This window comes from Ipomoea nil, unplaced genomic scaffold, assembly GCF_001879475.1.
Source record: "Ipomoea nil cultivar Tokyo-kokei standard unplaced genomic scaffold, Asagao_1.1 scaffold1619, whole genome shotgun sequence".
Lineage (NCBI taxonomy): Eukaryota > Viridiplantae > Streptophyta > Magnoliopsida > Solanales > Convolvulaceae > Ipomoea > Ipomoea nil.
Genome location: NW_017618047.1, coordinates 44406 through 116494, shown reverse-complemented (window position 1 = coordinate 116494; position 72089 = coordinate 44406). Strand labels below are relative to the sequence as shown.

Sequence of the window (72089 nt, the reverse complement as noted above, 5' to 3'; positions counted from 1 at the left end):
AGCCTACGACAACTCATCATTGTCCTTAGGGTTTATATTGCAAATCTTGTTGTTGTGAAGTTTATGGGGTTCTTGGGTGAGTTTATGCATGCTCGGGTGTTGATTCAAGGTTAGGGCTTTGCATATAGATTTCATGACGATATTGAGGTTCTTGATGCTCTTGGACCGTTATGTGTTAAATCACGAGTCATGACATGTTTAGGGATTGTGTTTAGGGTATAATTGTGGTGTTTCTTAGTTTGTTACCATCGTATCAGCGGGGGAGGGGGGGGGGGATCGGTGGGGGGACGAATCCCCACCTGACCACTCGCCGGGTACTGCCCACCGTACTAGTGGGTAGAGGGCCACCCGTCATGTACCCGCTGGTACAGTACCGCCCACCAGTGGGTGGACGGCGGGTGGTTGACATCCCGCTGGTACGGGCGGGGCGGGGTGCTATTTTACCCCGTTTGTTGTTTCCCCATTCCCCGTTGTGCCCCGTTTGGTGTTTATGAGTCTTGTGTGATGTTTCTGGGTACTGTTTTAAGAGTTGTGTGTCGTGGTTATTGTTGTTGTTGAACTTTGATTGTTGTATTTGTTGAGGATTGACTATTGTTGTTGATTGAGTGTTGTCGGTTGCTGTTATCACTGAGTATTGGTTGTTGTGATTGATTTGTCCATAATGAGAAAAGAGATGTGATTGGTGGAAAAGATTTGTTGGCGGTTTAACACAACGAGTGCTCGATCATTGTGCTATAGGCACAAACCACCCTTGATTAGTTTGCTAAAGGCATAGATCAAGTTATTAGCGCTGTGGTGCCATGTCATGTGCTATAGGCACTGACCCCTTGATTATAGTGCTATAGGCACGGGTCATGCGAATGGTACTACAGTGCTACCATGTCGGTGGGGAGCATGCATGCTCGGGAGGGATAAGGGAGGCGTTATAAGGGTGGCCTGGAGGTACATGTTGGAACTGATATAAGGATGGAGAGGAGTAATGGTTGGAACTTGGTATAAGGTTGGATCATGGATGTACTCTCTGTTGATTGCTTGTTGTTGAGCCCCGATTATTGCCGTTGTTTGTTATTATTGAGCTTTGTTATTATCTTATATTGCGAGCTTAGGATGCATGCTAGTAGCTTTATGGTGTTCATAGTGTCAACTTGTTGTTGTGTCTTGAGTCTTGATCTTGGTTTTAAAGCTAGCGTTGCTTAGGATTATATATGTATTCCAGTCTCAAAATGATTTTCTTATATCTACCGATATTATACTCAACTCATGGGAGTGTGTTACTAGCATTATTCGCTGATGGTTGTTATACCATATGTTTTTCAGGTATTGATCAGTAACTTCAGAGCGCGCTAGTTCGACTCGCGGATTTAGCTTAGATAGCTCTAGTATTAGTTAGATGGCCTGTGTGCCTTGAATTGTATTTGAATATTGATTTGTGGATTATACATGTTTAGTTAGTTTAGCCTGTGCATCTGGGTTCTCAAACCTAGATGTGGCATAGCACCCCGACTCTTATGCTTAGCTTCTGCTCTATTTAGGAATTAATGATAGATTCGTCTTTATTTCATAAGCTTTAAATATTTTAAAAATTTGGGGTGTTACACAAATCCTGGCTCGAGTTGGTGAGCAGCGTTGTGGTCGTGGCGGCTAAGGGAATAGCAGTTGGCACGGTTGGCTCGCATGGATCGGACACCGAAGAGCTTGCTTTCTTTTCGCCTAGGGCGGCCTTAGGGCAGGGCTTCTGAGGTGCTGAGAGAGCGGTGTCAAAACCTCTATCCTGCCCCATAAATGCAAAAGAAACTACGACATTAGTATTATTCATTTATACTCGGTCAAATCTGACCTAGGGGACTTAAGCCGAAATTTAGTGAAAAAATTTCTTCTTGCAAGCATTTAGTTAGGGGACTCCAATCCTTCGACATCGGGTTCAGATGTTGGGGGTGGGACTGTGATAAGTGCATTTTTGTCTATATTTTTACCCCTTCTTGAACCCATTTTATTTGTGAATTGCCTAAAAACTTGTGTGAATTGTGACTAAATTGTGTTGGTTTTATTTCAAGGTGCAATCATTCACAACAAGTGAGGAATTCAATGATTTTTCGGAAGATTCGAGCAATTCTTGGACCAAGAGATCAACCAAAGAGTTTGGAATGCCACATAGGAAGTTCCAGCAGCATCGTACTGCCTCCCGTACGCCCATCCATCAGCCCATCCAAGATCTCAAAAAAGAAGCAGGTGGCGTACACCCTTGCGTACGCCCGTACGTCCATTCCAGTGTTCACTGGAAATGCACCAAAAATGGTACTGCCTGGCGTACGCCCATCCCTGAGGCAGTACCTCTGTGCTCTGTTCACTATATAGTCGCGGATTCACTTATTTTTACACGGTTTTGACCCATGGTTGAGCCCTAGCTTCTCTCTTTCACTTCCTTTCATATTTTAGTGTTAGATTAGACATAGATTTAGATTTCTTAACACTTTTCAAGCTTGCAAACAAGGATTCAACACTTGGATTCCAAGATTTGCCATCCATTTCTTAGTGAAGTTTTCTTTCTCTTATCTCTTTCTTTTACAAGATTTATGTTTAATGCTTGTGTTTTTGTGTTCTTTATGCTATTTAATCATGTGTAGTTAGTTTTTGGACTTGAGTTAGGGTAGTATTTTCTATCTTGATGCCTGATTTGTGATTATTGCAAAAAAGGGGAAGAACTCCAACCTATGGTTCATGTGTTTGTGAAGGTTTTGTATTTATATCTGGTTAATGTTTGATGTACACATTCATTAGCTTGTTTTTGGAGGATTCCTTGCCTCAATGAGAGTTGGGTGATGAATCCAAGCCACCCCTTGCATAGACCCGATTTCTTCCTATGAAAATAGGGGAAATTGGCCGGGGGCTTTAGATGCTTTGTGTGCTTGATGGACTTGGAATTGATTCACCACGAAAGTGGGGAAATTCCTTGTTCTAATCCTTGTTTATTAATCACGAGAATGGTTCGTAGACTAGGATACCTACGTGCATTCCCGCTTGTTTCCTTGGTTATTTGTTCTCCCTAATCCCTTAGGTTGTTAAAACATCTAGAAGATAATGCTCCCTAGCTTAAGTACTATTTCTTTATTTCGTGTTTACATCTTGTTCATATGTGTTCGTGTTATTTTGTTTAGTTACCGTAGTCTTAACTTCGTTATGATTTGCTTAGCTTCTTGTTGGTTTCCTTATGCTAGTGCCTAGTTTATTGCGATTGCATATTGCGTGCCACAACCCCCAATCCCCTGAGGACGACATAACACACCCGTGCACTCACCATCACTCCTTTTTACCACAATCAGACTGCAACGGTGATAGCCAAGGGCTCGGGTATACACTTCTCCTCGAGATCATACCATGGACGTTGGAGTTGAGCCACAACGTACTCCTCAGGCGTCCGGATTGCAATGAGCGCGTGTATTGTTCGGGAATTTGTGCTCGATGATGTGGGTGGACCACGCCCAAGGAACCAGCAGCTGCCATGTGTATTGGATCGATAAGATTCAGTTCTTCCACTCCTTGTTGTTCTCGAGAAGATGGAGGATGTTGCAGTGGTGTCCCCGTGATTGCGCCATAAAAAACCCACCTCCGTGTTTGGGCGGCAAAACCCGGAAAGAGTAGAGATAATTAAAAATCTCCATAGTGCATGGGAGATCATGTCGAACGCAGATCTGTAGGAAACAAGCTATAATTTGATGGGTGTTAGGGTAATTCTCTGACCGGGGAGGACCTCGTAATATTCGAGAAAGGTGAGAAAGAAGGGAGAAAACACAATGGTCCCGGAGGGGGGGAGGGGGGGGGGGGGGACTGGGAGAGGGCTATAAGGGAGTCCAGATGGATCCCGAGCTAGTCTCCCCAGGTTCGTCTTTAATGTTCTCCAAAAATCAACGGGTGTTGAAAATAACTTCAGTCAAGCCTCGTTAACCGAACCAAACAAATAAAATGATACGGAGGAAGTATAAATTATTACTCTACTATCAACATAGAGCACGTATGAAGCAACTATTAGTATGAAACACATTGTTCACCAGTAGTCATTTTTACTTGCATACAAATATCACATTAAATTTCCATTCTTTTTCCTATATCAATAGCTATAACCATATATAAATATATTTCTCATACAAAAATAGAATTTACTCGCGCCAAAATAGAGTTTATATTATATAATAGGTATAACATTCCACCACAAAATAATTACAAGTTATAGCTCCATAAAATTTCATAATTTATCACCAAATGTCACCAAGTCAATGACGAGGAAAAATACCGAGCAATAGTCATTACTTCGGCCCCAATGACTCGACCTCTAAGTATTACTTCGGCACCAAGTTAATGTTTTAGCCCCACTACCGAATATTTCTTGATCCGCCTCTGAAAATGAGGGCTCTATTTATAGTCGAGAAAATGTAACTTCCACCCCACAACAAACTCCTTTAATATTATATTAATCCAATAAATAAATAATTATTTAGGATGAATAGTAAGAGTACAGTCTGTCCAAAATGAATATTTGTTAGATATATTAAATATAATATATTTGATATAATATATATTAAATATAATATAATATATCTATAATATATATATAATATATATTTGAGAAGAGAGAGAGAGAAGGAGAATTGAATTCACTTGATTGATAATTAGAAATGCTTGAATAACAAATCTATTTATACTAGATAAGATAATTCAAATGCTAAAATAAAGGAGTTAATGCTCCATGTAAAGCTAACATCATGGCCATGTACTGCACCTATAATTACTCCCATTATTTTTAACCAATTAACTAACTACTTGGTTTAATATTACTAATAATAATAATATTATTATTATTATTATTATTATTATTATTATTATTATATAACATTGCCTCCTTTAAACCAAGTTGAATATATTGGTCATCCCAATATCATTCTTCAATTTAAGAAATGTCTCTGTCTTCAACGGCTTCGTAAAAATATCTGCAACTTGACACTCACTCGAACAATACTCAATGTTGATTTGTTTTTCAGCAACCAGTTCTCTGAACAATGTGTTTACTGCGACCATGAAAGACAGGATTCTTGGACAACGAAATTGCTGACTTGTTGTCACAAAAAATAGTTGTTGGTGCTTCCTGCTTGTGTTGTAAGAACTCCAAAATTCTCCTCAACCAAACTGCTTGAGTAGCACAGTTTGCTGCTGCAATATATTCTGCTTCTGCGGTTGAAAGTGCTACAGTCTGCTGCTTTTTTGAAGACCAAGAAAATATGGCTGAACCAAGATAGAAGGCATATCCTGATGTGCTTTTTCTGGTCTCAATATCTCCAGCCCAATCACTGTCTGTATACCCAACAAGTTCCACTACTTCATTAGTAGAGTAAAAAATTCCGTCATTAATCGTACCTTTGACATATCTCAGAATTCGCGTTGCTGCAGCCCAATGTGATTCTTTTGGTTCCTCCATGAATCTGCTAAGTATCCCAACTCCAAAAGAAATATCTGGCCTTGTTGCCACCAGATACCTCAGACTTCCAATTAAGCTTTTATAAGACGTAACATTCACATTCTTACCACACTCATCTTTGGACACCTTTAACTTTTCAGCTACCGGAGTTGAAGCTGGTTTGGAGTTTTCCATTTTGAACTTTTTCAAAATACCAGCAGCATACTTCTTTTGTGAAATAAAGATTCCACCATCCATCTGAACAACCTCAAGGCCAAGAAAGTAAGACATAAGGCCCATATCGGTCATTTCAAACCTCTTAATGAGTGCCTCCCTGAATTCTGAGATTAACTTCAAGTTATTTCCAGTAAAAACCAGATCATCAACGTACAGACATATTAGAACAATATCACCAGAATCCGTGCATTTGACATACAAGGTGTGTTCATGAGGACATCTCATAAAACCACTTTCAACAAAATATGAATCAATGCAACCATACCACGCCCTAGGCGCTTGCTTTAAGCCATACAAAGCTTTTCTCAACCTGTACACTTTATTTTCCTCCCCTTTTTTCAGAAATCCTGCAGGTTGTTCAACATATATTTCTTCTTCAAGAAAACCATTCAAAAAAGCAGACTTGACATCCATTTGATGCAATTTCCAATCATTTTGAGCAGCAAGAGAAATAACCATTCGAACTGTATCAAGTCTACTTACAGGAGCAAAAACCTCAAAATAATCAATACCTGGTTTTTGCTTGTAACCCTTTGCTACTAACCGTGCCTTAAAACGGTCAATCTCTCCATTTGACTTGTACTTCGTTCTGTAAACCCACTTCACTCCAATTGGCTTCTTTCCAGGAGGTAAATCTGTTAACTCCCAGGTACCATTCTTCTCAATGGCACGTATCTCCTCATCCATCGCCTTAAGCCAATGAGTTTCTGTAGCAGCCTCCTCAAAAGTTAAAGGATCACAATCTGCAAAGAGAGCAAATTGAACAATCTCTTCATCAGACAGGTCATTATCATGACCCAAAACATAATCTTGCAAGAGAGCTGGTAAGTGGCGCTCGCGCTGAGATCGCCGAACTGACGACTCTGGCTGTGAAGGAGACTGGACATTATCTGGAATCGGTTGCTCATCAACAATATTTTCAACAACAGGAATAACAACTGAACTTTCATCTTTAGCTAACCAATCCCAAGCACCATATTCATCAAAAGTGACATCACGACTTATAACAACCTTTTTAGTTTCAGGATTGTATAGTTTATAAGCCTTTGAAGCGTCACTATAACCAATGAATATGCATTTCTCACCTTTATCATCCAACTTCTTTCTCAATGGATCTGGCACGTGGGCATATGCCAAACATCCAAAAACCTTGAGATATTTGATAGAGGGTTTTCTCCCACTCCAAGCTTCTTCGGGCGTCTTATCACGGACACTCTTAGTTGGACACCTATTCAACACATAGACAGCACAAGCAACAGCTTCTGCCCAAAAAGGTTTAGGCAGATCCTTGGATTTCAACATGCACCTCACCATATCCATGATTGACCTATTCTTCCTCTCAGCCACTCCGTTTTGTTGTGGAGTGTATCTAGCTGTCATTTGGTGCTGAATACCCTTTTCTTTCAGAAAATTATCACAAGCAATATATTCTGTACCTCTATCAGATCTCAAGATTTTAACTTCATAACCACTTTGCTTTTCAACAAAAGCCTTAAATTGTTTGAAAACATCACATGCTTCAGACTTTTGCTTCAGAAAGTAAACCCATGTTTTCCTACTGAAATCATAAATGAAAGTAATAAAGTACTTACAACCTCCATATGAGGGAACCTCCAACGAACACAGGTCTGAGTGAACAATCTCCAACTGTTTTGTGGCTCTCCTTGACTTGCCCACGGGAAAGGGATCTCTATGCTTCTTCCCAATCACACAAATCTCACAGATACGATTAGGGACATTCACAACAGGTAAATCAGAAAAAAGTTCCTTTCTCGCAAGATAGTTTAACCCAGAAAAATGAAAATGCCCAAACCGCATATGCCATAACCAATTATCATCACAAACTTCAGAATTAAAGCAAGCAAGGAGAGTATGCTTAATTTTCAAAGGAAATAGTCGATTTTGGGACATATTTACCTTTGCAATCAAAACTCCTTTAGCATCTGCAATGGTACAACACCCCTGAGCAATATGTATCTTATATCCTTTTTCTGACAACTGACCCATACTCAACAAATTTTGGTGTAGTTCAGGAACATAGAACACATCGGATATAAAATTGTGAGTACCATCCTTCAACTGAATAGAGATTTTACCTTTTCCCAAAATTGGCTCTTTTGACTTGTTGCCAAATGTCACTTCAGACCGGACTGATTCATCCAGTTCAGAAAACAATTCTTTCTTCCCACACATATGGTTACTACACCCAGTATCCAAGAACCATATGTTCTTATCTGCAGAAAAACTATCGCTGGCTAAAAGTAAAGTTTCAGAACTCTCACCAGACTTTTCAGCAGTGTTTTCAGCAATGTTTGCTTGATTTCCACGATTGTTGTCCTCATTATACCAACAATCTGCAATCTTGTGCCCATACTTGCCACAATTGTAGCAATGAAATGGAAATTTACCTTGTTTGGTATTACCTCCACCTCTTCCTTGGTTGGAGTTACCATGTCCTCCTCATTGGTTGAAGTTACCACGACCTCTTCCACCAGAACCTCCTCTTCCTCTTCCACGACCTCTACCAGATCCTCCACCTCTTTGATTAGTGCCAGTCACATTAAGGGTGACTTGACTCTTCAAAGCTTCTTCTGCTAGTGGTTCTGATTTTGACGCAATCCTGTCAATATGACTTTCTACCATACCTTTCAGCTCTGCAATTGATAAGAGCTCGGTTTTGTGTGACTCTGTTATTGAAGCCACCACATGGTCATACTTCATCGGCATAGTTCGAAGAACTTTTTCAACCACTGCACCATCTTCAATCGTATCTCCATATAGCCTCATCTTATTCACCATATCAATAAGACGAGTGAAATACGCATCTACTGTTTCTGTAGAGGTCATCTCACAATTATCGTACAACCTTCTCAACGACTGCAACTTAGACTTCTGTGCCCGATCGACTCCTTTGTGTGACACCTTTAAGATGTCCCAAGCTTGTTTTGCTGTTTGAGCACGAGCTAATTGCCCAAAAATGGAATAATGAACACCTTGGTGAATCTGACCCAAGGCCAATTTATCTCGCCGTATAGCGGCTGCTTCAGCTCCTTCGGGTAGACCGGGATCAACAAAGCTCCAAAGATTTTGAGCTTGCAAATGTGTGAACATCATAATTTGCCAATAATTGTAATCGAGTTTCCCGTCCAATTTGGGACCCGTCCATACAATATTGAAATTTGCAGCCATATTTCACTACGGAAAATATTTCGGGGTTGAAAGGTTGACTGGCTCTGATACCAAATGTTAGATATATTAAATATAATATATTTAATATAATATAATATATCTATAATATATATATAATATATATTTGAGAAGAGAGAGAGAGAAGGAGAATTGAATTCACTTGATTGATAATTAGAAATGCTTGAATAACAAATCTATTTATACTAGATAAGATAATTCAAATGCTAAAATAAAGGAGTTAATGCTCCATGTAAAGCTAACATCATGGCCATGTACTGCACCTATAATTACTCCCATTATTTTTAACCAATTAACTAACTACTTGGTTTAATATTACTAATATTATTATTATTATTATTATTATTATTATTATTATAACAATATTGTATGCACTTTCAAGATTCTATTATTATATTTGAATTTAATTATAATAATTATAATTATTTAAATTCAAATATAATAAAACTTAGTAAAATTTTAAAAAATAAATATAGTGAATTGATGAAGTTAAGGAGGTCTGATGAAGGAGCTGAGATTATTAAATTGAGTAGAAGAGGATGAAGCTAAGCAGTAAAGCAACGAATTAATTTAAGGAAGACCAGGCAAGATCCACATTTAATTAATTAATTTGTGATAAATCCCTATCCGATGAAAAGTAAATTAAAGCATCCATATCCTAAAACAACGCGACACCACAACTAACTAACCCTTAGCTTTAACTGTAAATACAACCTTTGCCCATCCATAATCATCAATCTTAAGGAATTGAAACACTACATCAATAATAAAACAACAAACAATAAACAACGTCGGCTGCCCAGAAGTTGGTTAACATTGCAGTGTGTTTGGTGTGCATGTTTGTCCTCACTGTCGACGCTTCGCTTTCTTCGGTTTACAAGTCATGCTTCGATCCATGCCATTCCGCTTGCAAAGACAAAGGAAAAACCTTCTTTGTATGCGGAAAAGAATGTGATATCGAATGTACCGACAAGGTATATATAGTTATAATTATATTTATATATTAAATTAGTTTTTTTTTTCATTAATAATTTTGAGGTGATTTTGTAAGTGCAGAGGGCAAGCTTCTTACGGGCGAGGAGAAGCTTCTTACGGACGAGGAGAAGGAACTTTGGTTCTTTAAGAAAAAACATGCTGAGGACTTTATGGGCATGCATTGTAAGGACTTTAAGAATAAGCAATGTAAGGACGACGACAAGCAATGTAAGGACGAGGAGCAGTTCTGTAAGGACATACATAAGGAACTTAAGGATGAGAACAAGCAACTTAAGGATGAAGACAAGCTTCTTAAGGACGATAATAAGCTAGTTAAGGACGAGGAAAAAACAACTTAATTAAGGATGGGGTAAAAATTAGAAGAATAATAATGTAATCTATTATATTTAATGTAAAATATCATAGGATTTCTATATTAATTTGAAGTCAAGATCGTATTTTGAGATAGTGGCGATTTTTCTTGTCACCCCTATCATGTAAAGACTATATGTCACTTTTGTAATAGTTGAGAGTAAACAAATATTTTATATTTTTTCATATTAAAAATAATATTTTATCATTTTCGTATAGCACTAATAATAATTTAAAAAGTAATGTTTAAAAACTTCAATTATATCTAAACTAATTAAAACATAATTGAAGATATCTTTTAATTAATTTCACAATAAGAAAATGATGAAAATATTATACATGTTTCAAGTGATCAAAATATTATTTATTTAATTAAAATATGATCATATGTTTAAATTAATAATTAATTATAAATGTCTGCAAATTATATTACACTAGTTTAATTTTATTTTCAATGCAAAATGTACTAATATTGTTGATCATGGATCTTAAAAAATGCAATGAAATCCCCCTTCACTCTCTTCTCTAGTCTTACAACAAATTTTGAGGTACTATAATAATAATATATTAATATATTAATATTAAAACACATATATGTTCCATGCACCTCAGATCAACTAAATGATCAAAAGCGTATTTGACACAACCCAAAAATAGTTTTTCTAAAATTTTATTTTATAAATTTCAAAATAGCTATTTTCACATTTTCAAAAATTTTTGTTTCGAAAACGGCGTTTGAATTAAATATTTTAAATCGAGTTTTTAAATACCGAGAACATTTTATTTCGAAAATCTTAAATTTTGGGTACATTTATGTACTAAGTTTTGATCCAAAAAGTCAATCTGAGTGATGGTTCATGATGCAAGGTGAACCATAAGCTTTCCACCAAATTTCTTAATTGCCCTCCACCAATCATTGGCAATCGTCCTAGGGTTTTAAACCCTATAAAATGCCTCACTATTCACATTGTTTCCCTGATCCCTTTTCTTTGCCTCTCCAACCTTGAGCTCTCTGCAAACAAGAAGAAAGCTCAGCAAGAAAACATTGCAGTAAGTTTCCTCCATTCATTTTTCATCCATCTTAAGGTTTCCTCTTCTCTAAGCTTTCGATCTCTTAGGTTTCTTAGTCTTGGCTTGTGTTTGAGATGTTTATGTGGTGAAGGAGGTGGTGTTTGAGTAAAGAGGAGGTAGAGATCCATACAAGAAGAGAAGCTTCAAGAGGTATAACCCCATGAACTCCTTCTTTGATTTTGGCTTTGTGAAGCCTTTGATATTGAGTAGAAATGAGTAAAAATTATGAGATTTTGTTGTGTTTATGATTGGAAGTGATCTAGTATTTGTTCTTGAGTTATTGAGAATGAAATGCCTATCTGGTACACACACAGTGTGCACCAGATCAGACAAGCGGCCCTAGCCGCGGCCCATCAAGAGGGCCGATGGCTAGAGCCGGGGTTACCCGGGCCTAGGGCACGACCCTAGGAGAGGGCCGTTGCCTAGGCCCTGGCAATGTAACGGGACTCATGGGGCGGCTCATGAGGAGTCCCGCCCCAGGTCCCTGAGTATTAATCTGAGAATTTTTGTGCAGTGGCCGGACCCTTGTAGCTCAGCTACGTGTCGTTTCGGGCCAGGTGTCACGGGCCCTTGTGGCTCGGTACCTCGGGATCGTCTCGATGCACGTTTTGGCTTTGACTTCGTTGAATTTGGATAAAAAAAAATGAATATGTTATGATGAATTTATTGAATGATTTGCTACACAGTATATATATATGTTAAGTTTACTGTGTATGAGAAATTCTTGGCTAAGTGATCTGATGTTACTTTTGTATTGAGTAGAGAAGCATGATCATTTGAGAATATGATTTATTATGAAAGCATGACTAAAATGTGATATTTGATCAAAGAGAATTGAAGCATGTTTTGTTGATAGAAATGTATAGAAATTTCCATCTCGCAAACTAAGTATAATATGATATCCTTGAGAATTTCTATGGATTTTTACAAGATTTAGAAGCATGTTATAGAATATTTTGCATCCTATCCTAAAACAACGCAACACCACAACTAACTCTTAGCTTTAACTATAAATACCATTGCCCATATATACACACAATAAACACACCAAATAATAAACAATAAACAATAAACAATAAGCAATAATGGCGGCTGCCCAGAAGTTGGTTGCAGTGTTTCTGGTGTGCATATTTGTCCTCGCCGCCGTGGCTGACGCTGGAGATTACCGGCAATGCTTCTATTCTTGCCTTCCCCGTTGCATAACCAAAGGAAAAAACATCTACGTATGCGAGAGTAGTTGTGACACCAAATGTGCCGCCAAGGCAGTTAAAGGTATATAACCATGCCAAAAAAAGAGAGCATAATTAATGATGTGTTCTCATTTATATATTAAATTAGTTTTTATTCTTTAATAATTTTGAGGTTATTTTGTCATGCAGAAAAGCAGTCCGGCATGGAGCTTCGAAGTGAAAGGGACCAGAACAAGGCATTTAAGGAGGAGAGCAAGTACTGGCGGCGGACCCAGAAAAATAATTGAGTGAGGGCGAAGTTCAAATAATAAAAATTGTCTATAAGTGTATAACAAAATGTCAAGCATCAAGATCTTCTAAATCAGGGACAGATCCATAATTTTTTTTCAATGGGGCGGCGAAACATTAAAACAAAAGAGATGGCTTTAAAAAAATGAAACACTTAAAAAGTTAGCCATAAATATTGTTAGATATGAGCGAAAAATAAAACACATCAAAACTTTAATATTATTAGATATGAGCGAAATATAAAATACATCAAAAATTTATAAAAATATTTATAACAAAATAGGAAACTTAATTAATTTGATAAAATAATTCTAATAGAAAACACATTATAAATTATAAATTACACATCTCATTATTAATATAAAAGTATATATCACTATTAATTTGTTTTTTGAAAGCCTCACCAAGGCATTTAAGGAGGAGAGCAAGCAGTGGCGGACCCAGAAAAGTAGTTGAGTGAGGGCGAGGTTCAAATAATAAAAATTGTCTATATAAGTCTATAACAAAATGTCAAGCATCAAGATCTTCTAAATTAGGGACAGATTCATAAATTTTTTTCAGTGGGGCGGCGAAACATTAAAACAAAAGAGATGGGTTAAAAAAAATGAAACACTTAAAAAGTTAGCCATAAATATTGTTAGATATGAGCGAAAAATAAAACACATCAAAACTTTAATATTATTAGATATGAGCGAAATATAAAATACATCAAAACTTTATAAAAATATTTATAACAAAATAGGAAACATAATAAATTTGATAAAATAATTTTAATAGAAAACACATTATAAATTATACATCTCATTATTAATATAAAAGTATATATCACTATTAATTTGCTTTTTTGAAAGCCTCACTAAGTCAATAGCTATAAAAATTGCATTCACACCAACACGCCATAATGTGGTATTATGACTTCGAACCCTTGACCTTCAATAAGCTAATACACACGCTCAGCCATCTAATCTAACCTATTTCTTATTTACATTTGCTGTTTTGTTTTTATTTATACTAAACCTTGTACTACATATACATATACATGGGGTGGGGGTGGGGTGAGTCGGGACAACTGCCTCCACTGTAGGTCTGCCCCTGAGAGCAAGGCTCTCAAGGACGAAGACAAGGCTCTCAAGGACGGGGGCAATGCGCTCAAGGACGAGGGCAATGCTCTCAAAGACGAGGGCAATGCTCTCAAGGCCAAGGGCAAGGACGAGGACAAGGCTCTCAAGGACGAGGACAAGGCAATACAACTATTGTTACTCTCTTATAGCATTATTATATTATTATTACCGGTAACGTTATTACCGTCACTTAGCATAAAGCTGTAAGACTTACTCCATTCGTAAAATTTTTTGCACATAACACACAGGAGCAGATAATTGACACATAATATAACCCTTCCAAATATTATTATTCTTCTCGTAATTATTTTTCTTATTTGTACATGCATGGTATGAAACCAGTCATGCTAAGTATGCAAACACACCATTATGTAAGGACATTACTCAACACTACATTAGTATGATATATATGCAACACATGATAACATACTATAAATTAATACTCTACTATCAACATATAACACGTATAAAGCAACTATTAGTATGAAACATATTGTTCACTAATATTCATGAGTTTATCCAAAATGAACATTGTATCCACTTTGAAGATTCTATTATTATATTTGAATTTAATTAATTATAATTATTTAAATTCAAATAAAATAATAAAATTTAAATAAATAAATAAATGTATTGAATTGAGGAAGCTGTGGAGCTGCATGCGCTGAAGATGAGAGGAAGCTAAGGTGATCTGATGTGGGAGCTGAGATTATTGAATTGAGTGGAAGAGGATGAAGCTAAGCAGTAATGCAATGAATTAATTTAAGGAAGACCAGGCCAGATCCACATTTAATTAATTAATTTGTGATAAATTCCTATCCGATGAAAAGTAAATTAAAGCATCCATATCCTAAAACAACGCAACACCACAACTAACTAACCCTTAGCTTTAACTATAAATACTACCATTATTGCCCACCTATAATCATCAATCTTAAGGGATTGAAACACTACATCAATAATAAAACATCAAACAATAAACAATGTCGGCTGCCCAGAAGTTGGTTAATGTTGCAGTGTGTCTGGCGTGCATATTTGTCCTCACCGTTGACGCTTCGCTTTCTTCCGTTTACAGTTCATGCTTAACTCCATGCCATCCCGCTTGCAAAGACACAGGAAAATCCGTCTTTGAATGCTGGAGAGAATGTGAAAACGGATGTGTCGACAAGGCGTATAATGGTATATATAGTTATAGTTATATTTATATATTAAATTAGTTTTTTTTTTCCATTAATAATTTTGAGGTTATTTTGTAATTGCAGAGAGCAAGCTTAAGGACGAGGGCAAGCCGTCCAAGCAAGTTATGGACGAGGAGAAGGAACTTTGGGCCTTTAAGAAAAAACATCTTGAGGAATTGATGGACACGCATTGTAAGGATAAGAAGAACAAGCAATGTAAGGATGACGACAAGCAATGTACGGCCGATGACTACTTCTGTAAGGACATGTATGAGCTCCTTAAGGAGGAGAACAGGCCGGATGAGGAAAAAACAACTTAATTAAGGACGGGTTAAAAATCTAGAAGAATAATAAAGCGATCTATTATATTTAATGTGAAACATCATATGAATTCCTATATTTGAAGTCAAGATCATATTTTGAGATAGTGGCGGTTTTTCTTGTCACCCCTATCATGTAAAGACTAGAGGTGTAAATGAGGCGAGCAGTTTGCGAGTCGCTTGTGAGAGGCTCGGTCAAAGCTTGGCTCGAGCTCGGTTAAAATCGAGCTCGAGCGGCTCATTTAGTAATTGAGCTCGAGCCGAGCCTAGATATTCTAGGCTAGTGGCTCGTCAAGCCGCTCGTGAGCCATATTATATATAATATATATAATACATAATATAATATAATAATAATATATAAAAATAACAATTAGAAATTAAAATTTTAAAATCAAAATCCCTAAAAGATTTTTATTATTTATGTATGGATAAAACAAAGTAGTTTGAATTTTAAATCAAAATTATTAAATAGGTCAAATTCAATGTTAAAATCGAGCTCGAACTCGAGCTCAAGATTGAGCTCGAGTTCAAACTCGAACAACCGAGTTGCTCGAGCTGAGCTCGAGCAGCCCAAAAATTATCGAGCTCGAGCTCGAGCTCGAACTTGACCGAGCCTCCATTAACGAACTCGAGCTCAAGCCTACCCAGGTTCGAGCTCGGCTCGGCTCATTTACACCCCTAGTAAAAATTATATATCACTTTTGTAATAGTTGAAAGTAAATAAATATTTTATATTTTTTCATATTAAAAATTATATTTTATCATTTTTGTAGAGCACTAATAATTTATTATTTATTTAATTATAATATAATCCTATGTTTAAATTAATAATTAATTATAAATGTCTGCAAATTATATTACACTAGTTTAATTTTATTTTCACTTCAAAATGTACTATTATTGTTGATCATGGATCTTACAAAATGCAATGAAATCCCCCTTCAGTTTCTTCTCTAGTCTTGTTCCATGCACTTCAACTAAATGATCGAAAGCGTATTTGACACAACTGGGGTTGACTGTTCTAGCTACTTTCACTCTTTGGTGGGGTCTGTTTGTGTCCTGTCTCAATCGGGGGAGGGATCGGCTCGACAGTGACCATTTTCGTGTAGGGAGCAGGGCTCGAGTGGGTAACCTCCTCGGGTTGGACGCCCAAGATGGTGGGAAGGTCGTTACTCTCGATGGATTTCGCTGCATGTTCCATTAGCCAGTGGTAAAGGCACATTTTTCGAAGGCCCAAATGAGGTCCTGCTGGTTTGATTCTTCTCGTACTTTTGGCCTCCTTCTTCGTTCCTGACCACTTCTCGGGTTGACTTGAGCCGGCGTTTGAGGTCATTGATCTCGACCACATGGTCTGCTTTAGGGGTTCGGTCTCCTCCGCGGCCTTGGCTTGACGGTAGAGGGCGATGAGAATGCGAGTTAGCTGCATAAAGGATCAATTAATTTTACGAAGCAAATGATTAAGAAATATAGAATAGTGAGGCGCATATGTGTACCAGATCTTGGGCACCCCATTCGCCCATTGTGCATATCGTCGCCCGGGCGGATCAGGTCGCTAAGCTTCCCAGGAGGGTAGCTGGTTGCTCACTGCTCAGCAGAGCATCCACCCCGGGAGTCCAGGCCAGGGGGCTGTAGCGCTAAGTCAGTTTTAAGGGAGCCACCTTCTTGACGTTAGAGTCAGTAGCTTTTTCCTTACCCATTTTGCTCTGAACCTGGACGACGAGCAAATTGTAACACCCCGTGTTATGATCTTCAAACCCGGATTAATTATGTAATTAATCCCGCCAAGAACAATTAAAAAGGAATTAATTTAGGTAGAATTCCCTTATTTAATTAATTTGGACCATGGCGGACCGTTGACCCTTGTCTATATTAAAGACCTTAAGCCTGTTAGGAATAAAGAAAGTTGTCATTTTACTATTCAGATTCTAATTAGGAATCCTAGACCTATATATCTATTAGGAATAAAGAAAGTAGGTCTTTACTATTCAGATTCTAATTAGGATCCCTAACTCTATAAATAGGGGATTAGAAAGCAATTAGAACCCTTCCCACCCATATCACACGAAAATCCCCCGAGAGACCTAGCTAAGGAATTCCTGGGGAGGAGAATCTTGGGGAAGGACCTTTGGAGTTAAGGAAGATTTAATTAAGGGTAAGAGGTAAACCATGTCTTAATAAAAATTGTCTATAAGTCTATAACAAAATGTCAAGCATCAAGATCTTCTAAATTAGGGACAGATTCATAAATATTTTTCAGTGGGGCGGCTATACATTAAAACAAAAGAGATGGCTTTAAAAAAATGAACCACTTAAAAAGTTAGCCATAAATATTGTTAGATATGAGCGAAAAATAAAACACATCAAAACTTTAATATTATTATATATGAGCGAAATATAAAATACATCAAAACTTTATAAAAATATTTATAACAAAATAGGAAACATAATTAATTTGATAAAATAATTCTAATAGAAAACACATTATAAATTATAAATTACACATCTCATTATTAATATAAAAGTATATATCACTATTAATTTGTTTTTTGAAAGCCTCACCAAGTCAATAGCTATAAAAATTGCTTTCGCACCAACACGCCATAATGTGGATTCAAACCCTTTACCTTCCATAAGCTAATACACACGCTCAACCATCTAAGCTAACCTATTTCTTGTTTACATTTGCTGTTTTGTTTTTATTTATACTAAACCTTGTACTATATATACATATATATATACAAGGGTATATATGGGGTGGGGATGGGGTGAGTGGGGGTAGCTGCCCCCACTGTAGGTCCACCCCTGAGAGCAAGGCTCTCAAGGACGAAGGCAAGGCTCTCAAGGACGAAGGCAAGGCTCTCAAGGACGAGGGCAAGGCTCTCAAGGACGAAGACAAGGCTCTCAAGGACGAAGGCAAGGAGTAGGGCAAGACTTTCAAGGACGAGGGCAATGCGCTCAAGGACGAGGGCAATGCTCTCAAAGACGAAGGCAAGACTCTCAAGGACAAGGGCAAGGCTCTCAAGGACGAAGACAAGGCTCTCAAGGACGAAGACAAGACTCTCAAGGACGAGGGCAAGACTCTCAAGGACGAGGGCAAGGACTAGGGCAAGACTTTCAAGGATGAGGGCAATGCGCTCAAGGACAAGGGCAAGGATGAGTGCAAGGCTCTCAAGGACGAGGACAAGGCTTTCAAGGACGAAGGAAATGCTCTCAAGGACGAGGTAAAAATCTAGAAGAATAATAAAGCAATCTATTATATTTAAGGTGAAACATCTTATGATTTCTATTTTAAGATAGTGGCGATTTTTCAGTCACCCCTATATCGTTCTTCCAAAAGGTTGAACCCCAACCCTAAGGGCCGCTCTATTACAATGTAGTATCTGTTCATATACTTTTCTCAACCTATTGAAACACAAAGAACCAATAACGCTTCCATTGAGGCTCAAACTCATAATCTTCCAAATGGAAGTCCAACCCGTATACCATTAGACCACATAGTCTTGGTTGTCCTTTTTTAATATTAGTTGAATATAAAGCTCATGTTTCACGGTTCTTATTGAATATAAATCAAAATTTTAAAAGTAGAGAATGATTATTTTATTTTTTTCATATTAAAAATAATATTTTATCATTTTCGTATAGCACTAATAATTTAAAAAGTATGTTTAAAAACTTCAATGAAATCTAAACTAATAAAAACATATTTGAAGATATCTTTCAATTAATTTTACAATAAGAAAATTAAAATATTATATATGTTTAAGAAAAGATCACAATATTATTTATTTAATTAATTATAATTATATTTTTAATTAAATTAATTATAAATGTCTGCGAATTACACTGGTTTGATTTTATTTTCACTACAAAATGTATTAATATTGTTGATCATGGATCTTACAAAATGCAATGAAATCCCCTAATTCACTCTCTTCTCTAATCTTACAGCAAATTTTGAAGTATTATAATGATAATATATTAGAATGGGTGAATCGCTCTCATGCTCCAAATGTCATGCAACAACACCTGTCGCTACTGGAAATTATGGAATTTCCGACCACCTGAAAGTGATCTTAAATCAAGTCGAAAGCAAAAAGTGGTCGGAAATAGCTATAAAGGTTTTTCCGGACACCAAAAGTGGTTGGAACAAGGCTTTTGACTTGATTTAATATCATTTTCAGGTGGTCGAAAATTCCATAATTTTCAGCCGTAATTAAGGAGGGGACAAACTTACTGACAGGATAATTGGGCTGGCACCCGACCCGGATCACAAATGGGCATTGACTCAGCATCACATGGGAACCCAACGGGCAGAACTCCAACGGTCAGGAATTCCAACAGGTGCCACTTTACTACCATTGAAGCCAGCATTGAAGTCCCCATTTATGAGAGAGAGTTAAAGGCTAGGCTCTCCATTTATATCCCATGTTGTTACCGTTAGGACTCTAAATATAAATGGGGCTCCCCTCAGCTAGCAATGGACACACTGTACTTTCTATACTGAGACAAAAAGCAATACAACTATTGTTACTCTCTTATAGCATTATTATATTATTATTACCGGTAACGTTATTACCGTCACTTAGCATAAAGCTGTAAGACTTACTCCATTCGTAAAATTTTTTGCACATAACACACAGGAGCAGATAATTGACACATAATATAACCCTTCCAAATATTATTATTCTTCTCGTAATTATTTTTCTTATTTGTACATGCATGGTATGAAACCAGTCATGCTAAGTATGCAAACACACCATTATGTAAGGACATTACTCAACACTACATTAGTATGATATATATGCAACACATGATAACATACTATAAATTAATACTCTACTATCAACATATAACACGTATAAAGCAACTATTAGTATGAAACATATTGTTCACTAATATTCATGAGTTTATCCAAAATGAACATTGTATCCACTTTGAAGATTCTATTATTATATTTGAATTTAATTAATTATAATTATTTAAATTCAAATAAAATAATAAAATTTAAATAAATAAATAAATGTATTGAATTGAGGAAGCTGTGGAGCTGCATGCGCTGAAGATGAGAGGAAGCTAAGGTGATCTGATGTGGGAGCTGAGATTATTGAATTGAGTGGAAGAGGATGAAGCTAAGCAGTAATGCAATGAATTAATTTAAGGAAGACCAGGCCAGATCCACATTTAATTAATTAATTTGTGATAAATTCCTATCCGATGAAAAGTAAATTAAAGCATCCATATCCTAAAACAACGCAACACCACAACTAACTAACCCTTAGCTTTAACTATAAATACTACCATTGCCCATCCATAATCATCAATCTTAAGGGATTGAAACACTACATCAATAATAAAACATCAAACGATAAACAATGTCGGCTGCCCAGAAGTTGGTTAACGTTGCAGTGTGTCTGGTGTGCATATTTGTCCTCACCGTCGACGCTTCGCTTTCTTCGGTTTACAGTCCATGCTTAAGTCCATGCCGACTCGCTTGCAAAGACACAGGAAAATCCGTCTTTGAATGCTGGAGAGAATGTGAAAGCGAATGTACCAGCAAGGCGTATAAAGGTATATATAGTTATAGTTATATTTATGTATTAAATTAGTTTTTTTTTTCCATTAATAATTTTGAGTTTAGTTTGTAATTGCAGAGAGCAAGCTTAAGGACCCGTCCAAGCAACTTACGGACGAGGCGAAGGAACTTTGGGCTGTTCAGAAAAAACAACTTGAGGACTTGATGGACACGCATTGTAAGGATAAGAAGAATAAGAAATGTAAGGGCGACGACTGTACGGGCGATGACTACTTCTGTAAGGCCATGTATGATCTCCTTAAGGAGGAGAACAGGCCTCCTCCTAAGGATGAGGAGGAGGAGAACAAGCCTCTTAAGGATGAGGAAAAAACAACTTCGCTTTCTTCAGTTTACAAGTCATGCTTATATCCATGCCATTCCGCTTGCAAAGACACAGGAAAAACCGTCTTTGTATGCGAAAGAGAATGTGAAGACGAATGTACCGGAAAGGCGTATGGCGGTATATATAGTTATAGTTATATTTATGTATTAAATTTGTTTTTTTTTTCATTAATAATTTTGAGGTTATTTTGTAATTGCAGAGAGCAATCTTAAGAACAAGGGCAGGCCGTCCAAGCAATTTCCGGACGAGGAGAAGGAACTTTTTGCCTTTAAGAAAAAACAACTTGAGGATTTTATGGACATGCATTGTAAGAATAAGCAATGTAAGGACGACGACAAGCAATGTAAGGCCGATGACTGTGGAAGAATGTATGAGCTCCTTAGGAAAGGATGACAATAAGCTAGTTAAGGATGAGGAAAAAACAACTTAATTAAGGACGGGGTAAAAATCCAGAAGAATAATAAAACAATCTATTATATTTAATGTGAAACATCAGGATTTCTATATTTCTATATTTAATTATAATATGATCATATGTTTAAATTAATAATTAATTATAAATGTCTGCAAATTTTATTACACTAGTTTAATTTTATTTCACTTCAAAATGTACTATTATTGTTGATCATGGATCTTACAAAATGCAATGAAATCCCCCTTCACTCTCTTCTCTAGTCTTGTTCCATGCACGTAACTAAATGATCGAAAGCGTATTTGAAACAACTGGGGTCGGCTGTTCTAGCTACTTTCACTCTTTGGTGGGGTATGTTTGTGTCCTATCTCAACCGGGGGAGGGATCGGCTTGACAGCGACCATTTTCGTGTAGGGATAGGGCTCGAGTGGGTAACCTCCTCGGGTAGGACGCCCAAAATGGTCGGAAGGTCGTTACTCTCGATGGATTTTGTTGCATGTTTCTTTAGCCAGTAGTAAAGGCTCATTTTCCGAAGGCCCAAATGAGGTCCTCGCCGGTTTGATTCTTCTCGTATTTTTGGCCTCCTCCTTCGTTGCTGACCACTTCTCGGGTTGACTTGAGTCGGCGTTTGAGGTCATTGATCTCGACCTCCTAGAGCGACGGTAGAGGGCGATGAGAATGCGAGTCAGCTGCATAAATGATCAATTAATTTTACAAAGCGAATGATTAAGAAATATAGAATAGCGTGCACCAGATCTTGGGCGCCCCATTCGCCGATCTGGTCGGCTGTCCAATTGTGCATATCATCGCCCGGGCGGATCAGGTTGCTAAGCTTCCCAGGAGGGCAGCTGGTTGCTCACTGCTCAGCAAAGCATCCACCGCGGGAGTCTAGGCTAGGGGCTGTAGCTCTAAGGGAGCCACCTTCTCAATGTTAGAGTCAGTGGCTTTTTCCTTACCCATTTTACTCTGAACCTGGACGACGAGCAAATTGTAACACCCCGTGTTTTGATCTTCAAACCCAGATTAATTATGTAATTAATCTTATCAAGAACAATTAAAAAGGAATTAATTTAGTTAGAATTCCCTTATTTAATTAATTTGGCCCACGGAGGACCGTTGACCCTTGTCTATATTAAAGACCTTAAGCCTGTTAGGAATAAAGAAAGTGGACATTTTACTATTCAGATTCTAATTAGGAATCCTAGACCTATATATCTGTTAGGAATAAAGAAAGTAGGTCTTTACTATTCAGATTCTAATTAGGATCCCTAACTCTATAAATAGGGGATTAGAAATCAATTAGAATCCTTTCCACCCATATCACACGAAAATCCCTCGAGAGACCTAGCCAAGGAATTCCCCGTCACCAAGCCTAGGGAAGATCAATTCCCCCCTAGGGAAGATCAATTGGAGGAGAATCTTGGGGAAGGACCTTAGGAGTTAAGGAAGATTTAATTAAGGTTAAGAGGTAACCCATGACTTACAAAACTTATTTCCCTTGATATTGTTCATAGATTGGCTCCGTTGAATGATTGAATGTATGATTTTGTATTTGTACTTTGTTAGAACTTGTCTTTAGGAATTTGTGGTATGGATTATTGTTATTTTTGATATTCTTGGTGACCCTGTGTGGTCTTGTATTTAATTATGTTTAGAGCTTGTCCTTATGGTTTATATTGCAAATCTTGTTGTTATGATGTTCCTGGTGTTCTTGGGTGAGTTTATGCATGCTCGGGTGTTGATTCAAGGTTAGGGCTTTGCATATAGATTTCTTGACGATATTGAGGTTATTGATGCTCTTGGACCGTTATGTGTTAAATCTCGAGTCTTGACATGTTTAGGGATTGTGTTTAGGGTATAATTGTGCTGTTTATTGATTTTATTCTTATTGTTCGAGTCCATATTGTTGTTGATATGTATTGGGATGTGTTTGGACTCGATTTTAGGTTTAATTGATGAATTCCCGAAAGGGAAAAATGCTGAGTTACCATCGTATCAGCGGGGTATCGGTGGGGGGATGAATCCCCACCTGACCACTCGCCGGGTACCACCCACCGTACTAGCGGGTGGACAGCCACCCGTCGTGTACCTGTTGGTACAGTATCGCCCACCAGCAAGTGGACGGCGCGGGTGGTCGACTACCCGCTGGTAAGGGCGGGGCGGGGTGCTGTTTTACCCTGTTTGTTATTTCCCCGTGCCCCGTTGTGCCCCGTTTGGTGTTTATGATTCTCGTGTGATGTTTCTGGGTACCGTTTTAAGAGTTGTGTGTCGTGGTTATTGTTGTTGTTGAGCTTTGATTGTTGTTGGTGTTGAGGGTTGACTACTAGTACTTGTTGTTGTTTATGAGTGGCATGATAACCTGAGCTTGCTTGTTGAGTTTTAATTAAGTATCTCTTTATCTATCAGTTTGAGCATGAGTATTGCATGATGAGCTATGATTAGAGATATCTGTTTAAAGCATGAGAATTGTATTTAAGTTGAACACTTGACAAAGCATGTTTATATGAAATAATATAAGTTGCAAGCATATAGAGTTGTTATGAGCATGTATTGAGATTGTTGTTTAAGTGTTATAAGTACTTGAGAATATGTGGGATTGTCAAATGTTTTCCAAATCTATATTTATAGTACTTTACCGGGGTTGAGTGGCTTTATACTCAGCATTAATTTGCTAACGGGTTTATTTTCTATTTTTTTTTATAACCCCTTTCAGGTGGGTCCAGTGTTTGAGAGTGCACGAGTTAGATTAGTGCGTAGTTATAAGTTGGTAGATTCTAGATTAGATTCTACATTGGATATTGATGTTTAATTAGATGATGTTGACTGATCTTTTGTTGGTGTTTGAACACCGGGGTTTGTTCCCCAAGTATTGATGTTGTTTTTGATTAGCTTGACTCTAGTTAGTTATCCTTTTGCACCCTGTGCAGTCACCATGAGTGGTGACTGTGGCGGTGAAACCCGTATCTTTTGGATTAGTTAGTTTTTAAGTTAATTAATCTTACTTGTCTTTCTTGTTTCAGTTAAAGTAATTGGGATTTAGATTTTAGAAAAGTATTTAGATAATAATTTTATCACAATTTCTTAAAATTTATAAATTTAGTTCAATTATAATTCTAAGTTTCATGATTTGCATTGGCAAAACATGTATTTAGTTACTTCCCAAAATTTAGCCACATATATTAATTGTTTCACGAAGCTTACTTGGTTATTTGGATCAATAGAGTAAGTTATGTGATATGATATACCTCTTTGGATTCCAAGAATAAAATGTACCTTTTGAGCCAAATTTTCAAATTGGTTTTGGAAAGTGTATTTTATTATTTTAGTATGTCCAACTATGGTGGGGAGTTATGTCCTCATTAGTTATTTCTTTAGTTGGACTATAATTTGAACCAAATATTGATTATATAGTTTGTCCAAATAATGGTGGGGAATTATATCTTCGTTATTTAGTTGGTCAAATCAATTATGAGTACGTATATCATTAATTTCGCTGAAAAATATCTTAATAAGTGAGAGTGATCATTTAGAAAATGATTATTAAGATACTCCACTAAAGATTTTGGATTTTAATTGGCTTCATACATCCCAAATTGGATTGTATGTCAAACAATAAGCCCAAAAGATTCACAAGTATTAATCTTGTATTTGTTCATATAAATTCATAAGTTCAAATTATTGAACATTTGGTTGTACAACATATTTATGAAAATGTTGTGGGGCACTGTTATTTAATAAATTCTTTAACAATTAATATAGTTTTTAGTTTCTTCAAAATTGATCCTAGGCCATTTTGGTTTGTAAGACTCAAGACAATTTTGCGAAACATAAAATTAAGACTCATAATATTCAGTTCATTATGAGGTGGACCTTGAGATTATTTGGAAAGTTATGGTGCGTGTATGTTTAACATTCCAAATTTATGGACTTAGAGTTTCGGTTTATTATCTAAGTTGTTGGAGTGCTTTTATGACTAAACTATCTTTTGGCTATTTTGATGTGTGGGAGTGACAGACGTCTTAACTCCAAGCTCCTAGCCGTTAGAGGTAGTGCTTAAGTTAAGTTATAAATAAGTCATGGAATATAATTAGCATTATGCTAACATTAATAGATCTCTACTTAAGGCATGCTTTTAAGAATTTTAGAGATCATACAGTGTACTCTTTTGTACAATTTCAATGATTTTCTCTCTTTAAGTTGTGCATATATATTTTATTTTGAGAAACATCCCTTAAGGTACCAAGAATAAACATTGGGTTTGTTCATAAAGGATTTAAGTTGGGAAATCAAAATGCATGTGATCATAGAAGATATATATTACTCACTTATTTAGTAGATGACATATTACTATGATTCATGTGTTTTATTCTTTGATGAGAATTGTTCTAGTACTTGCACCAAGTGGGAGACTGTAAGACGTACTTTTCCATACGGGCCTTAATTATGCGGTGCAAGTGGACTAGGCCCATTAAGTAATTGGTTGGACTGGACATTAGGTTAAGTCTGTATTCCACCAATATGCCTATATAAAGACGGTATTGATTGGATACAAGACACATTCATTATATAGCACCTATAGTTATGGTACTCATACTGCTAAGAAAATACTAGTACACCATCTAGGGTTCTGAGTCAAGTGTGAGATCGATAAAACGGCTAACACCCTGCAAGTTTACCGTTCAAGAAGCAACACAACATTAAGAAGCAACACAGCATGATATCAACTATGACTGGAAATCTACATGCTTCCGCTTCCGCTACTACGAGGTTAGGTTTCTCGTAGATTATACTCTGTATGGTTAGATTAAATTTAGATCTAATAACATAAAACACATTGTTCACCCATAGTCATTTTTACTTGCATACAAAATATCACATTAAATTTCCTTTCTTTTTCCTATATCAATCGCTATAACCATATAAATATATTTCTCAAATAAAAATTGATTTTATTACAATAAATGTAACTTCCACCCCACAACAAACTCTGATCCTTTAATATTATATTGGAATAAGGGTCAAATAGGCCATCGAACTACACACCAAACTACAATTAGGCCATCCAACCCAAAAAAGCTACAATCAGGTCCCTAAACCGCACAAATTCAAACAATTAAACCTAAAGTGACCTGTTGACCGGGTAATTAGATAACGTGGCTGTCATCAAATTAATTATTATTATAAAAAATTATTTTAATAATTTTTAAATAAAAAACTTAAATGAAAAAAAAAAAGAAAAAAAAAAAGAGGAAATCTCGCCGGCCAGCCCCTTCCCCCTCCTTCCTCTCCGATTGCTACCTCTTTCCCTTTTTATTCATTTCCACTCCAAACTATAATGTTTATTTGCCTTTCACGTCCTTGATTGGTTCTTGCCCATTTGTTAAAATCAAGAAACTTCTCTCATTTCCGGTCATCAAATCATAGCAGGAAGAAGAAGAAGAAGACGAAGAGGCTTGCTAAGATTATCGCCATTAATCCCATTATAATGCCCAAACTGTAAGATTTTCCCTAATAATATATATTGTATATTATATATTAGGGCCTTAATTAAGTGGTGCAAGTTGACTAGGCTTATTAAGTGGTCTGGTTGGACTTAATAACTAGTAGTTGTTAGTCAACCAAACTCTGTGCCTAATATAATCTGGATTGATGGGATACAGGATTATGGATTAGATAGCACATTCAGTTACGGTACTCAGACCGCTCAGTAGACACCAAAACACCATCTAGGGTTCTGAGTCAGGTCTGAGGCAAAACATGGCTAACGGTCTACCGTTAAGAAGCAACACAACAGGAACATCAACTATGGCTGGAGATCAACACGGCTACGCTTCCGCTCTCATACGAGGTCAGGTTTCTCGTATACTATTGTTTATTATAGTTAGACTATTGTATATCTAACATTTGGTATCAGAGCCATTATAATCTCTGCCTAGTTGATTGTTTTTGCCTAAAACAATATTAAGTTAAATTTTCATATACATCAAGTTTTTGTATATGTTTCATATATTAATTCTTTGGAATATACATACAAAATATATCTATTTAGTCATGATATAATTAAGCAATTTAGTGTGTATATTTTGAATGGATTAATTACAAATGATTATGTAAATAATTTTATGAGCCTCAAGAATAATTTTGATTTGTTCTTCAAAATTATTGAATCTAAAATTTCCTACTGTTTGAGTATTGTCGGATTCATCTTTTCGGTATCAATTTTCCGGTTAGCCGTCGGTATGCTTTGTTTTTCATACGAGCGCCGATTTTCCTTATACGAGCTGCCGTTGTCACACCATTATACAAGGCGTCCACAGCGGAAGGAGAATCGAAGCTGGCGTTGCACCAGGAGGGACGTCGCTGCTGGTTCTTCCCCTTTAGGCGACGCCGGCGACGAGCAGCTGCTACTCCATCTCCGTGCTGCTCTTAGGGACGACGGCGGGCTGAAGGCGGTTGGCGGCGGTTGTTGGCGTTGCGCAGAGAAGATACCTGCTTCCTTCTCTCCTTCAGACAACACCGGCGACGTTTGCTGCTACTGTTCCTCATAGCTTCGGCAGACGTCGCGACTTGGGACTAGGACAACAACGACGAGTCTCTTTGGCGTTGCAACGACGTGAGATGGCGGAGACGGGCTGGTTCCGGCGACCGTTGCTGCTTTCTCTCTTCCTTCAGGCGACAATGGCTCTAGTTTTTTTTCCCTTCAGTTCCGGCGACTAGCTGTTTCAGCTAGGGTTGCTTAAAGAAGATGATGATGAGAGATTATGGATTGGGCCGGGTCTGGCCCAATTTGGCCAGACCTGGACCAGTCTTAAAAAAAAAATAAAAAAAATAAAAACATTTGGGCCTATTTAGTATTTTGGGCTTGCTTCAGCTACCATCATCATATTTTTGGACTTCTTTAGCTCAACTTTCCGTTTAATTCCTCTTTAATTAATTATTAGATTATCATTCAATTTGGGCAGATATTAAGTTTTAAATTTGCTATTTGAATTTTAATTTAATATTGAGGTTTATATTAAATTGCCAGAAGTATTGCAATTTATTTAGACTTTATGGGTTAATAATATATTAATATGCAAATCCAAGCATGCAACGTATATTTATTAAATAATTATTTTATTGTTATAATTATACATTCGTAATAGCATGCATTAAGGTTGGATTTAGCATATTATTAACTCATAAATTCATTATCAAATATCATTCAATTTTGGATCGTTAGGCCAATTTTAGTCATTACGGCCTATTAAAGGTAGTTTGTTGTGGTTTCCCCTTAATTTTGAACACATTTTAGTTTTATGTGTCTTTGGGACTTTAGAACCTATATTTGAACAAGCTATTAGGGACTTACCTTGGGTCATTAAAGTATGAATCCCATCATTTTGATTGATATTTAAATTTAAAAAAAAAAATAATTACAGCATCTTATAACATGTTTATTAAGTTTTAATTATTACTATCTACCATATTTTGGTATTCATTGTTGGTAATAATATTAAGTTTTGGGTCTACTTTAGTATTAGACCATTTTCCATCCATGTTATAATTCACTTGGGCCGTTAAGGTTTGTGAGCCTAATTTGAGTGACTAAGTGCTATAATTATTGTTTTGGCCGGTTTAGAGACATTAAGGATTTAATTGTTATTTTGGCCATTAATAACTATAACTATTGTTTAAGTTGATTAAATTTTTTAATCTATCAATAGTTTTTCAGGGTCTTAATAATAATTTTTAAGTCTTTAATTTTATGGCAAAAGCAATATAGTTGGTATATTGTCTGTATGATATAATGGTAATTTGGTTATTACCTTAACTTCAGTCTCCCTAAGTATCATAATTGTCATGGTTAATTATTATGTGGTAAAATTGAGATTAGTATTTGGCATCCCTTGATTACAGTTTTGCCATTTATTAAGTTCAATTTGGTATTATTAATTACTGTTATTAAGTTTAGGGGCTAATCTCATTTTATTACTTTTCATAATAATTATAATTTCATGGTAATATGCTATATTTGGTACATTGGCATGATTACCACTTCATTTTACATGACTATTATTGTTGGTAATTAAGTCCTACCAATAAATTTTAACGTACCATTTGACGCTGCATCGAGTTTATTGACACCGATAGTGAAGATTGGGAGAATTCTGGAGTCTTTTCTTCTCTTGTGGATTGTCATCGTTGTTAGCGCAATGGGCAGATGCGGTTTGCATCATTAAGGTTAGCCATTAATTATCTTTTATGATTATTATTGATAATTAGTGCTACAGTTACAGTTAACCGCTAATTTGGACTAGTCACATATTTTATCTTTAGAAAAATGAAAACATTAAAAGTGCATCACCATACTTTAGTTTGTCATTACTATGTTAATAGTGATTATAATGTTACTTATTGCTATTAATAATTAGTTAATTGATGATGACATTAATATTGTTATGGTATTCAGTTATGCACCTTGAACTGTTTTTCAAATAAATTTATGTGACAATACTCCAGTTCAGAAAATAATTTTCTGAACATTAATGTTTTTCGGACTTCAAATTTTATTAATTTTTCAAAATTTTATCCGAAAACGTTTATAAATGTTAGCAGTTTTAACCATTGTTTTTCCATATTTAGTCTCCTACATACATAATGTGATAATATTATTATGGCTATTTAGTGCTATTTTGGTTATTTGCAATTTTGCCATTCATAATAATAATATTATTATCTGAGTTGTGGAGAGTGATTTTGAATCAATTTAGTAATCTTGGAAAAACATATTTGCTAGGCAATTGACTTTTGCCATTAATTCCATAGTTCATTTAGTTCTTGGAATTATGATTTTAGTTCTGATTGCCCATTTTTGGTTAAGTATGAATAAATGAATATTTTGTTTAAATTCATATCCTTTAGTTGGTTCATACTCTTTAGATTGTTTTATGCATTCGATCACATTAAGTACATAATATTAAGTTTAATTATGTAATTAAGGTTTATGAGATTTTAATTTACAAATGCTAACATATCCTTTTGGTTTGATATTGTTTGAATTTGTAAATTCAATTATTTCTCATAAATTTGATTTTTTATGCATTAAAACATTTTCCCATGGGCTTATAGTTTAAAAAAAAAAATTTAAAGTATATATTCAGTACATTATTATTCAAAATGTTGGGTCTCTTTTGGTTTGGACTCATTGGTGTTTGAATATTAAGTTTATACTTTAAAATCTCATATTGTAAATTGCTTTAAGTTATGCAATTTATTTGGAGTATATGAGTTTAATGCTTAATTTTATGCATATTTGTCCACCGCATAATGTTATGTTTTTAAATTATGCAATTTTATTATGCCTTTAGCAATGCATACTTTGAGATGGAATTATATTAGTTCCTATTTAAGTTGGACTTACGCATAAACTTTAGTTGCGGTAGTGCCTGAATTTAAGCACGTTTAGTCCGCTATTTTTAGTTCACCATTTAAGCTTTAATCATAGGTGAACCATACAGTTTACTGGTGTATACCCTACAGTTTTAGGTTCATACCCCCAAACAGTTATACATTAAGTATATATGAATCGGGGAGACATACTAGTTTTAATGGCCATGACTTAAGGACATCTTGAGCCACTAGTCTCCTAAGATTAATACTCTATCTAAGGAATTGGTTTTCAGTGAGACTTTGTCTTTAGCCAACTTTATTGGAGTATATTTAGATTTTCCCATCACAATCTGGTATAATCTGTTTGTCAAAATTTTAAGTATTCCTTGCCAATGTGATTTGATTTCGGTTCATTAAAGAATACCCAAAGCATCTTTAATTTACTAAAGTCTCTTAAGTTTTCAATCTTGGTTAATTAAGGAATAGCTACAACATATTCAGCTACCTAAGATTATTAAGTTTTAATCACATAAAGTTTAGGCATGAATTTGATAATTGTCTAGTGATCTTATAATTTTAATTTGGTTTTGGAGTAGCCACATCATCCTTAATCTGTTAAAATTATATATTAAGCAGTTTATTTTGATCACATAAAGTTTTGGACATATCATTTGTGATTAATTGTATGTAATATGATGGAATTTAGCCCACAGGCAATTTCGTTATATTTGTATAATTAATCAGGATGAAATACTGGACTACGGTCATAATTTAGCCCACAGGCAATTATGTATCGGAATGTAGTTTAGTAGTTTTATCAGTGATGATAGAAATAAATTTATTTATTTACTATATGGTTGTTTGTAAATAATTTTCAATTCTATCATGAAGTTTAATTTTATGATGTAAACTTTAGATCATATTTCTTAATTTGCCCACAGGGATTAAGAAAAGGAACATGATTAAGTTTTTTATCATAATGATAGCAATGAATCTTATTGACTAAAACTTTAGCCTACAGGCAAGTTTTATATCATTTGATTCTTCAACTCATTTGATAATGGTTTCATCATAAATATATTTTTTCAGTTGGATCTAATTGAGTAAAACTTTAGCCCACAGGCAAGTTTTATGTCTCTAGATTCTTCTGGCTCTTTAGTAATTGTGAAAAATATTATCATAAGGGTTTCTTAATTGGATTTAATAGAATTAAAACTTTTGCCCATAGGCAAGTTTTATGTCAATAAATCCCTCAACCCATTAGATAATAATTTTATCACAATTTCTTAGAATTTATAAATTTAGTTCAATTATAATTCTAAGTTTCATGATTTGCATTGGCAAAACATGTTTTTCAGTCACTTCCCAAAATTTAGCAACTTTTATTAATTAATCCACGAATCTTGCTCGGTTTTTCAGACTAACTGTAGTAAGTTACGTGATTTGACATACCTTTTGGATTCCAATAATGATAAAATGTATCTTTTGAGCCAAATTCTAACTTGGTTTTGAAAGATGTATTTTGTTTCTTTTAGTATGTCCAACTATGGTGGGGAAATATATCTTCATTATTTAGTTGGACTTTAATTGGAACCAAAAATTGATTATTTAGTATGTCCAACTAATGGTGGGGAATTATGTCTTCATTTGTTAGTTGGACAATAAATCAATTATGAGTATGTATATTATTAAGTTCATTTATTAATTTCGCTGAAGAATATTTTAGTCAGTGGGAGTGATCATTTAGGAAAAGATCATTAAGATACTCCACTAAACTTTTTGGATTTAATTATTGTATTCATACATTCCAAATTGGGTTGTATGTTAAACAATAAGTCCAAAATATTCTACAAGTATTAATCTTGTATTCGTTCATATAAATTCATAAGTTCAAATTATTGAACATTTGGTTGTGCAACATATTTATGAAAATGTTGCAACAATATTAAGGATTTTATTAGAACAAAAACATTTAATTTGTGGTGCACTGTCATTTCATAAATTCTTCAGTGATTAATAGAGTCTTTAGTTTCTTCAAAATTAATCCTGGGCCATTTTGATTTGTAAGGCTCAAAACAATTTTGTGGGACATATAAGTAAGACTTATTATGTTCAGTTCATTTAAAGTGAACATTGAAGTTATTTGGGAAGTTATGGTGTATGTTTAAGATTCCAAATTTATGGACTTAAGACGTTTGGTTTATTGTCTAAGTTATTGGAATGCTTCTGTGACTTGACTATCTTTGGCTATTTTTGATGAGTGGGAGTGACAGGCGTGTCAACTCCAAACTCTTAGCTGTTAGAGATAGTACTTAAAAGTTAACTTATAAAGAAGTCATGGAATATAGTTAGCATTATGCTAACATTAAGAGATCTCTACTTAAGGCATGCTTATAAAGTTTTAGAGATCATACAGTGTACTCTTTTGTACAATTTGGATGCGTTTTCTCCTTCAGTTGTGCACATAATGTATTTTGAGAAACATCCCTTAAGGTACCGAGAATAAACATAGGGTTTGTCCATTAAGGACCTAAGTTGGAGACTTAAAATACATGTGACCATAATGGATACTACTCTGATTAAATAGAGGACATATCACTATGATTCGTGTGTTTTGTTCTTTGATGAAGGTTGTGCTAGTACTTGCACCAAGTGGGAGAATGTAAGATTTTCCCTAATAATATATATTGTATATTATATATTAGGGCCTTAATTAAGTGGTGCAAGTTGACTAGGCTTATTAAGTGGTCTGGTTGGACTTAATAACTAGTAGTTGTTAGTCAACCAAACTCTGTGCCTAATATAACCTGGATTGATGGGATACAGGATTATGGATTAGATAGCACATTCAGTTACGGTACTCAGACCGCTCAGTAGACACCAATACACCATCTAGGGTTCTGAGTCAGGTCTGAGGCAAAACATGGCTAACGGTCTACCGTTAAGAGGCAACACAACAGGAACATCAACTATGGCTGGAGATCAACACGGCTACGCTTCCGCTCTCATACGAGGTCAGGTTTCTCGTATACTATGGTTTATTATAGTTAGACTATTGTATATCTAACACAAACTTCTGAAGACTTTCTAGCATAGGTGCGCTGTTTGGTTGGTACCAATGCTACCTCGGCTACCAAACCTCTGAAGATCCCCAAACCTCGATCGGCTGCCATATGTGCGCTGTTTGGTTGGTAGCCGATGAATCCGTCTCGCCGTCGAGTGAAGGAGCAGGGGTGTCAGGCCCCAGTTCACCGGCATCATCGGGGGGAAGACGTTGGTGGTGATTGGAATGGCGGAGAGTTTGAAGGTGGCAGCAACTTCCTCGGCGCGAGTGCAAATGCAGGAGACTTGCCTGCCAGTTGCGGAGACGACGACGGGGCAATGGAATCAAGGCCGGGAGGGATAATCAAGCTTCTAACCTGCAAAATCGATATGTGGTAGCCCTCATGAGCCCTTCATTGCCGGTAGCCATACCCGTCGACTGGAACAACGTCGTCAACCTCTTCGTCTTTTTCTCCAAGTTCATGAATATCACCTCCTCCGGCGGGTTTTTCCCGTTTTAAACAATTTCTTTTTTACATTTTTTATTTAAAAATTATTAAAATAATTTTTTAAAATAGAAAGTAATTTAGTAACCGCCACCTCATCTAATTACCTTGTTAACAAGTCATTTTAGGTTCAATTGTTTGAATTTGCACAGTTCAGGGACCTAATTGTAGTTTTTTTGAGTTGGATGGCCTAATTGTAGATTGGTGTGTAGTTCAATGGCCTATTTGATCCTTATTCCTATTATATTTATCCAATAAATAAATAATTATTTTGGAAGAATAGTAAGAGTACAGTCTATCCAAAATGAACATTGTATCCACTTTCAAGATTCTACTATTATATTCGAATTTAATTATAATTATAATTATTTAAATTCAAATATAATAAAACTAATTAGTAACATTTAAAAAAATAAATATATTGAATTGAGGTATTGAAGCTGTGGAGCTGCGCAGAAGAGGAAGCTAATTAAGGTGATCTAATGAGGGAGATTATTGAATTGAGTGGAAGAGGATGAAGCTAAGCAGTAAAGCAATGAATTAATTTAAGGAAGACAGGCCAGATCCACATTTAATTAATTAATTTGTGATAAATCCCTATCCGATGAAAAGTAAATTAAAGCATCCATATCCTAAAACAACGCAACACCACAACTAACTAACCCCTAGCTTTAACTATAAATACTACCATTGCCCATCAACAATCATCAATCTTAAGGAATTGAAACACTACATCAATAATAAAACAACAAACAATAAACAATGTCGGCTGCCCAGAAGTTGGTTAACGTTGCAGTGTGTCTGGTGTGCATGTTTGTCCTCACTGTCGACGCTTCGCTTTCTTCGGTTTACAGGTCATGCTTCGATCCATGCCATTCCGCTTGCAAAGACAAAGGAAAAACCGTACTTGTATGCAACAGAGAATGTGAAATCGAATGTACCGACAAGGCGTATAAAGGTATATATAGTTATAGTTTTATATTAAAATTTATATATTTATATTTATATATATTAAATAAAATTTATATATATTAAGATTTTGTTTTCTTTAATAATTTTGTGGTTATTTTATAATTGCAGAGGGCAAGGTTAAGGACGAGGGCACGCAACTTACGGACGAGGAGAAGGAACTTTGGGCCTTTAAGAAAAAACAAGTTGTGGAGTTTGTGGGCATGCATTGTAAGGACTTTAAGAATAAGCAATGTAAGGACGGCGACAACCAATGTAAGGACGAGGAAGAGTTCTGTAAAGACATGCATAAGCTCCTTAAGGATGAGAACAAACAACTTAAGGATGAGGACAAGCTTCTTAAGGATGACAATAAGTTAGTTAAGGACGAGGAAAAAACAACTTAAATAAGGACGGGTAAAAATATAGAAGAATAATAAAGCAATCTATTATATTTAATGTGAAACATCATAGGATTTCTATATTTGAATTCAAGATCGTATTTTGAGATAGTGGCGATTTTTCTTGTCATCCCTATCATGTAAGACTATATGTCACTTTTGTAATAGTGTAAAGTATATAAATATTTTATTTTTTTCATATTAAAAATAATATTTTATCATTTTCGTATAGCACTAATAATTTAAAAAGTAATGTTTAGAAACTTCCATGATATCTACACTAATTAAAACATAATTGAAGATTTCTTTTAATTAATTTTATAATAAGAAAATGATGAAAATATTATACATGTTTCAAAAGATCAAAATATTATTTATTTAATTATAATATGATCATATGTTTAAAATAATTAATTATAAATTTTTGCAAATTATATTACACTAGTTTAATTTTATTTTCAAATCAAAATGTATTAATATTGTTGATCATGGATCTTACAAAATGCAACGAAATCCCCCTTTATTATCTTCTTTAGTCATACAACAAATTTTGAAGTACTATAATGATAATATATTAATATTAACACATATATGTTCCATGCACCCCAACTAAATGATCAAAAGCGTATTTGACACAATTGGGGTCGGACTCCTGTTCTTATTACTATACATTCCAGTTTACACCTGAATCTATAACCTTTGGCAAAACGACTAAGGCATTCTGTTCTTGTTACCTTCACTCCTTTGGTGGGGGCTTGTTTCTATTTTGTCTCGGCTAGGGGAGGGATCGGCTCGACAGCGACAAACTTCGTATACCCAGTCTGAATTATGGATTCTATATCTAAGCGATTGAAAGTCTACTGTGACAACTCTGTAGTCTTCCTATCTACTGTGACAACTCTGCAGTCTTCCTAGCTAGAGAGACATGCCACCATTTAAAAGGATTTGGTTCAGAAAATGGGACTTTCGCCCAATTTGTAATTTGTATATATACATACGTTCAGTTTCAATAAAATTCTTTGGTATTCAAACATTTTTCACAATTAAGTGTGTACACCCGGAAAAAGGCCTCCGTCGCTGACTTGAGCAGTGAGGCGACTCGGGTCGTTGATCTTAAGCATAACCTCTTGGGCATATTCCCATGTACTTTTGGCATCCTTCGTCGTTGCAGACCATTTCTCGGTCGCTGACTTCAGCGCTTAATTGCGGTAGAGGTGAGCAGTGAGGCGACTCGGGTCGTTGATCTTAAGCATAACCTCTTGGGCATATTCCCAGGTACTATTGGCCGCTTTCTTCGTTGCAGACCATTTCTCGGTCGCTGACTTCAGCCTGCGTTTGAGGTCATTGATCTCGACCTCCTAGAGAGAGACGGTCTTCTTCAGGGGTTCGGTCTCCTGCGCAGCCTTGGCTCGACAGAAAAGGTCGATGAGAATGCGAGCCAGCTGCATAAAGGATCAATTAATTTTACGAAGCAAACGATTAAGAAATATAGAATAGCGAGGCGCATACTTGCACCAGATCTTGGGCGCCCTGTTCGCCGCGGCCTTGGCTCAACAGTAGAGGGCGATAAGAATGCGATTCAGCTGCATAAAGGATCAACTAATTTTACGAAGAAAACGGTTAAGAAATATAGAATAGCGGGGCGCATACCTGCACCAGATCTTGGGCGCCCCATTCGCCGATTTGGTCGGCCGTCCAATTGTGCATTTCGTTGCCCAGGGGATCAAGTCGCTAAGCTTCTCTAGGAGGGCAGCTGGTTGCTCACTACTCAGCAGAGCATCCCCCGCGGGAGTTCGGGTCGGTGGTGTCACAACCCAAAAATAATTTTCCTAAATCCTATTTTATAAAATTCCAAAATAGCTATTTTCACTCTTTCAAAAATTTTATTTCGAAAACGGTGTATGAATTAAATATTTTTTTTACCCAGTTTTTAAATAAATTCAACACCAAGAATATCCTATTTCGAAAATCCTATGTTTCGGGTACATTTATGTACCAAGTTTTGACCCAAAAAGTTAATCTAAGTGAAACCTGAAAGGAACCTGTGAAACCTGAACTAAGTATTTTGAACTAGAAACTACTTCTAGAAAATCTACTTTTGACCCCAAGTTATCCAAAATCATTTTTGAGACCTTGGTCCATGATACAAGGTGAACCATGCAATTTCCATAAACCTTGTCTGATATTTTAAGAATCAAGCCAAATTACTCATTTTCCCTCAACCAACCATTTGTGATCAACCTAGTGTTTTGCACCCATATAGATAGAATAGTAACTCCATGTTTTCTCCTGATCCCTTTCATTTGCCTCTCTACTCCTTGAGCGCTCTGTTGGCAGAAGAAGAAAATCACAGTAAGGTTTCTAGCTTTCATTATCATCTATCTATTTCATCTTATTCCTTAAGTTTTCATCTCCTTTGCTTCCCATCTCTGAGAATCTCTCTTTAAGCTTTGTAGGTATTATTTGCTTGAGGTGTATAGGCGGTGAAGGAGGTAGTAGTTGAGTAGAAAGGAAGAAGGGATCCACACAAGAAGAAAATGGAGAAGCTAAGGTATAAACCATGGACTCCCAAACCAAATTTTTGGCTCTGTTAAATGCTAGCTAGAATTTTAAATAGATGCTTAGAAATGCTAGATAATATTTGTTGTTGAGCTATTTGTGTGTTTTTGATGATCTATGATTGATCTATTGAGGTTTGAAAGTGTTTTTGTTTATCTGAGAATGCTACAGATGAAGAAGAAGGGGTCAAGTGCACACAGATGGTGCACCACTAAACCCAACAGACCTAACCAACGAATCTAGCTAGGCATGATCCGTTGGCTAGCTCCGTAGTGAGGCGGACCAAGGCAACAGATCACAGCTAGATCCGTTACCAAGGACCGTTGCTTGGCGGAGCCAAGCGACGGGGCTTCACAAGCCCCGTCACCAAGCTCCTCCAGGCCAAAGTTGGTTCTGGCCGGGCCCTCTGTGGCTCAACTACGCGTTGTTCGAACTGGGACTCGTGGGCCCTTGAGGCTCGGACACCCGGGCTCATTACGACGCACTAGTAGAAGTTAGTTACATTAGATTTGGAGTTAGAAAACATGATTTACAGATAGAAATGTGGGAAATGAATATTTTGTTGTTGTTGTTTGTGAACTATATCAGTAAAGGAGTTTATAGCTTTTGAGCGTTGTTATTTGATTGAGAAACATGCCTTGATTACTTGTTAAGTATTTATTGAGAAGATTTGCCAAGTGTTGAGATTTTAGTATAAAGCAGTGCATAATTCCTTGTTTCACAGTGAATGAGAATTAAAGCATATTATTTCACAATAAATGACATGTTAGTAGATTTCATTGCCTAAAGTGCATTTTTTTCTCTAAGTAAAGCCTGAAATCTATTTCAAAAACCTATATCTATTTTGGAAAATCATTATCTATTGGCATTGAGAAGATTGCATGATATTTGATATCCAAAGTGTGAGAAAGAGGAGTTGTTGAAAATTATGTGCATAAGCTTGCATAAGTTAGAATTGTTGCATGAATAGAAGTTGCATGAGATATATCTATGTGCTATCTATTATGAGAAAATAGTATTTTGGAGGCCCGTTTGGATTTGGTCCTTTCGGGAGAAAAGAGAAAGAAAGGAAGTTTGAGAAAGGAAAGAAACGGTCAAAGAGGACCGACAGAGATTTATGAAGTAACTTGGTCGATATTCCCGAGTTACTAGGTTGGATACTACCCGCCGGGCTTGGAATCCTGGATAGGGGATGTGCACACTGACAAGTACGATACCTGATTTCACAGAGATTGAGATAAAAAACAAAGACAGTGGTTCTGTGGGTGAGATGAGTATTAGGCCGGCTAGATGCAGAGCCCGGATATGTTCATTCACCATTCGTGAAGTTCCTACCTCGCCCACGAGTACAGTAAGAAAGCAAGAAAGCAAAGAAGAGAAAAGCGAGTCAAGAGACTCAAGTGAAAGAAGAGAAAAGCGAGTCAATGTGACTCAACAGAAACCTCCACAGAAAAAGTATTTCTTTTTACATAAGAGCGAGAGTGTATATATATATATATATATATATATATATATATATATATATATATATATATATATATATATATATATATATATATAACATCATGACATAACTTGTTATATGACTTGCATGATTTGCATTTAGAGTATGATGAGAAGTACAGTACTTGTTGTGGTTTATGAGTTGGCATGATATCATGAGCTTCCTTGTTGAGTTTTAAGTATCTCTTTATCTATCAGTTTGAGCATGAGTATTGCATGATGAGCTATGATTAGAGACATCTGTTTAAAGCATGAGAATTGTGTTTAAGTTGAGCACTTGAGAAAGCATGTTTATACTAAGTATAGGTTGCAATGGCTTTATACTTAGCATTAATTTGCTAACGGGTTTGTTTTATACTTGTTTTTATAACCCCTTTCAGGTGGGTCCAGTGTTTGAGAGCGCACGAGTTAGATTAGTGCGTAGTTATGAGTTGGTGGATTCTAGACTAGATTCTACTTTGGATATTGATGTTTAGATGATGTTGACTGATCTTTTGTTGGCTTTTGAACACCGGGGTTTGTTCCCCAAGTATTGATGTTGTTTTTTATGAGCTTGACTCTAGTTAGTTATACTTTTGTAGCCTGTTCAGTAATCATGAGTAGTGACTGTGGTGGTGACACCCGTATCTTTTGGATTGGTTAGTTTTAAGTTAACTAATCTTACTTATCTTTCTTGTTTATGTTGAAGTAATTGGGATTTAGATTTTAGAAAAGTATTTAGATAATAATTTTATCACAATTTCTTGGAATTTATCAATTTAGTTCAATAATAATTCTAAGTTTCATGATTTGCATTGGCAAAACATGTATTTAGTTACTTCCCAAAATTTAGCCACCTATATTAATTGTTTCGCGAAGCTTACTTGGTTATTTGGATCTATAGAGTAAGTTATGTGATATGATATACCTCTTTGGATTCCAAGAATAAAATGTACCTTTTGACCCAAATTTTCAAATTGGTTTTGGAAAGTGTATTTTATTATTTTAGTATGTCCAACTATGGTGGGAAGTTATGTCCTCATTAGTTATTCCTTTAGTTGGACTATAGTTGGAACCAAATATTGATTATTTAGTATGTCCAACTAATGGTGGGGAATTATAACTTCATTACTTAGTTGGTCAAATCAATTATGAGTACGTATATCATTAATTTCACTGAAAAATATCTTAATAAGTGGGAGTGATCATTTAGAAAAGGATCATTAAGATACTCCACTAAAGATTTTGGATTTAATTGGCTTCATACATCCCAAATTGGATTGTATGTCAAACAATAAGCCCAAAAGATTCACAAGTATTAATCTTGTATTTGTTCATATAAATTCATAAGTTCAAATTATTGAACATTTGGTTGTACAACATATTTATGAAAATGTTGTGGGGCACTGTTATTTAATTAATTCTTTAACAATTAATATAGTTTTTAGTTTCTTCAAAATTGATCCCGGGCCTTTTTGGTTTGTAAGACTCAAGACAATTTTGCGAAACATAAAATTAATACTCATAATATTCAGTTCATTCTGAGGTGGACCTTGAGATTATTTGGAAAGTTATGGTGCGTGTATGTTTAACATTCCAAATTTATGGACTTAAAGTTTTGGCTTATTATCTAAATTGTTGGAATGCTTCTATGACTAAACAATCTTTTGGCTATTTTGATGAGTGGGAGTGACAGACGTGTTAACTCCAAGCTCCTAGCCGTTAGAGGTAGTGCTTAAGTTAAGTTATAAATAAGTCATGGAATATAGTTAGCATTATGCTAACATTAAGAGATCTCTACTTAAGGCATGCTTTTTAGGATTTTAGAGATCATACAGTGTACTCTTTTGTACAATTTCGATGGTTTTCTCTCTTAAGTTGTGCATATATATTTTATTTTGAGAAACATCCCTTAAGGTACTAAGAATAAACATTGAGTTTGTTCATAAAAGATTTAAGTTGGGAAATCAAAATGCATGTGATCATAGAAGATATACATTACTCACTTATTTAGTAGATGGCCTATTACTATGATTCATGTGTTTTATTCTTTGACGAGAATTGTTCTAGTACTTGCACCAAGTGGGAGACTGTAAGACTTTTCCATACGGGCCTTAATTATGCGGTGCAAGTGGACTAGACACATTAAGTAATTGGTTTGACTGGACATTAGGTTAAGTCTGTATTCCACCAATATGTCTATATAAAGACTGTATTGATTGGATACAAGACACATTCATTATATAGCACTTATAGTTATGGTACTCATACTGCTAAGAAAATACTAGTACACCATCTAGGGTTCTGAGTCAAGTGTGAGTTAAAACGGCTAACACCCTGCAGGTCTACCATTCAAGAAGCAACACAACATGATATCAACTATGGCTGGAGATCAACATGCTTCCGCTTCCGCTACTACGAGGTTAGGTTTCTCGTAGATTATACTCTGTATGGTTAGATTAAATTTAGATCTAATAACATGAAACACATTATTCACCCATAGTCATTTTTACTTGCATACAAAATATCACATTAAATTTCCTTTCTTTTTCCTATATCAATCGCTATAACTATATAAATATATTTCTCAAATAAAAATTGATTTTACTACAATAAATGTAACTTCCACCCCACAACAAACTCCGATCCTTTAATATTATATTTATCCAATAAATAAATAATTATTTTGGAAGAATAGTAAGAGTACAGTCTATCCAAAATGAACATTGTATCCACTTTCAAGATTCTATTATTATATTCGAATTTAATTATAATTATAATTATTTAAATTCAAATATAATAAAACTAATTAGTAACATTTAAAAAAATAAATATATTGAATTGAGGTATTGAAGCTGTGGAGCTGCGCTGAAGAGGAAGCTAATTAAGGTGATCTAATGAGGGAGATTATTGAATTGAGTGGAAGAGGGTGAAGCTAAGCAGTAAAGCAATGAATTAATTTAAGGAAGACCTGGCCAGATCCACATTTAATTAATTAATTTGTGATAAATCCCTATACGATGAAAAGTAAATTAAAGCATCCATATCCTAAAACAACGCAACACCACAACTAACTAACCCTTAGCTTTACCTATAAATACTACCATTGCCCATCCACAATCATCAATCTTAAGGAATTGAAACACTACATCAATAATAAAACAACAAACAATAAACAATGTCGGCTGCCCAGAAGTTGGTTAACGTTGCAGTGTGTCTGGTGTGCATGTTTGTTCTCACTGTCGACGCTTCGCTCTCTTCGGTTTACAAGTCATGCTTTGATCCATGCCATTCCGCTTGCAAAGACAAAGGAAAAACCGTCTATGTCTGCAACGCAGAATGTGAAAGCGAATGTACCGACAAGGCGTATAAAGGTATATATAGTTATAGTTATATTTATATATTAAATTAGTTTTTTTTTTCATTAATAATTTTGTGGTTATTTTGTAATTGCAGAGGGCAAGGTTACGGACGAGGGCAAGCAACTTACGGACGAGGAGAAGGAACTTTGGGCCTTTAAGAAAAAACAAGTTGTGGAGTTTGTGGGCATGCATTGTAAGGACTTTAAGAATAAGCAATGTAAGGACGACGACAAGCAATGTAAGGACGAGGAACAGTTCTGTAAGGACATGCATAAGCTCCTTAAGGATGAGAACAAGCAACTTAAGGATGAGGACAAGCTTCTTAAGGACGACAATAAGCTAGTTAAGGACGAGGAAAAAACAACTTAATTAAGGACGGGGGGTAAAAATCTAGAAGAATAATAAAGCAATCTTTGAAGTCAAGTTCGTATTTTGAGATAGTGGCGATTTTTCTTGTCACCCCTATCATGTACCGCCTATATGTCACTTTTGTAATAGTTGAAAGTAAATAATTATTTTATTTTTTTCATATTAAAAATAATATTTTATCATTTTCGTATAGCACTAATAATTTAAAAAGTATTGTTTTAAAATTTCAATGATATCTAAACTAATTAAAACATAATTGAAGATAACTTTTAATTAATGTTACAGTAAGAAAATGATGAAAATATTATACATGTTTAAAAAGATCAAAATATTATTTATTTAATTATAATATGATCATGTGTTTAAATGAATTAATTATAAATAACGTGTTTGATTTTATTTTCACTGCAAAATGTACTAATATTGTTGATCATGGATCTTACAAAATGCAATGAAATTCCCCTTCACTCTCTTTCTAGTCTTACAGCAAATTTTGAAGTGCTATAATGATAATATATTAATATTAAGACACATATATGTTCCATGCACCCCAACTAAATGATCAAAAGTGTACTTAGCTTGACATAACTAGGGTCGGGGTCCTGTTTTAGCTAGCTTCACTCTTTGGTGCAGGCCTGTTCGTGTTCCGACTCGGCTCGGCAGCGATCGGCTCCATAAGTGTACTTGACATAACTAGGGTCAAGTTCTTGTTTTACCTACCTTACTCCTTGGTGCGGGCTTGTTCGTGTTCCAAGTTAGAGGAGAGATCCACTCGGCAGCGACCGACTACGTGTAGGGAGCAGGGACCGGGTAGGCCACCTCTTCGGGCAGGATGCCCAAGATGGTAGCAAGGTCGTCGCCCTTGAAGGAGCCCATTCCGTCAAGGTTGTCCGAACCTCTTGCTGCATGTGCCTTTGGTCAGTGGCAAAGGCCCATTTTCTAAAGGGCCAAATGAGGTCATCACCGGTTTGATTCTTTAGGAACGCCCAGGTGAGCGGTGACTCTGGTCGTTGATCTTAAGCATAGCCTTGGGCATCTTCCTGGGCACTTTTGGCCTCTTTCTTCACTGCCGATCACTTCTCACTTGAGCCGACTCTTGAGGTCCTTGATCTCGACCTCCTAGAGAGAGGGGCTTCTTCAAAAGTTCAGTCTCCGGCCTTGGCTTGGCAGTAGAGCTGAGGACGGTGAGAATGGGAGTCAGCTGTATAAAGGATCAATTAATTTTACCGAGCAAACAGTTAAGAAATATAGAAAAATGCGGTGCATACCAGATCTTGGGAACCCTGTTCACCGATTTGGTCAGCCGTCCAATTGTGCATATCGTCGCCCGGGCAAATCAGGTCGTTAAGCTTCCCCAGGAGGGCAGCTGGTTGTCCACCATGGGAGTCCGGGCCAGGGGGTTGTAACGCTAAGTCTGTTTCAAGGGAGCCACCTCCTTGAGGTTAGAGTTAGTGGCGTTTTCCTTACCCCTTTTTCTCTAAACCGGGGCGGTGATCAAATCCTGGCCCCGAGTTGGTGAGTTGCGCCGTGGTCGTGGCGACTAGGGGAACAGCGGTCGGCACAGTTGGCTTAGCATGGATCGGGCACGGAGGAGCTTGCCTTCTTTCCGCCTAGGGAAGCCTTAGGGCGGGGCTTCAGAAGTGTTGAGGGAGGAGTGACGAAACCTCTATCGAGCCCCATACATGCAAAAGAAGCAACAACATTAGTATTATTCATTTATACTCGGTCAACACAATAATAATATACAAACACGATAAGGCTAAACACGGACATGAAATGTTAAGGTTAACGGGTTTAAATTCTTAGCACGAATACGAACATGATTTGTAAACGGGTTGATACGATAAACATATTTTGTTAATAGATTTTGGGTTGTGTCGACACGATATGACATGAAACCCGTTTAAACCCGCTAAACCTATTAATACATTTCTTTAAAAAAAAAAAACTAAAATTTGAAGTAAAGTTATATAGAACTGTTCAGGTGTGAACTTTTGTTTAGGTGTGAACTTGTGTTTAGGTGTGAACTTGTGAACTGCTGCCATCCGTTCATCTTGGTTTGATCAACGCTGGCGAACGAGGGTGCACGGCCCATTATGGGCGTTTTCGCACTGGATCGGAGCCCTTGTAGATGAAGTTGTGTGGTTTAGTTCCTCTTCGACTCAATCGCCCAGACCCCTTCTCAACCCCCGACTCTTTCGAGCGATGTGAACCCAATCAAAACACTGGATACCCAAGCAAAATTCTAGCGCTCAGACAAGTGATTTTGTTCCCCTTCGACTCAATCGTTCAGAGCTCTTCTCAACCCGAGTTATTTTGTTCCTCTTCGACTCAATCGCATAGAGCTCTTCTCAACCCGCGACGGACTTCGAGCTCACGTCTGAACACCATCGAGATCCTAGCGCTCAGGTAGTCGGAACAGCTTGCATGGCCCGGTCTAGTGGGTGTAGTCGCCGGACGAAGCGTGGAAGGGCCGGCCATCAATTGTCGCCGTTGACACCTCCATCAGCATCGCGGTCGTTCAAACGGCGGTCCATCGCCGGAGTTCCATCGGCCGTCCGAACGGCGGTCATCACAGCGGGAACAACTGGTCGGCGGCGGGGATAGCGGCCAGGGTGTCGGCACGAAAGAGGGTGGCGCGGCGATTGGGGCAGAAAGGTTAGTCTTTTTTTATTTTGCCGGGGTGGGGCTTCGACGGTGTTTTAGGGATGTTCTGGAATTTGCTTTTTTTTTTTTATTGCATCAATTACAGTGTGTGGGGTGGGGGGTGCACGTAGTTGGCAAGCTAGGGAGAAGCTATTGCTTGGCACAGTGTAAGGATGTTGTAGCAACAGGATGCTTTACATGATGATATTACAGTGGCTAGGGTTGTTTTCAATGAAATAACTAAATCATCCATAAAATATTCCCTCCAGGCTCCAAGAGAGATTGATGGGAATTTAATAAATGCTTATCTTGTAAACATCTCTCCATTGCTATGGAGGAAACTTCCTATTATTATTTTTTTTTGTTTCCATCTTTTAAAATAAAATTAATATTTTCTGCCCTCCAGGCTCCAAGAGAGATTGTTGGGAATTTAGTAAATGCTTATCTTGTAAAAATAGCCTATATAGAGAACTGTTCAGGTGTGAACTTTTGTTTAGGTGTGAACTTGTGAACTGCTGCCATCCGTTCATCTTGGTTTGATCAACGCTGGCGAACGAGGGTGCACGGCCCATTATGGGCGTTTTCGCACTGGATCGGAGCCCTTGTAGATGAAGTTGTGTGGTTTAGTTCCTCTTCGACTCAATCGCCCAGACCCCTTCTCAACCCCCGACTCTTTTCGAGCGATGTGAACCCAATCAAAACACTGGATACCCAAGCAAAATTCTAGCGCTCAGACAAGTGATTTTGTTCCCCTTCGACTCAATCGTTCAGAGCTCTTCTCAACCCGAGTTATTTTGTTCCTCTTCGACTCAATCGCATAGAGCTCTTCTCAACCCGCGACGGACTTCGAGCTCACGTCTGAACACCATCGAGATCCTAGCGCTCAGGTAGTCGGAACAGCTTGCATGGCCCGGTCTAGTGGGTGTAGTCGCCGGACGAAGCGTGGAAGGGCCGGCCATCAATTGTCGCCGTTGACACCTCCATCAGCATCGCGGTCGTTCAAACGGCGGTCCCATCGCCGGAGTTCCATCGGCCGTCCGAACGGCGGTCATCACAGCGGGAACAACTGGTCGGCAGCGGGGATAGCGGCCAGGGTGTCGGCACGAAAGAGGGTGGCGCGGCGATTGGGGCAGAAAGGTTAGTCTTTTTTTATTTTGCCGGGGTGGGGCTTCGACGGTGTTTTAGGGATGTTCTGGAATTTGCTTTTTTTTTTTTATTGCATCAATTACAGTGTGTGGGGTGGGGGTGCACGTAGTTGGCAAGCTAGGGAGAAGCTATTGCTTGGCACAGTGTAAGGATGTTGTAGCAACAGGATGCTTTACATGATGATATTACAGTGGCTAGGGTTGTTTTCAATGAAATAACTAAATCATCCATAAAATATTCCCTCCAGGCTCCAAGAGAGATTGATGGGAATTTAATAAATGCTTATCTTGTAACCATCTCTCCATTGCTATGGAGGAAACTTCCTATTATTATTTTTTTTTGTTTCCATCTTTTAAAATAAAATTAATATTTTCTGCCCTCCAGGCTCCAAGAGAGATTGTTGGGAATTTAGTAAATGCTTATCTTGTAAAAATAGCCTATATAGAGAACTGTTCAGGTGTGAACTTTTGTTTAGGTGTGAACTTGTGAACTGCTGCCATCCGTTCATCTTGGTTTGATCAACGCTGGCGAACGAGGGTGCACGGCCCATTATGGGCGTTTTTGCACTGGATCGGAGCCCTTGTAGATGAAGTTGTGTGGTTTAGTTCCTCTTCGACTCAATCGCCCAGACCCCTTCTCAACCCCCGACTCTTTTCGAGCGATGTGAACCCAATCAAAACACTGGATACCCAAGCAAAATTCTAGCGCTCAGACAAGTGATTTTGTTCCCCTTCGACTCAATCGTTCAGAGCTCTTCTCAACCCGAGTTATTTTGTTCCTCTTCGACTCAATCGCATAGAGCTCTTCTCAACCCGCGACGGACTTCGAGCTCACGTCTGAACACCATCGAGATCCTAGCGCTCAGGTAGTCGGAACAGCTTGCATGGCCCGGTCTAGTGGGTGTAGTCGCCGGACGAAGCGTGGAAGGGCCGGCCATCAATTGTCGCCGTTGACACCTCCATCAGCATCGCGGTCGTTCAAACGGCGGTCCCATCGCCGGAGTTCCATCGGCCGTCCGAACGGCGGTCATCACAGCGGGAACAACTGGTCGGCGGCGGGGATAGCGGCCAGGGTGTCGGCACGAAAGAGGGTGGCGCGGCGATTGGGGCAGAAAGGTTAGTCTTTTTTTTATTTTGCCGGGGTGGGGCTTCGACGGTGTTTTAGGGATGTTCTGGAATTTGCTTTTTTTTTTTTATTGCATCAATTACAGTGTGTGGGGTGGGGGGTGCACGTAGTTGGCAAGCTAGGGAGAAGCTATTGCTTGGCACAGTGTAGGGATGTTGTAGCAACAGGATGCTTTACATGATGCTTTACATGATGATAGTTCAAACTCGCCGGAGCCTTTTTTTGTAAAGCCGATCTTGGCTCCGCAATTAACTCTATTAGAAAGACGACGGCGCCGCTCCCGCTTCTCTCTCCCACCTAGTACCCGCTCATTACCGGGAGGTTTATTACCACCACCTTTCACCCCTTGCCGACTACACACCAAATAGCGTGAGTAGATTTTCCCGTCTCGGTCGCGCTTCACGGCACTCTGGCGGACATCAAACCCGCTCATTCGAGCGTAGTTGATATAGCACTGGATACCTTCATTGAGTGTTTTAAATACACGCCCCTGCGTCGGCCTCATGGAAGCATTCACGATGGGGGTCCATTGTTGTTGGCCAGTCAATGTTAAACCCATAGCAACGCCTGGTTTAGTCTCGGTGTCCGTCATCATCGCGACGCCTTCTGCACAAACACCGATCGGATGTTACGGGGGGAACAAAAACAGTGCGGTAGCGATGCATGGGAATAATTATTCTCAAACCTGTTACGCCGCCGGTACCGGGGTTGATTGTCGTCATCCTACGCTGTTCGCGCACGGGTGTTTTACGGAAGAGGTGTCCGAACCGTAGCAGTGTTAATCTCAATTCAAATGCTTTGTGCGTGGGAGGGAGAAGTCTGGTTGCTCTTGGACACTGGGTGTATCACATGTTACGTGGTGCAAGGGGGGTGATGTGCGGATGTTATCTTGGGCCGTAGGATTAAGTACATCAGCGCACCGGATTGGTTCACAAGTTCACATGTTAATAATGGTTCGCACCAGAAAAATAGCCTATATATATATATATATATATATATATATATATATATATATATATATATATATGTATGTATGTATGTATGTATGTATGTATGTATGTATGTATGTATGTATGTATGTATGTATGTATGTATGCATGCATGCATGCATGCATGCATGCATGCATGTATGTAGTAGTAGTAGTAGCTTCAAATTGTTGAATAACCAAAACACTTTCTTTAGCATTTTGATCTGTGGGTTACATCATATTAATAATAATGGTTGAACTAAATGAACACCTGAGCAAAACACCTAAAGGACTAGTACCGTTAATCATTCATTGATATTGTATATATGTGCATTAATTAAATATATTAGAACCCTTTGCAACAAAAATACTTGGTTACTATTTTAAAAAAGTTTAGTAACAATTATAATGAATCTCCTATATTACATTGTATTCATATACTATGAATTACATATTTAAATAAATAAATTAGACATTAAATTACTTATGTTGAACCTATCATATATAATCTTACATTGATATACTTTCAAATATTTATTTAATTATAAACATTGGTAGAAAAAAATGACCGTCAAATTATTAAATCGATCAAATGAATAGTTCGGATTATTCAGATTTTAATTTTTCCTTGAGATTTCCTAATTTATCCTTAATTATATGATTATCCGATCCGTTAACTTTTCCATTAAGTACCGTTAATTCACCATTAGTCTAATTCTAATATTAAAGCCTAATATAGAATTATAACTACAACATTAATCTAATTCTAATATTAAAGTCTTTTTTTTTTTAAAGCCAAATCAACTTTGGTATATTAATGAAAGAGCATAGCAATGGAGTCAGGAGGGACCGAGTCCCAATACAAAGAGTGATCCTGTTTGAAAGCTAATGATGCTAAAGTGTGTGCATGTAAATTTAAAGTCCTAGAAATATAACTCAAAGAGCTGTGTGAAAATAAAGATAAAGGCCCTGTTTGGTAAAAAATTGGCCTATAGGCCAATTTTGACTTAATTGACCACTATTAATTGTTTGATTTAGTTAAAATATCAATATAAATGTTTGGTTAATTAACTTTTTGCAACTCCAAAAGGCTAAAATTCAAAAAGCTACTCCAAGCAACTTTTTCAATTAGCTTTTTTAGAAAAAGAAATTATACCAAACAGCTATCAGCTAACAGCTAATTTACCAAACACTTTTTTACAATCAGCTAATGTTATCAACTATTTATACCCTCAACTTAACACAATCAGCTAACAGTTAACAGCTATCAGCTAACAGCCATTTTACCAAACAGGGCCAAAGATGCTTTGCATTGGTCCACAATCACACCAACATAGGACAAAGTCGTTGTTGCGCTCGAGTACACCGCATTTCTTAGTTTGGGGACATCCCTAGATGCAGCCCAGAATCCGACGGCTCCTCCCACTATAATCTGATCAATCTGAGCCATTCATTTGATTAAAAAAATTTGACCGCCATTTTTTCTACCCATTATAGGCCTAACTCTCTTGGGCTCTTATTAGTATATATATATATATATATATATATATATATATATATATATATATATATATATATATATATATATATATATATACTAATAAGAGCCCAAGAGAGTTAGGCCTATAATGGGTAGAAAAAATGGCGGTCAAATTTTTTAATTAAATGAATGACTCAGATTGATTAGATTTTAATTTTTCCTTTAAGATTTCCTAATTTATCCTTAATGAATATGATTTTCCGATAACTTTTCCGTTAAATAATATATTTTCCGTTAATTTCTGTTAGTTCACCGTTAACTTACTCATTGATTTAAATAAGAAAGGTCTTAGGTTCGAACCTCATACCAATCAAAGTTGACATAATTTGTACTATATTTTACTCTTATTAAATTAAAATAATAATTTAGTGGCTACACAAAAAATAATACATATGCATTTCTTTAATTTAGAATTATGTGTCTACAATGTCTTTATTCAAAAAAATTATTAATTATCAATAAATTAAATAAGAGAAAGTATATGAACAGATACTACAATGTAATAGAACTAGTAGCTTATGTGGTCTAATGGTATCTGGGTTGGACTTCCATTTGGAAGATTATGAGTTTGAGCCTCAGTGGAGACGTTATAGGTTCCTTCTGTTTCAGTAGGTTGAGAAAGTATATGAATAGATACTACAATGTAATAGAACCGGTAGCTTTCAAAAAAATAAGAGAAATAATTTCATTAGTTATATTGTATTTATTTTTCTCGAATATAAAAATTCTTTACATTTAAATTCATCAATTGATTATATTCGCTATATTGTCCCTACAATGTCTTTATTCAAAAAATTTATTCATTATCAATAAATTAATTAAGAGAAATAATTTTATTAGTTATATTGTCTTTATATTTCTCCAATGTAAAAATTCTTTACATTCAAATTTATCAATTGATTATATTCACTACATTGTTTATTATCTTTTTTTGTGCACTATTTTTTAATTAAATATCAAAGTGATAATACAAAATAATGTTATATATTTATTTACCAAGTATTTTATTAATACCATGAAAAATTTTAAAAAATATAATTAATAAAGCGAATCATATTAACTACTTGAGGGATTTGTTGACAAAGAGAATGATTCAAATCACACAACAAATTGAAGTGAGAACTACCTTGCAATGTCCTTGATTAACAATCAGCAGTTAGCGATTAGCGGATTATATTAGTGAATTTGACCAGCGAATTATATCAATGATTGGTAAAAATATATTTGAAAAAATTAGCTGTTTAGATTAACATGTAAAATGACCTAAGGGTATACATATAATAATAATAATAATAATAATAATAATAATAATAATAATAATAATAATAATAATAATAATAATAATAATAATAATAATAATAATAATAATAATAATAATAATAATAATAATGATGATAATAATAATAATTGTTTTAAAAAAATAAAAAATATATAATTAAGCCAATCATATTAACTATTTGGGGGATTTATTAACAAAAAGAGTATTCAAATCACACAATAAATTGAAGTGGGAAACAATCTCGCAATGTCCTTATTTGGCAATCAGCAGTTAGCTCTTTAATATTAGTATATATTTAATATTTTATGCCCTAATTTTTATTTGCTCTCCCTTATGTCCCGTATTTGGTTTCAACCATACATATACAATTATAATCAATCTTTACATTCAAATTCATCAATTGATTATATTTGCTACATTGTCCCTACAATGTCTTTATTCAAAAAAAAAAATTATTCATTATCAATAAATTAATTAAGAGAAATAATTTCATTAGATTTATTGTCTTTATTTTTCTCCAATGTAAAAATTCTCTACATTCGAATTTATCAATTGATTATATTCACTACATTGTCTATTATCTTTATTGTGGGATATTTTTTAATTAAATATTAAAGTTATAATACAAAATAATGCTATATATTTATTTACCAAGTATTTTATTAATACCATGAAAAAATTAAAAAAATATAATTAATATAGCCAATCATATTAACTACTTGAGGGATTTGTTGACAAAGGCAGTATTCAAATCGCACAACAAATTGAAGTGAGAACTAACTCGCAATGTCCTTGTTTGACAATCAGCAGTTAGTCGTTAGCGGTTAGCGTTAACGGATTATATTAGCGAATTTGACCAGCGAATTATATCAATAGTTGGTAAAAAGATATTTGAAAAAAAATTAGTTGTTTAGATTAACATGTAAAATGGCCTAAGGGTATTATAATAATAATAATAATAATAATAATAATAATAATAATAATAATAATAATAATAGTAATAATAATAATAATAATAATAATAATAATAATAATAATAATAATAATAATAATAATAATAATAATAATAATAATAATAATAATAATAATAGTAATAGTAATAGTAATAATAATAATAATAATTGTTTAAAAAAAATAAAAAAAAATATAATTAAGACAATCATATTAATTACTTGGGCCAGGACTATGTGGTCTAATGGTATCCGGGTTGGACTTCCATTTGGAAGGTTGTAAGTTCGAGCCTCTATGGAGGCGTTATTAGCTCTTTGTGTTTCAGTAGGTTGAGAAAGTATATGAACAGATACTACAATGTGTGGGAAACTATCTCGCAATTGACAAAAAGAGTATTCAAATCAGCAGTTAGCTCTACAATATTAGTATACATTTAATATCTTATGCCCTAATTTTTATTTGCTTTCCCTTATGTCCCGTATTTGGTTTCAACCATACCTATACAATTATTTTATTGACAATTATAATCAATCTTGACTATATTGTCTTGCATTTGTAAATTTAGAATTGCCTATTTAAATAAACAAATTTAACATTCAATTATCTATGCATGAACAATTCCAATATAATTTTGCCTTGATATTTACTTTAAAGTACTTATTTAAAAAAAATATTGGGCATTATCTCAATCGCGCAATGCGCGTAAAAACTAGTGTATATATATATATATATATATATATATATAAGAGCCCAAGAGAGTTAGGCGTAGAAATGGTAGAAAAACAAATTGATAGTCAAAGTTTTTAATCAAATGAATGGCTCAGATTGATCAAATTTTAATTTTTCTTTGAGATTTCCTAATTTATCCTTAATTATATGATTATCCCTTAAATTTTCCGTTAAATATTATCTTTCTCCGTTAATTTTTGTTAGTTCACTGTTAACTTACTCATTGATTTCAATAAGAAAGGTTTTAGGTTCGAACCATATCCTAATCAAAGTTGGCATAATTAGTACTCTATTTTACTCTTATTAAATTAAATAATAATTTAATATCTACAAAAAAAAAAGATGCATTTCTTTAATTTAGAATTATGTATCTACAATGTCTTTATTTAAAAAAAAAAATTATTCATTATCAATAAATTAAAAAAGAAAAATATTTACCAAGTGGTATGTAGTTCATTGGTATTGGGTTGCTCCTCTAAGTGGGAGGTGATAGGTTCAAACCTCACTTGAGACAAGTAGTCTGTATATGTAGGGTATCTTACTTCCTTATAACAAAAAAATTATTAGTTATATTGTCTTTATTTTTCTCGAATATAAAAATTCTTTACATTCAAATTCATCAATTGATTATATTTGCTACATTGTCCCTACAATGTATTTATTAAAAAAAAATTATTCATTATCAATAAATTAATTAAGAGAAATAATTTCGTTAGTTTTATTGTCTTTATTTTTCTCCAATGTAAAAATTCTCTACATTCAAATTTATCAATTGATTATATTCTCTACATTGTGTATTATCTTTTTTGTGGGCTATTTTTTAATTAAATATGGAAGTTATAATACAAAATAATGCTATATATTTATTTACCAAGTATTTTATTAATACCATGAAAAAATTAAAAAAATATAATTATGCCAATCATATTAACTACTTGAGGATTTTGTTGTCAAATAAGGTATTCAATTCACATAACAAATTGAAGTGAGAAACTATCTCGCGATGTCCTTGTTTGGCAATCAGCAGTTAGCGGTTAGCGTTAGCGGATTTGACCAGCGAATTATATCAACGGTTGGTAAAAAGATATTTGAAAAAATTAACTGTTTTGATTAACATGTAAAATGACCTAAGGGTACAATATGTAAAGAGATGAACTTTACTGAGTCAAAGCAAGATCGTCGGCTATGGACCGCATGTCATTTAGGAAGGCAGTGATACCATGTAAATAGAAGAACTTCAGTATTATTGATGTGAAGCTACTGGGTACAAATAGTATACAAGAGAGAGTTAATAGCTAAGGAGTTGTAACAGTTAATCTAAAATAACTATTCTAAAAGAGAATAATTAGAACAACACAGAGATAAAAAAACATCAACCAAACATATCCTTAACACAATAATAATAATAATAATATAATAATAATAATAATAATAATAATAATAACAATAATACTAATATAATAATAATAATAACAACAACAACAACAACAACAACAACCATAATAACAATAATAATAATAATAATAATAATAATAATAATAATAATAATAATAATAATAATAATAATAATAATAATAACAATTATAATGAATCTCATATATTACATTGTAATCATATACTATGAGTTAAATATTTAAATAAAAAAATTCGACATTAAATTACTCATGAAAATGTAAGTATTTTTTTACAGCTTTCAAGAATATTATTATTATTATTATTTGCAATTGTCGCTTGAAGTGTTTTTGGTGCCATTGAATCCAACGGATTGGACGTTGATGGAGACCCGGGTAACATTGACTACAAAACTGATTTCGTAATTTTTCGGTGGCAAGGAAAGGGCAGCGTTTTTCTTATCGGAAATCAAACTCTTCTTCTCCTCACAGGCAACGAAGCACTTTGCTGAATCAGAAAGTGATTCATTTTTTTAAAAAAAATTCTCTTTATTCCTCTGAGATAATTACAAGATGTATACGAAGAACGAAACAAAACCATGGTTTCAATACCAAAAACACAAAAGTTAAGGATAGAGATCGAGCACTAAGTCACGAATCTGAACTACCAAGCATTATTTAGTTTTTTAAGAAAACAATAAAAATTGAATCAAGATAAAATAGCCAGATTTGTCCAAAGATAAAAGAAAGTTAAATATCAAAATAGCCGAATAAGCTAATACAATTAATACAAAATTATATAAAAAAAATCCTCATCCAGATCTAGAACGATTTTAGAGACAAAGTTGAAGATAAAGGTGAAAAAAATTATCAATTTTACAGTGAAATTGATGATTTTTTACCTTTTATCTTCAACTTTGTCTTTGAATTTCTGGGAAAAAAACCCCCGAAAAAAAAAAAAAAATCAAACATTAACTTAAAATTGAAAAACAAAATTGCTCCTAAATACAAGAAATTATTATAGTAATTTTATGTTAAACTCCATTTACACTCTTTCATGAAATTATTATGATAATGGCAGTGATTTTGATAATTTTGTAGGATTTTTTGAAACTTAGAGTTAGTATGTTGACTTCGAGGTTTGTACATGCTATTCAAGTTTCTATGTTTTTTTTTTTTTTTAACAAGCGGCGTTTAGGATTTACACGATTCGCTTGGCAAAACAGCAATCAAAGCAAAAGCTAAATCAAATTGAGAGGGAAGGACGTTGTAGATGAAGGCGCTTTTTTCTCATCCTACTTTGCCTTTTTCTACGGAGAATAGGAATGTAACGGTGACGAAAGAGAAAAAGGAAATAGAGATAATTTTTTTTTTTTAAACCAGAAGTTTCTATATTTTCTTATACAAATTTATAATTGTAAATTTATTGTAATAAATAATTATTAAGGCAAGTATAATTTATTTTATATTTTGGACACATTATTTTTAATAATTTTGATTTAATAATAGAGTTAATACCCAAAATCGTCCTCGACTATAGTGGTTTTTCTCAATTTCGTCCTAAATGACTTTGGTGACCTAATATCGTCCCATACTTTTGTGTTTCGCTCAATTTAGTCCTCCATTTGTTATTTCGTCAAATTGGTGTTAAATAAAGAGACAATTCAGTAATGTCAATATTGATCTCTCTTTACTTTCAACTTGTGAAGTGCGAAATTCATCTTTCTTGTACGAATTGCACCCAGAATTACTCCCGGACCTGCAAATCAAATTTTATATTCGCAGTTTTAGGAGTAATTCTAGGAGTAATTCGTAAAAAAAACGGGATTTCGCTGTTCACATGTCTATGAGTAAAGAGATGCCAATATTAAAATTACTGAATTGTGTATTTATTTAACACCAAATGGACAAAATAACAAATGAGGGACTAAATTGAGCAAAAACACAAAAGTCTGGGACTAAATTGAAACTCTACCTAATTATTTTAGTATTAAATGACATACAATAATTACCATAAACAATGTTTCATAGTTTATAAATTCTATTAGGCAATAAAATTACTATTATAAATGTTTTATACTAACAATGTTTAATAGTTGGTATACTGTTCACACATTATTTTTAATTATTTTGATTTAATAATATTATATCTTATTTATAAAAATTGAAAGTAATACTTTTAGTACTATTGTTGTGACTAAAAATTATCTTAATTATTAAGGCAATTAATAGTTTTAAAAAGTCTTCAAATGTATGAACATCGAATCAATTAGTAGGACAATTATATTAGGTAATGTAATTAATAATTTACTTTTTAAATTATATCACATTTCAATAATGAATATTTTCTTAAAGTATATACACAGACTATGCTTATCAATATATAATTAAAAGTGTGTGTGTGTGTGTGCGCGCGCGTGTGTGTGAGTGTATGTGTGTGTGTGTGTGTGTATACACACACACACACACACACACACACACACACACACACACACACATTCACACTTAATGTATAATATTATTAGTACATATTAAATTATATTTTCCTTAATAATTAATTATTAATAGTATGGTAATGTATTTAAATATTGGAAGAGAACAAATATTATAATTAATGAAATTATTATGGTACTTGCCACAATATTTGATAATTATAATTGATGAAATTGAAAGTATAAGATTTCTTCTGTAAAAATATTTTTGCCAATTTCATTAGATTGTAATTAATAAGTATGAAATATAATTAAGGAAATAAAATTATAAAATTAACAAAATATAAATATTTATAAATTTTTGTAAATACATACATATATACACTTATGCACTGTACTAACCATACAAAATTTAAATGCTACATTTTTAATTATAAATTTATCAATATGAATTATAAATAATAAAATTATATTATAGAATTTTCCTATATACATATTAATAAATATTATGTGTATATACAATGTATTATATAATCATATAAGGAAATGTGTCCGATTAGAGTTTAAATTTACCCATATAAAATTTAAAATTTACATTTTCTAAATTTATTTCTGAGTATAATTCTCTTAGTTATAATGCATATTTTTAGAATTATAATATAAATGAATTACAATTAGGAATAAATTAACTTCATTATGTGAATTTTTTCTATAAATTTATGTAAATATTTACATGATTAGAAATTATATTAACCATACAAAATTTAAATTTAAATATTGTACGTTATGAAAATAGATATTTGACCAAATATGTAAATATCCAACTATATTATTATATGTCCATTTTAACATCTTTTCATTTCTTTTCTATTTTTTAAATTTAAATTCATAATAACAAAAAAAAATTACGTGCAACGCACGGGTACAACACTAATAATTCTTATTATCATAACATAACATAGTCCGTGCATCGCACGGGAATTATACTAGTCGGATTAAAAATAACTACAGTATTACTCTACTATCAACATTTAGCACGTATGAAGAATTGAAGCATGTGCTCCATCTCAACTAAAAGCTTAAGCTGATAGTTGAATTGCACATTAATGGCTACATGCTCACACGCCCCCTCACGTGTGCGGTGGGTTCCAAGCAACACGTGGACCGGTAAACCGTAGTTGCTTATGAGTGACACTGAGATTCGAACCCATGACCGTTGGTCTGACTCTGATACCAAATTAAAGCATGTGCTCCATCTCAACTAAAAACCTAAGCTGATAGTTGGATTGCACATTAATGGCTACATGCTCACATGAAGCATCTATTAGTATGAAACACATTGTTCACCAATAGTCATTTTTACTTGCAAACAAAATATCACATTAAACTTCCTTTCATTTTCATATATCAACAGCTATAACCATAAAAATATATTTCTCATACAAAAATAGATTTTACTCGCGCCAAAATATAGTTTATAATATATAATAGGTATAACATTCCACTACAAAATAAATTCAAGCTATAGCTCCAAAAAAATTCATAATTTATCACCAAATGTCACCAAGTCAATGAGCAATAGCCATTACTTCGGTCCCAATGACACTACTGGAAATTATGGAATTTTCGACCACCAAAAAGTGATCTTAAATCAAGTTAATACCAAAAAGTGGTCGGAAATAGCAACACAGGTTTTTTCGGATACCAAAAATGGTCGGAACAAGGCTTTCGAATTGATTTAAGATCACTATTAGGTGATCGAAATTCCATAATTTTCAATACTGTGACTCGACCTCTAAATATTATTTTTCAAAATATCTCATTAGTTTTTAATTTTCCGCCCCCACTACCCAATATTTCTTGATCTTCCTCTAAAAATAAGGGTTCAATTTATAGTCGAGAAAATGTAACTTCCACCCCAAAACAAACTCCTTTAATATTATATTTATCCAATAAATAATTAAGAGTACAGTCTATCCAAAATGAATATTGCATCCACTTTCAAGATTCTATTATTATATTAGAATTTAATTTAATTATAATAATTATAATTATTTAAATTCAAATATAATAAAACTTAGTAAAATATTATATATATATATATATATATATATATATATATATATATATATATATATATATTTTGGATCCAGTGCACACCCCCTTGGCAGATGAGCTCGTGAGATCAGATCTGGTTCGTTTATTTTTAAATTTTAACGCTTCAGATTGCTTTGCATTTTTAATGCGTGTGAGCTGAGTTTGTAAATAGACAAGGGTGTTCTAGTCTTTTGACATTATATTTATTATGTTACCTTATTTATTTCCTACTTTTTATTGGAAGGTGCAAAGTTTTTTTGATTCTCAAATCCCTATTCTTGGTTGCGTCCACATCTCTCACTCCTCCGATGAGAGCCTTTGTCCTCTGATTTTTTATTCTCGAATCCTTGTTCTCCGATCGCGTCTATGTCTCTCACTCCTCCGATGAGAGCCTTCGTCCTCTAATGGGGTGCAAGGTAATTTTTTTTTTATCAAATTCTTTTTGGTGTGGCAGGGTTTTCCGGCGAGGGTGTTGTTTGGTTTTGGCACGGGGGTTAGCTGCTTTTCTGGGCGGGGGGGGGGGGGGGGGGGGGGGGGGAGGGGGGTGATTTTTCAATTTTGTTTTGTTAGGGGTTATGATTTACTTATTTATTTTTCGGGTTATGGGTGTGGGGTTGTCTGGGTTTGTCTGGTATGTGTACTGATGTTGGGTGGGGGTGGGAATTTAGGTTTGTGTTGTTTACTGTGTGTGGTGTGAGATTTGTAGTGATGATCACCTGTGTGTCTTCTGCTTTAGTGTGTGCGTTTGAGGTTTGGAGTCTGTGTGTGTATGGAGGCATTGGTGTACAGATGTGTTGTAGTGTCCATAATGTAGTGGCTGGATGGCTTTGAATTCTTCATTCATAATCATGTGCTTAAAGTGATATACAGAAAGCAAAATACAACCACCATGGTAACGTAGCTTGCTGTTTTTTTTTTTTTTTTTTTTTTAATTTTTTTACAAGTATGCTAGGTGCGTATGGGGTAGGAGGTTAATGCATTATAGTATTTGTAATGTACTGGAAATATTGTTTGGGTATTTGTTGGTATTACTGTGTATATCTTTTTTTTTTTTTCCAATTTCGCTATGTGCGTAGGGGGTTAGAGGTGAATGCAATATAGTATACCCTTGTTGTAGCTTTATTTACTATGGGTTTGTGCGTACATAGTCTGTGATTAGTGTATTTTTTTGTGGGGGGGTAGGGGGTTGGTGGTCATGCTAATGGTGTTGTAACTAGTCTGTGTGTGTTTTGTTTCGTATTGGGATTTTTTTTATTATGCTGAGGTTAGATTTTTTCCGGTAAAATAGTTTAAGTTGTTTTTTCAAGTATGCTATGTGCGTAGGGGTTAGGCGATGAATGCAGTGCAGTGTAAACATGGTGTAGCTTTAATTAGTATGGGTTTGTGTGTAATGGGGTTAAGTTTGTGTTTGTTTCGTAATGGGGTTTTTTTTTGCAATGAGGTTGGTTTCTTGCTGGTAATGTAGCTTGCTGTTTATTTATTTTTTTTTTTTATAATTTTTTTTTTACAAGTATGCTATGTGCGTATGTGGTAGGAGGTTAATGTATTATAGTATAAACATGGGATGTAAAGGGGTGGATGCATTGTAATATGAACACAATTTTTTAATGTTGCAGACTGTGGCTGCGATATATGCTGAGAAGTCCGATGTGTTAGCTGGAGCTTTGGAGGACATGGCCCACTTTATGGAGCTCCATGATGACCTCCTGGGCCTGACTTTCGAGTCCGATGCGTTAGCTGGGGGTTCTGACTTTGGTTCCCCTTTCCAAGTAGTTGGTGTTAGTTTTTGAATTTCGACCTTAACATTTTCGTAATAAAGATGTGTCCTCCAGTTCCACTTAATATTATCATGTGTTTGAAAATCCCAGCACCTACGCACATGCCTACGCTACTATCATGCACACGCCTTTTTTTTTTTTTTTGCACAGGCCAATTTCTTCATATGCACAGGCCAATTTCTTCATATGCTTTTGTTTTTTGTACAGGCGATATGCACAGGCCTATTTCTTCATATGCTTTTGTTTTTTGTATTTGGTGTGTGCATTGGAATGTTATGACGTGTACAATAGACCACATGATGCAAAGTTCCATTGCCAAAAATTTGCACACGCCATACCATAAAAATGCACACACCAGTGTAAATAACAAAACTAAAAAAAAAAAAAAAAAGACACGGACCACATGATGCAAAGTTCCATTGCCAAAAATGCACAAAGTTCCAAAGCAAATGTCTATATCTAGAACTAAATTAATTTACACACGGATCCAGTTCTCAATCAATTTTTAGGTCATGCATCTAATTTTAATTAAACCTTCTTGCTCAAGAATCGCTTGGTTCACGCACCAACCAAACAACACACACGCATCAACCTAACAAAAGAAACGCAAATAAACTAAATGAGAAAGACAGGAAAATATAAATAATATTGCCAATTAGCAACTAAACCACACCTTATCTTGCACACGGTAAGACACTGCTACGCACAAACAACCACACCAAACAAGGCAACCCCCAAAAAACACATCAACACGAAAACAGTGGTGCACCGGCCTAAAAAAAGAAGAAAAAAAATAGTTTGTTCACCAACTGAACACGCACACGCTACGCACATAATAGATATTCTAGTTTGTCCACCAACCCCCACCCCCCTCCCACCATCCCAGCGGAAAAAACCCAATTATTCAGTGTATGCACAGACGATGGCACGTAAATGCACTTACCCATTCGTTTTCTCCTCAAGCCTTGTTCACGCCAAATTCACCTCATCAGCCTTTGTAGTAATTCAAAGTATTAATTTCCATCCACAAACTCCCTAATTTAATGCTACAGATTCCAATAAAATTATGTCCATAAATAAATTAGAATTACAATTACTAATATATCCTTTACATTGAAAAATGTCATTAATTACTACCCTAATCTCTTATAATCTCAACCATTGATGAAAATTGAATCAATGGATATTAGGAGGCCTCATGGTCTCATCTATTAGAGGGGGTGCACCGGATTCGAAGCATATATATATATATATATATATATATATATATATATATATATATATATATATTAAATTGAGGAAGCTAAGGTGAGGAGCTGAGATTATTAAATTGAGTGGAAGAGGATGAAGCTAAGCAGTAAAGCAATGAATTAATTTAAGGAAGACCAGGCAAGATCCACATTTAATTAATTAATTTGTGATAAATCCCTATCCGATGAAAAGTAAATTAAAGCATCCATATCCTAAAACAACGCAACACCACAACTAACTAACCCTTAGCTTTAACTATAAATACTACCATTGCCCATCCATAATCATCAATCTTAAGGAATTGAAACACTACATCAATAACAAAAACAACAAACAATAAACAATGTCGGCTGCCCAGAAGTTGGTTAACGTTGCAGTGTGTCTGGTGTGCATGTTTGTCCTCACCGTCGACGCTTCGCTTTCTTCGGTTTACCAGTCATGCTTCGATCCATGCCATTCTGCTTGCAAAGACACAGGAAAAACCGTCTTTGCATGCGGAAAAGAATGTGAAAGGGGATGTACAGACAAGGCGTATAAAGGTATATATAGTTATAGTTATATTTATATATTAAATTAGTTTTTTTTTTCATTAATAATTTTGTGGTTATTTTGTAATTGCAGAGGGCAAGCTTAAGGACGAGAGCAAGGAACTTAAGGAAGAGGAGAAGGAACTTTGGGCCTTTCAGAAAAAACAAGTTAAGGAGTATATGGACATGCGTTGCAAGGACTTTGAGAATAAGCAATGTAAGGACGACGACAAGGAATGTAAGGACGAGGCGAAGTTCTGTAAGGACATGCATATGGCCTTTAAGGAAGAGAACAAGCAGCTTAAGGATGAGGACAAGCTTCTTAAGGACGACAATAAGCTAGTTAAGGATGAGGAAAAAACAACTTAATTAAGGATGGGAATAATAATAAAGCAATCTATTATATTTAATGTGAAACATCATAAGATTTCTATATTTGAAGTCAAGATTGTATTCTGAGATAGTGGTGGTACGGTTTTTCTTGTCACCCCTATCATGTAAAGACTATATGTCACTTTTGTAATAGTTGAAAGTAAATAATTATTTTATTTTTTTTTTCATATTAAAAATAATATTTTATAATTTTCTTATAGCACTAATAATTTAAAAAGTAATGTTTAAAAACTTCAATGATATCTAAACTAATTAAAACATAATTGAAGATAACTTTTAATTAATTTTACAATAAGAAAATGATGAAAATATTATACATGTTTAAAGAGATCAAAATATTATTTATTTAATTATAATATGATTATATGTTTAAATTAATTAATTATAAATAATGTGTTTGATTTTATTTTCACTGCAAAATGTACTAATATTGTTGATCACGGATCTTTTAAAATGCAATGAAATTCCCCTTCACTCTCTTTTTAGTCTTACAGCAAATTATGAAGTGCTATAATGATAATATATTAATATTAAGACACATATATGTTCCATGCACCTTAAGTAAATGATCAAAAGCGTACCTGACATAACTAGGGTCAGGCTTCTGTTTTAGCTAGCTTCACTTGGCAGCGACCGGCTCCGTAAGCGTACCTAATATAACTAGGGTCAGGTTCCTGTTTTAGCTACCTTTACTCCTTGGTGCTTGGTGCGGGCCTGTTCCGACTCTGCTGGGGGAGAGATCCGCTCGGCAGCGACTGGCTCCGTGTAGGAGCAGCGCTCGGGTGGGCAACCTATTTGGGCAGGACGCCCATGATGGTAGCAAGGTCGTCGCCCTTGAAGGAGTGTCCGAACCTTTTGCTGCATGTGCCTTTTTTTGGTCAGTGGTAAATGCCCATTTTCTGAAGGCCCAAATGAGGTCATCAACGGTTTGATTCTTCAGGAATGCCTGGAATACCCATTTGGTGCGGGCCTGTTCGTGTTCCGACTCTACTGGGGGACGGCTCGTGTTCCGACTCTGCTGAGGGAGAGATCGGCTCGACAGCGACCGGCTTCGTGTAGGGAAGGGAGAGATCGGCTCGACAGCGACCGGCTTCGTGTAGGGAGCTGGGCCCGGGTGAAGGATTCGTGAAGGATTCAGTCAAGCTTGTTCAAACACCTTGCTGCCTTTTTCGTCATTTGTGTCGTTGGTCAGTGGTAAATGCCCATTTTCTGAAGGCCCAAATGAGGTCATCAACAGTTTGATTCTTCAGGAATGCCTGGAATACCCATTTGGTGCGGGCCTGTTCGTGTTCCGACTCTACTGGGGGACGGCTCTTGTTCCGACTCTGTTGAGGGAGAGATCGGCTCGGCAGCGACCGGCTCCGTGTAGGGAAGGGAGAGATCGGCTCGACAGCGACCGACTCCGTGTAGGGAGCTGGGCCCGGGTGAAGGATTCGTGAAGGATTCCGTCAAGCTTGTTCAAACCCCTTGCTGCCTTTTTCGTCATTTGTGTCGTTGGTCAGTGGTAAATGCCCATTTTCTGAAGGCCCAAATGAGGTCATCAACGGTTTGATTCTTCAGGAATGCCTGGAATACCCATTTGGTGCGGGCCTGTTCGTGTTCCGACTCTACTGGGGGAGAGATCGGCTCGTGTTCCGACTCTGCTGAGGGAGAGATCGGCTCGGCAGCGACCGGCTCCGTGTAGGGAAGGGAGAAATCGGCTCGACAGCGACCGACTCCGTGTAGGGAGCTGGGCCCGAGTGAAGGATTCGTGAAGGATTCCGTCAAGCTTGTTCAAACCCCTTGCTGCATGTGCCTTTGGTCAGTGGTAAAGGCCAATTTTGTGAAGGCCCAAATGAGGTCATCACCGGTTTGATTCTTCAGGAATGCCCGGAAAAAGGCACCTGTTGCTTGATCGTGGTAGAGGTGAGCGGTGACTCGGGTCGTTCATCTTAAGCATAGCCTCTTGGGCACTAACGATCTTAAACATAGCCTCTTGGCACTTTTGGCCTCCTTCTTCACTGCCGATAGGGGCGGACCCAGCATGCGGGGCAGCTGCCCCCCTCATCGCACCCCCACTCCAAATATAACCCTTGTATGTATATATGTATATATAGTACCAGTTTTAGTATGAGTATAATAAAATAGATAAAAGTTAATATAATATGACTAGATTAGGTGGTAAGGTGCTCGTGCCATCTTTTTAAGATGCCAGGGTTCATGTTATATTTTTGTATGACTTTATTATATATATAACTTTCTTTTATCTTTATATATATATAACTTTCTTTTATATTAATAATGAGATGTGTTTATAATGTATTTTTTTTCGAATTATTTTATCAAATACGTTTCGCCCACACTGAAAAGGTTTTTTGGGTCCGCAACTGGCTGCCGACCAATTCTCGGTCGCTGACTTGAGCAGGATCTTGAGGTACTTAATCTCAACCTCCTAGAGAGAGACGGGCTTCTTCAAGGGTTCGATCTCCTCCGCGGCCTTGGCTCTGCTGTAGAAGGCGGTGAGAATGCGAGTCAGCTGCATAAAGGATCAAATAATTTTACCGAGCAAACAGTTAAGAAATATAGAAATGCGAGGCGCATACCTGCACCAGATCTTCGGCACCCCGTTCACCAATTTGGTTAACCGTCCAATTGTGCATATCCTCGCCCGGGCAGATCAGGTCGCTAAGGTTGCCCAGGAGGGCAGCTGGTTGCTCACTGCTCAGTCAAACATCCACCACTGGAGTCCGGGCCAGGGGTGGTAACGCTAAGTCCGTTTCAAGGGAGACACCTCCTCGAGGTTAGAGTTAGTGGCATTTTCCTTACCCCTTTTGCTCTAAACCCGGAAGGCGAGCAAATCCTGGCCCGAGTTGGTGAGTTGTCTCGTGGCCGTGGCGGCTAGGGGAACAGCGGTCGGCACGGTTGGCTCGCATGGATCGGGCACCGAGGAGCTTGCCTTCTTTCTGCTTAGGGGGGGGGGGGGGGGGGGGCTTCAGAGGTGCTGAGGGAGGGGTGACAAAACCTCTACCGAGCCCCATATGGGCAAAACAAAGCAACAACATTAGTATTATTCATTTATACTCGCTCAACACAATAATGACACAAACACGATAAGGCTAAACACGAACATGAAATGTTAAGGTTAACGGGTTTAACTTCTTAACACGAATACAAACACGATTTGTAAACAGGTTTATACGATAGACATATTTTTTTAATAGATTTTGGGTTGTGTCGACACGATATGACACGAAACCCGTTTAAACCAGCTAAACCTATTAATACATTTCTTTAAAAAAACTAAAATTTGAAGTAAAGTTATATATATATATATATTATATATATATATATATATATATATATATATATATATATATATATATATATATATATATATATATATATATATATATATATGAGTCCAAGAGAGTTAGGCGTATAAATGGTAGAAAAACAAATTGATAGTCAAAGTTTTTAATCAAATGAATGGCTCAGATTGATCAAATTTTAATTTTTCTTTGAGATTTCATAATTTATCCTTAATTATATGATTATCCCTTCAATTTTCCATTAAATATTATCTTTCTCCGTTAATTTCAACTTACTCATTGATTTGAATAAGAAAGGTCTTAGGTTCGAACCATATCCTAATCAAAGTTGGCATAATTAGTACTCTATTTTACTCTTACTAAATTAAATAATAATTTAATATCTACAAAAAAAAAAAAAAAGATGCATTTCTTTAATTTAGAATTATGTATCTACAATGTCTTTATTTTCAAAAAAAAATTATTCATTATCAATAAATTAAAAAGAAAAATAATTACCAAGTGGCATGTTGTTCACTGGTATCGGGTTGCTCCCCTAAGTGGGAAGTGATAGGTTCAAACCTTAATTGAGGCTAATAGTGTGTATATGTAGGGTATCCCACTTATAAAAAAAAAAGTTATTAGTTATATTGTCTTTATTTTTCTCCAATATAAAAATTCTTTACATTCAAATTATCAATTGATTATATTTGCTACATTGTCCCTACAATGTCTTTATTAAAAAAAAATTATTCATTATCAATAAATTAATTTAGAGAAATAATTTCATTAGTTTTACTGTCTTTATTTTTCTCCAATGTAAAAATTCTCTACATTCAAATTTATCAATTGATTATATTCACTACATTGTGTATTATCTTTTTTGTGGGCTATTTTTTAATTAAATATGAAAGTTATAATACAAAATAATGCTATATATTTATTTACCAAGTATTTTATTAATACCATGAAAAGATTAAAAAATATATATAATTAAGCCAATCATATTAACTACTTGAGGGTTTTGTTGACAAATAAGGTATTCAAATCACACAACAAATTGAAGTGAGAAATTATCTCGCAATGTCCTTGTTTGGCAATCAGCAGTTAGCGGTTAGCGTTAGCGGATTTGACCTGCGAATTATATCAACGGATGGTAAAAAGAAATTTGAAAAAATTAACTGTTTAGATTAACATGTAAAATGACCTAAGGGTACAATATGTAAAGAGATGAACTTCACTGAGTCAAGGCAAGATCGTCAACTATGGACCGCATGTCATTTAGGAAGGCAGTGATACCATGTAAATAAAAGAACTTCAGTATTATTGATGTGAAGCTACTGGGTACAAATAGTATACAAGAGAGAGTTAATAGCTAAGGAGTTGTAACAGTTAATCTAAAATAACTATTCTAAAAGAGAATAATTAGAACAACACAGAGATAGAAAACATCAACCACACATATCCTTAACACAATAATAATAATAATAATAATAATAATAATAATAATAATAATAATAATAATAATAATAATAATAACAATAATACTAATATAATAATAATAATAACAACAACAACAACAACAACAACAACAATAATAATAATAATAATAATAATAATAATAATAATAATAATAATAATAATAACAATTATAATGAATCTTCATATATTACATTGTAATCATATACTATGAGTTAAATATTTAAATAAACAAATTCGACATTAAATTACTCATGAAAATGTAAGTATTTTTTTACAGCTTTCAAGACTATTATTATTATTATTTGCAATTGTCGCTTGAAGTGTTTTTGGTGCCATTGAATCCAACGGATTGGACGTTGATGGAGACCCGGGTAACATTGACTACAAAACTGATTTCGTAATTTTTCGGTGGTATGGAAAGGGCGGCGTTTTTCTTATCGGAAATCAAACTCTTCTTCTCCTCATAGGCAACGAAGCACTTTGCTGAACCAGAAAGTGATTCATTTTTTTTTTTTTAAATTCTCTTTATTCCTCTGAGATAATTACAAGATGTATACGAAGAACGAAACAAAACCATGGTTTCAACACCAAAAACACAAAAGTTAAGGATAGAGATCGAGCACTAAGTCACGAATCTGAACTACCAAGTATTATTTAGTTTTTTAAGAAAACAATAAAAATTGAATCAAGATAAAATAGCCAGATTTGTCCAAAGATAAAAGAAAGTTAAAGATCAAAATAGCCGAATAAGCTAATACAATTAATACAAAATTATATAAACAAAAATCTTCATCCTGATCTAGAACGATTTCAGAGACAAAGTTGAAGATAAAAGGTATTAAAAAAAAAAAAAACTTATCAATTTTACAAGTGAAATTGATGATTTTTTACCTTTTATCTTCAACTTTGTCCTTTGAATTTCTGGGGAAAAAAACCCCGAAAAAAAAAAACAAACATTAACTTAAAATTGAAAAACAAAATTGCTCCTAAATACCAAGAAATTATTATAGTAATTTTATGTTAATCTCCATTTACACTCTTTCATGAAATTATTATGATAATGGCGGTGATTTTGATAATTTTGTTAGGATTTTGAAACTTAGAGTTAGTATGTTGACTTCGAGGTTTATACATTCTATTCAAGTTTCTATGTTTTTTTTTTTTTTTTTAACAAGCCGGCGTTAGGATTTACACAATTCGCTTGGCAAAACAGCAATCAAAGCAAAAGCTAAATCAAATTGAGAGGGAAGGACGTTGTAGATGAAGGCCGCTTTTTTCTCATCCTACTTTGCCTTTTTCTACGGAGAATAGGAATGTAACGGTGCCGAAAGAGAAAAAGGAAATAGAGATAAATATTTTTTAACCAGAAGTTTCTATATTTTCTTATACAAATTTATAATTGTAAATTTATTGTAATAAATAATTATTAAGGCAAGTATAACTTATTTTATATTTTGGACACATTATTTTTAATAATTTTGATTTAATAATATTATACCTTAAATATACAAACTCCACCTAATTATTTTAGTATTAAATGACATACAATAATTACCATAAACAATGTTTCATAGTTGATAAATTCTATTAGGCAATAAAATTACTATTATAAATCTTTTACACCTAACAATGTTTAATAGTTGGTATACTGTTCACACATTATTTTAATTATTTTGATTTAATAATATTATATCTTATTTATAAAAATTGAAAGTAATACTTTTAGAACTATTGATGTGACTAAAAATTATCTTAATTATTAAGGTAATTAATAGTTTTAAAAGTCTTCAAATGTATGAACATCGAATCAATTAGTAGGACAATTATATTAGGTAATGTAAATAATAATTTACTTTTTAAATTATATCACATTTCAATAATGAATATATATATTGAATTGAGGAAGCTAAGGTGAGGAGCTGAGATTATTAAATTGAGTGGAAGAGGATGAAGCTAAGCAGTAAAGCAATGAATTAATTTAAGGAAGACCAGGCAAGATCCACATTTAATTAATTAATTTGTGATAAATCCCTATCCGATGAAAGTAAATTAAAGCATCCATATCCTAAAACAACGCAACACCACAACTAACTAACCCTTAGCTTTAACTATAAATACTACCATTGCCCATCCATAATCATCAATCTTAAGGAATTGAAACACTACATCAATAACAAAAACAACAAACAATAAACAATGTCGGCTGCCCAGAAGTTGGTTAACGTTGCAGTGTGTCTGGTGTGCATGTTTGTCCTCACCGTCGACGCTTCGCTTTCTTCGGTTTACCAGTCATGCTTCGATCCATGCCATTCTGCTTGCAAAGACACAGGAAAAACCGTCTTTGCATGCGGAAAAGAATGTGAAAGGGGATGTACAGACAAGGCGTATAAAGGTATATATAGTTATAGTTATATTTATATATTAAATTAGTTTTTTTTTCATTAATAATTTTGTGGTTATTTTGTAATTGCAGAGGGCAAGCTTAAGGACGAGAGCAAGGAACTTAAGGAAGAGGAGAAGGAACTTTGGGCCTTTCAGAAAAAACAAGTTAAGGAGTATATGGACATGCGTTGCAAGGACTTTGAGAATAAGCAATGTAAGACGACGACAAGGAATGTAAGGACGAGGCGAAGTTCTGTAAGGACATGCATATGGCCTTTAAGGAAGAGAAAAGCAGCTTAAGGATGAGGACAAGCTTCTTAAGGACGACAATAAGCTAGTTAAGGATGAGGAAAAAACAACTTAATTAAGGATGGGAATAATAATAAAGCAATCTTATATATTTAATGTGAAACATCATAAGATTTCTATATTTGAAGTCAAGATTGTATTCTGAGATAGTGGTGGTACGGTTTTTCTTGTCACCCTATCATGTAAAGACTATATGTCACTTTTGTAATAGTTGAAAGTAATAATTATTTTATTTTTTTCATATTAAAAATAATGTTTTATCATTTTTGTATAGTAATGTTTAAAAACTTCAATGATATCTAAACTAATTAAAACATAATTGATTTTAACTTTTAATTAATTTTACAATAAGAAAATTATGAAAATTTATACATGTTTAATAAGATCAAAATATTATTTATTTAATTATAATATGATCATATGTTTAAATTAATTAATTATAAATAATGTGTTTGATTTATTTTCACTGCAAAATGTACTAATATTGTTTATCACGGATCTTTTAAAATGCAATGAAATTCCCCTTCACTCTCTTTCTAGTCTTACAGCAAATTATGAAGTGCTATAATGATATAATATTAAGACACATATATGTTCCATGCA

General features: G+C 35.1%; 6 protein-coding genes across 6 annotated transcripts; all 6 read left to right on the top strand.

Moving 5' to 3' along the window:
- Positions 1-14843: 14843 nt before the first annotated feature.
- LOC109191229 lies at positions 14844-15510 on the top strand. The gene is made up of 2 exons (XM_019341815.1): positions 14844-15086; positions 15170-15510. Exons 1-2 carry the CDS (start codon positions 14891-14893, stop codon positions 15403-15405), a joined length of 432 nt encoding a protein of 143 aa, XP_019197360.1. The 5' UTR covers positions 14844-14890; the 3' UTR covers positions 15406-15510.
- Positions 15511-21191: 5681 nt separating this feature from the next.
- On the top strand, positions 21192-21851 carry LOC109191230. The gene is made up of 2 exons (XM_019341816.1): positions 21192-21437; positions 21520-21851. Exons 1-2 carry the CDS (start codon positions 21224-21226, stop codon positions 21711-21713), a joined length of 408 nt encoding a protein of 135 aa, XP_019197361.1. The 5' UTR covers positions 21192-21223; the 3' UTR covers positions 21714-21851.
- A 13527-nt stretch (positions 21852-35378) lies between these two features.
- LOC109191228 lies at positions 35379-36163 on the top strand. The gene is made up of 2 exons (XM_019341814.1): positions 35379-35610; positions 35733-36163. The coding sequence occupies exons 1-2, from the start codon at positions 35415-35417 to the stop codon at positions 36005-36007; spliced, it is 471 nt and encodes a 156-aa protein (XP_019197359.1). The 5' UTR covers positions 35379-35414; the 3' UTR covers positions 36008-36163.
- Positions 36164-43183: 7020 nt separating this feature from the next.
- Positions 43184-43924, top strand: LOC109191279. The gene is made up of 2 exons (XM_019341868.1): positions 43184-43416; positions 43499-43924. Exons 1-2 carry the CDS (start codon positions 43221-43223, stop codon positions 43771-43773), a joined length of 471 nt encoding a protein of 156 aa, XP_019197413.1. The 5' UTR covers positions 43184-43220; the 3' UTR covers positions 43774-43924.
- A 19463-nt stretch (positions 43925-63387) lies between these two features.
- On the top strand, positions 63388-64156 carry LOC109191276 (uncharacterized protein PF11_0207-like). The gene is made up of 2 exons (XM_019341865.1): positions 63388-63645; positions 63728-64156. The coding sequence occupies exons 1-2, from the start codon at positions 63450-63452 to the stop codon at positions 64000-64002; spliced, it is 471 nt and encodes a 156-aa protein (XP_019197410.1). The 5' UTR covers positions 63388-63449; the 3' UTR covers positions 64003-64156.
- A 6775-nt stretch (positions 64157-70931) lies between these two features.
- Positions 70932-71477, top strand: LOC109191231. The gene is made up of 2 exons (XM_019341817.1): positions 70932-71187; positions 71269-71477. Exons 1-2 carry the CDS (start codon positions 70992-70994, stop codon positions 71475-71477), a joined length of 405 nt encoding a protein of 134 aa, XP_019197362.1. The 5' UTR covers positions 70932-70991.
- The last annotated feature ends 612 nt before the right edge of the window (positions 71478-72089 follow it).

What these genes read in the sequence shown, in the direction of transcription:
- LOC109191229 (XM_019341815.1), top strand. Translation starts at nt 14,891, where the DNA reads ATGTCGGCTGCCCAGAAGTTGGTTAATGTTGCAGTGTGTCTGGCGTGC. An exon ending in TGTCGACAAGGCGTATAATG is followed by an intron (nt 15,087 to 15,169) that starts GTATATATAGTT and finishes TTGTAATTGCAG; the next exon opens with AGAGCAAGCTTAAGGACGAG.
- LOC109191230 (XM_019341816.1), top strand. Translation starts at nt 21,224, where the DNA reads ATGTATGATCTCCTTAAGGAGGAGAACAGGCCTCCTCCTAAGGATGAG. An exon ending in TACCGGAAAGGCGTATGGCG is followed by an intron (nt 21,438 to 21,519) that starts GTATATATAGTT and finishes TTGTAATTGCAG; the next exon opens with AGAGCAATCTTAAGAACAAG.
- LOC109191228 (XM_019341814.1), top strand. Translation starts at nt 35,415, where the DNA reads ATGTCGGCTGCCCAGAAGTTGGTTAACGTTGCAGTGTGTCTGGTGTGC. An exon ending in TACCGACAAGGCGTATAAAG is followed by an intron (nt 35,611 to 35,732) that starts GTATATATAGTT and finishes TTATAATTGCAG; the next exon opens with AGGGCAAGGTTAAGGACGAG.
- LOC109191279 (XM_019341868.1), top strand. Translation starts at nt 43,221, where the DNA reads ATGTCGGCTGCCCAGAAGTTGGTTAACGTTGCAGTGTGTCTGGTGTGC. An exon ending in TACCGACAAGGCGTATAAAG is followed by an intron (nt 43,417 to 43,498) that starts GTATATATAGTT and finishes TTGTAATTGCAG; the next exon opens with AGGGCAAGGTTACGGACGAG.
- LOC109191276 (XM_019341865.1), top strand. Translation starts at nt 63,450, where the DNA reads ATGTCGGCTGCCCAGAAGTTGGTTAACGTTGCAGTGTGTCTGGTGTGC. An exon ending in TACAGACAAGGCGTATAAAG is followed by an intron (nt 63,646 to 63,727) that starts GTATATATAGTT and finishes TTGTAATTGCAG; the next exon opens with AGGGCAAGCTTAAGGACGAG.
- LOC109191231 (XM_019341817.1), top strand. Translation starts at nt 70,992, where the DNA reads ATGTCGGCTGCCCAGAAGTTGGTTAACGTTGCAGTGTGTCTGGTGTGC. An exon ending in TACAGACAAGGCGTATAAAG is followed by an intron (nt 71,188 to 71,268) that starts GTATATATAGTT and finishes TTGTAATTGCAG; the next exon opens with AGGGCAAGCTTAAGGACGAG.